The sequence below is a fragment of the Anoplolepis gracilipes genome, chromosome 2 (assembly GCF_047496725.1).
Source record: "Anoplolepis gracilipes chromosome 2, ASM4749672v1, whole genome shotgun sequence".
Classification (NCBI taxonomy): domain Eukaryota; kingdom Metazoa; phylum Arthropoda; class Insecta; order Hymenoptera; family Formicidae; genus Anoplolepis; species Anoplolepis gracilipes.
Genome location: NC_132971.1, coordinates 9,147,600 through 9,219,688, shown reverse-complemented (window position 1 = coordinate 9,219,688; position 72,089 = coordinate 9,147,600). Strand labels below are relative to the sequence as shown.

General features: G+C 27.4%; 2 pseudogenes; one reads left to right on the top strand and one right to left on the bottom strand.

The window, feature by feature from the left end:
- Window positions 1-13,085: 13,085 nt before the first annotated feature.
- LOC140674208 (uncharacterized) lies at window positions 13,086-61,154 on the bottom strand (annotated as a pseudogene).
- A 5,072-nt stretch (window positions 61,155-66,226) lies between these two features.
- Window positions 66,227-66,974, top strand: LOC140674203 (cytochrome c oxidase subunit 1-like; annotated as a pseudogene).
- The last annotated feature ends 5,115 nt before the right edge of the window (window positions 66,975-72,089 follow it).

Sequence of the window (72,089 nt, the reverse complement as noted above, 5' to 3'; positions counted from 1 at the left end):
TCCTTAACAAACACACCATAAAATTATATAACAATAGTCACTTAATATACCCGGTGATACAAAAATACGCGCGTTATAAACTTATCATCTACACAATGTTTAATCAGTATCTGACTATTATAGACATATTATCCACCCAGTAACACGCAAATACACACACTCTATAAATAATTTATATACATAGTGACCCATTAGTACGCACAAATAAAGCACTCTCAATAAACCTATTATAAACTTATTACAGGCATATTCATATATTAACATACACATAATCAATGTATCATATACATGGTAACGCAATAGTTTCGGATCTTATAACTAATTCATACATATTCCAAGCGTATCACTTAAATTACACAACCTCTCACAATATAAACTTGTCTTAAATTTATGCATTTATACACACTTACACACTCCTCATCCATCCATTGTAAATATATCACGGCATATTACATGTGCATTTATACCATTATTACATATATATATATATATAAACCTTTACTACTAGTTATAATGATATACATACATACATATAGTTATATAATAGCGAGTTTAACGTCTGTAGACTAATTTAGATCTTGTAATCCACGAATAACATTATGCGACATCATAGATAATTGTTAATTAATAAGTTAATTAGCGTAATGCTCTCATATCTCTACAATTATTTAAGTACAACGCTATAATACAATGCGGCGATAAGTAATTAATCAGATAAGTTATCGTAACGCTAGTAATAATTGCGATATATCTAGAAATAACGATATAGATATTACATTATAATGCTAGTCCCGAAGGTTCTAGAACATTCAGGAACCGCCGGATCACGTGAAAATTTCGGACAAACACCGTGATAGCTTACTATTGCCCGGCGCGTGATACCCGTGACAAACAAGCATGACCAGGATCGGACCACGTTGCGCGCGCTATAATTCAGAAGGTGGGAGCCCTCAGCGACCACGGGTATATAAACGGGAGCACCGTGTGCTCAAAAATCAGAGTATTCAGTTCTCGCCTAGACAGTTCAGATCATTAGACAGTTCAGATCATATTTAGTATTCGGCTTTCGCCCGACAGTAAAATCTGTTGTACGGTTCGTTCCGACCATTCAGTTTTCGCATAATCAGTATTCGATCAGCAGTCAATACTCGATTCATACAGTACCCAGTAAATTCATTGTACGTACAGACAGTCATTTATACGATTTAATAATCGGTTATCCTTATAACATTCAATCATACATACGCTCTCGCAAGTTTTCGCGCAGTGTAATTAATATTATATCTTCGAATCAGTGGTTTCTAGTTCATTACGATATTATTCACACAAAATCATTAATTCAGAGAGACTTCGAGACTAGCATATCGCGAATACTATTAATTAGCCTTCAGTTCTTACGTTTACTGTCGTATAAATCTATTCTTGATTATTTGTATCCACTGTTACTATTATATTTCCTTTCTCTTTATCGATTTCCACGGCGCTCACAATACATATCGAATTCTATCTATCACTTTTAAGGATATTTTATCTAAATTTTCGTTTGCAGTGAATTACTTCTATCAACAATATAAGCGTATTATCTTTTCCTCTCCATGCAATTGTTAATGCCGCCTATCTATAATATCGTTTACGCGTCCGAAACTAGTCTGTGCGTGAAATCATAGTCGAAGGAAAGTTCTATTAACTAATGTTGTAATACTAATATTGTAGATCCACATTCTTGTGTACACCCGCGTTACAGTGTGCTTCCCAGTGGTTCCTGTAACACATAACAATTTAGTGAAGTGAGTACGTTGTCGTAATTATTAAGATATATTCGTGTAATCATTAATCATATTGTTTACGTGTAATTACTCGAAATATACATACTTGTGTCAGTTCGCGGCCCCTGTCCATTCCGGGCGTCGGTCATCTTTTCGGTGTCAATTCTTCTCGCCGTTAACCTCTCGCGTCTATACCTGTAAATATAAAGACAAGCTTTCTATTCTAATTTTAATATTGAAATTATCGGGCAAATTAGTGCTACTTATCTGACGAGGTCATCCTTCCTTCAAGCCTACTTCGGGCTCTCTCTTTCATCCTGCGGCGACGCGCGCCTCCTCCAGGGCGTTCTTGTATTCCCTATAGCTTCTTCCTATATATATTTTTTTTTTTTCTCTTTTCTTTCTTTCTTTTTTTTTCTTTTCTTTTCCCTTATCCGCTCACCAGTGGCAAGGTCCGCGACGTCCGCCTTGACATACCCAGAGCCTCAGATATCTGTAACTTATAATCGAAGAGATTAATATTTTATTCGGACGTCTTCATAGGGAATGTCATTAGACAGAGAGCGATAACCATTCTTACCTACACCGTAGGGCGCCTCCTCCAGGGCGACCTACATCCTTCCTACGTAGTGTGCCTCTTTCAGGGCGATTCTACGTCCCTTCTAGCAGTGCGCCTCATTCAGGGCGGCTCTGCCTTCATCCTTCGTAGTGCGCCTCCTTCAGAGCCGGACTACCCCTCTCTAGGTCGCACGCCTCTCTCAGGGCGAACGACTCTCTTCTCCGAGGAGCGCCTCTTTCAGGGCATTCCGCCTCCTAGCGTGCAGCGCGCCTCTGTCAGGGCGATCTGCCTCCTCTCAGTCCACGAACCGCGCCTCTGTCAGGGCGTCTCTCACAATTCCTCCGATCGCTCTTCTTGATCTAAAATATAGAATAAATATTAAATTAAAGTAAACTCATTAAGGCTCACCCTGTCCCCGCAACCCGTCAGATAAGGTCAAGTCAACTCGTTTACCAATTTACTTTAACGCATGTTTTTTTTTCTTCACTTTTCTTTTTCTTTTTCCTTTTCATCACTCGCGTTACTATTACTAACCCCAGTCTATACCCCTCCGCGTATTCAACTATGGCGTCGATTATGATTTCGCTTACCTTCTTAGCTGCGTCATGGGTCGGTCACGTCGAGCAGGGCGTGCTCACCAATTGAAGCGCCTCATCCGGTCACTATACCAAGGCGGCTCCTACCTGCCGGTCCGAACAGCTGCGTCGCCACCAGGTAGTCAGAGCCCAGCATCCGTCGGGTATTTCACTTACCCTCCACCGGGAACCCATACATCGGAGTCATCAACCCCTGACCAGCTACACGACGCCGTCACTCCACCGGCATCCAGTAGCGGGGTCGTCGCTTCCTCACATAGGCCCTTACCGCCTATCGAATACCGTCCGTGGCCCGTGCCCCCGCCGTTGATAGACTTCGGGATTACGCAACCGAGGATCATTTCCTCCCAGGCTTTCTTCGGGCGAGTATGCATCCTGTCGTCCGCTGAAGCACCTATCAATTCGCCTCCTGATAACCGTCCGTGATTTAATTGTCTAATCGTCTTGAAAAATATAATATAACTGTACATATATGTTTATTATAAAATAATGATAAATACATAAAAATCAGTATACGTAAACAATCTGCATTCATTGTCTACTCACTTCACATCCTCCCTATTATCTATTACGTCCCGACCTCTAGTTTCCGGTGCACCGCTACGCTGATCGTGACAGGTTTACCGCTCGGCCACCGCGATCCGCGTACACCAACCATCGTAACCGCACCTCGCTCGCGAACGCAGAGGACGTAACAACTGGTGACAGCGGCGGGACGTAACAGTATTATAATAATTTCGCACTCTTATATTATAATTCCTTTTACAGCAAGAGAGACTTATTAATTTAACTATAGGAAGAGTTATTATTCGTTCTCAAAGTTATTATGTCTCATCATTAATATTTCTTTTCTTTTCACTTATTAATTTATGCTTTTATATTTAAATTTCCTTTAATTTTCTCTCTTGTTGTATCACATATTTCATCTTAAAATATCCGCTTTTATAATAGTATCTATTTGGAAGATGCAGTTTAATACTGTTATTTCAATTTATAATTCCTTTCTATCGTGATTTCTTATGGTTTCACTTTAGCATAGGAGACTAACTCTTCTTTACATATGTATATATATACGAATATATATATATAGACATATATGTATAATACGTGTCATGCGTTATTTTTTTTAGAATATTACTTTTTCATTAATTACACTAAGAGAAAGTCTTCCATTTAGATTTACATGTTGATATATAAAATCAGCTTATTAATATTATTAAATTTATTAACTTATATGTATTTCTCAATGTTAGTGTGCGTATACTTTTCGAAATGTGCTTCACTGAATAATATTTCTTTTTCTTTATTTTTTCTTTTCATTATACTTATGAAAATGTAGGATTTACAAAGCGATTGTTAGTATGATTTAATTCTAATATAATTAATTTGCAAATGTTTCTGTTACAATCGTGTAATTGAATTTCGATGATTCTGATATTACAGTAGTATTTTATTTCCATATATTTTAGTAAAAAGAATTTTAACTTTTATTTGGAAAATTTTATATATAGTAGTTTAATGATTACAAATATTTTTCTTATTTTTTCTGATAAGGTCAGTATTATTTTGTTATTATTTCTATGTAAGCAATGTCCAATTTAATAGCTATATAATACTATGCTTGATTAAATATTTTATTAAGTTCAAGTTGAGATATATATGTATATCTCATACTTTGTGTTCATTTCTCCAGCGGTACGTTTATATTTTGGAAAATTTAGTTTGAAATTTTTGGCGGGACGTCACAATAGACAACTACGTGCCGCTTTACGCCGACAGAGACAAATTTCAAACAGTGATAACGGTCTCAGCCAAGTAGAAAAAGACAATCCAATTGACGTACCGGACAATCAAAGAATTGTCGTAGAACTTTTCGATCAGCTTTCTGCATCTGACTCAGTTGAAGCTCCCATCTCGCGAAGAATCTTCGAATTTATTGGCTGGCCCGAACCTTTGGTTGAAATCAAGCTGCATCCTGCCTCAACCTCTTCCACCGACATCCCTGAGGGAGATTCACGACGTCCAGAGTACGAGGAAAAGGCCCAGGAAAATCAGCAAAACTAGAGACATTAATAAAGGTAAATCATTATTTTAAATACATACAAGCACAAGCGCATATGATCAAGCAAGAAAATACTACTATTTTTAATAAAAAAAAAGAAAACGCACTCATATTCCAACAAAATATAATAAAAAAAAAAAAAGAAAAGAATTCCGAATTGAACTACTATTTATAACAGATCGTGTTTGACATTTATATGACATCATATTACTCTAACAACTTCAATTTTGCAAAACAATTATAATTACAATTCAGACGTATGCTTTTACGACTAATGCCATAAACTGTTCCACCTTCAAGCTCCGAAATAAAAATCTTTTATACAGTTAACTAGATATACATACTAGAGATATATATATCTCACTCTTTTGAATAACTTACAGTTCAGGCTATTGACTCTTAAAATTACAAATTGACTCACATTTTGATACTACTCCCAAGAATTATAAAGTTAAAATACTATATCAATAAATTTGCAAATAATTGATCTATCAATTTAAGTGAATTAACTACTCGTTATACTTAATTTAATAATAAAAATAACAGAGCATCCCTTGTTTAATCTCTTCTTCCTATTTTCCATCGGAGACAGTGATTTTGACAACAATAAATTATATCACTGGCCTCCACCACACCATATTCCAGTTGTACATTTCTTTATATGACACCTCACCACACAGTGCTGAATCTGCAAAGAACCATACTCTTGTTAATAAATATAAATATCTACATAAGAGCAATAAAAATTTTTAATGATTCTTTCTTATTACGTGAATAGTAGATGCACCAACGATATTTATGAAAAATAAAATCATAGTGCAACAGTTGATTTTCTCATAAAGAAAGAGATATCCAATATAAATTTAAATCATTTAAATTTCTAAATTTAACTTTGTTCTTCGTATTAAAGCAGTCATTAATTACTGGGAAATTTGCTCTTACATTATACAAATCGTAAATTAAACTTTCAAAATCAGTATATATTTGGAATTGCTCCGACGAATTCTCCGGTGAATTCTACTATACAACAACAGTAAGTACTTAATCCCTCACCATTACTATCACAAACCACCTTAATCCCTATCTCAATTTTAATATAATTGAAAATTTGTCAAATTAATCACAATCTATTTATGATTTCAAAGTTGAGATTTTCCAGTCATAATTATTGCCCCAACTAAAAATCGAATAAATTCAGAACTATTGCAGTTATAATTTTAGAATTTTATTTTCTCACATCTTTAATTGACACGAGTCATTGTGCGTCACGTTTATTGCATACGCGATAATGGTCATGGTGTCATGGAATTCCTAGAACTTCCTCAGCCTCTCGTTAGTGCCGAGTGAATTGTATTCTGACCACCAGACTTTATCAAGTGTACAATAACGGGATTCAACGCATTTGCTTAACATTCTTAATCATTCTCAAATACATATGTCATAAATTTAATCGCTTTAGTTTCAACTTTCTTAATTTTTCTTGTCAGATAAAACAAAATAAATGAGGCCTCAGACAACTGATTCTGAATTTCAACAAAATCCTTTCGTTGACCCTGAAGTCATATTAGAAACTTTAATCCAATTTATAGAAGAAAATAAAGAAAACATTATTTACAATTTAGACAATATCATAAAAGAGTTTTTAAATCAAGCCTCTATTATCATCATTTCAGATCAGTAAAAAAATCCCCTGATTTATTAGTTCCTAGTACACATTGATCCTGCTCTCGGCGAAGCCCTGAATATAGCCGATTTAGACAGATTACCCAAAAACTAAATAGAGAGCAACCCTGTTATTGACACCTAGGTAGACGATAACAGTGGGTCACAGCACGTGACAGTGTAGGGCAATGGTTGACACATTGCCCATCCGTATAAATTATTAACCTCGAAATACATCAAGTACGTTGATGGTTTTGATAAGTCATACGACTGCATGTACTTGTTATTAGCACGCGCGTACCTGTTGGAACATTGACTCAAATCATCGCGTATATCTCGTTCGGTAAACATAACCATGTCAATGTCTGTGAGTAATTCAAATATAATTTTCGTATACTTTAACATGGCGTCCCACGTGTAACCGGGAAGAGTATAGTAATACGCGGGGTCGAGCCCATAACTCTTGATACAACTCTCTCGGAAATTTTCAAAAATGTCTGCTAATAACAAAACATCGATTTTTAAATACAGATCGCTATATTCGCTTAGCGTTCGAATGGAGAATCGCTTCCACACAATCTTAGCGTGCGCGTAATCGCTCTCAGATACTGTTACCTGTCAAGGAACTGTAAAATGATTCTCGTGATGGTAAACACGCATCTTGCAATTTATCTACGTAGTCAATGTACTCGTACGGGAAGACACCTTTTCTTGTTAATAAATTGAAATCTTCGGCGGATAAATTTTTATATTCCGATTGTAAAATTTTGAGTTTATCCTGGCTCAGAAAAGACGCCAATTTGTCGAGACTTGTTGTGAAAAATTTATATGAATCTATGAAACGTAATTTAATGTGATTTCCTGGTTTTGTCTTTCGTACCTTTAACATGTTTTGTAAATGAAATATATTTTTCTTTTGTTATCGGAAGTAAATCGATTCCCCCTTCGAACGCTGTGGCTATTTCCTCGATTATAAAGTGAGAATCATAGCCAGATAAATTGTGAAATACTATTGAAATGCAAAAAGATTCTTTGTAATTTAGATTGCAATTTGAATGCGCGGGACCTCTGTACCGCCCGGTCAAATGACAATGATCGCGTACGCGCGTATCATTTTCTACGAATGGTTTCTCACATATATGACACTGAGTCCCACTTCGAAATTCTTTCCATTCATTTTGCGTTAAATTTACCATGGAGACATTGGTTGTTAAAATATTTTCTACACGTTGCGCCAAATTTTTAAGTTCATCGGTGAACCATGCAACGCAATTGGCTTCGCGACGAGAATGATACGCGGATAACGTATTATCGTACAAGCAATGTACATAATAAGCCATACTAAATATTTAGTGATGTTGATAAAAATTTTCTTCTTCTTTTTTCACCAAAACGCACTCTAGGTCGGCGTACACGACAAAGGTAGTCGCTCCTTCCTGTTGTAGTTGGTGAATGCGAGCCATTTATCCTTATCGCTCGGTAACTGGATAGCGCAGTCGTTCATCTTTCCACAGTCTACTATATGTGATTGCAATTTCTCGACCGAGTGAAAATAGTGCATGCATCTGTAAAATAAAAGTTAAAATTTTTATATCCTTGTTTTAAATATTTTTAGACAGTTTTATTAAATATACATACCGATCGCAGATATATTTTTTAGTCTTGTGTTTGCTGAGTTGCATACTAACAAGTCTAGATAGATTCTTGATCTATGCAAAATGTCCAATATCTTGCGCATCTTGCACGTAGAGCAAGTTGAGCTTGTCTCTCTTTTGCTCCGTAAGGTGAATAGGGACAATGTTTTCGTTTTCAAAACTGTACACGTTGATTGAAATGTCATTATAAATTTCAAATTTTTTAATTTGATTAAGAGTGACTGGAAACTCAATATCTTGGACTTTTAGTACTGTCGTATAATGCGGGTACGATGATTGTCGGTGTGTGCATCTTTCAGCTGGATACAGAGCAGCCACTACCGTCCACGCAAAACATGCATTGTCTTTAGATTGCACGTTAACCACTACTCGTTTCATTATTATCTTTTGCGATAATTGCATGTAACATCCGGCGCGCACAGGATTATATTTATTTATATTTACAGTCAAATTTAGTATACGCGATAATGCCCATCCGCTATCGCGTTCTTGAAATTCTTCGAGCGATGCTAGGATTGGCTCGACGACTCGCCGCTCATACCACTCACTTAAATCGGATGTATGTAAGAGTTCACAGTTTCTCGTATTGATTGATTTATTGGCATGCTTATCGTCCGCCACAAACTCGCCGTTAAACACTGTATTCACTTTCACACTGTTATGTTTTTGCATAACGTCTCGCCCGTGCTCGAGCACAATGTCACTCGCATCTTCCAAAAATTGACGAGGTTCGATGTGATTATAATTTATAACCGCACCAGTAAAGATGCGGCTCTCAAACGCCGTATTTGAACATTTTTATTCAAAATTTAAATTTTTATTATTTAATTTAAAAAGCTTAAATCTCATCCATTCCTTCATTCCAGCCTCCAATTAAAAGACAAATGATTATGCTACGTTAGCACAGTCAAATTACTGCGGCTATTTAATACACATCATTGAGCAGAACAAATCTTTAATTATTTTCTAAAAACCATGTTTTTATTAAACAGGTGGACTTAATTTTATTTAAATATATTAAATAAATTTATTTTGCCTAATTCTTTAATTAAATATAAATTATTAATTATTATCAAATTTTTAAAAATAAATTTTATAAATAATACTAATTTTATCATTATTAATTTTTAATTTAAATTAATAAAAATATTTTTTTAATTTATTAAATTTATTTTAATTTTAAAATTATAATTAAACTATGCTAAAATAAATAAATTATTAAATTTTTTCAAAAAATTTTAAATTTTAAAACCATTTTTATAAAATTTTTATAAATAATATTAATAAATTTTTTAAATTTTAAAATTAATTTATAGATTATCCCATAAATTTTTAATATAAATCAATATATTTATTGTAAATAAAAATTATTTTAAACTTTAATAAAAATTTACATATTTAAATTTATATCTAAATTAAAATTATATAAAAAAAAATTAAATATCAAAAAAATTGATTAAAATATCTTCTCTAAATAAATATTAAAAATAATTTTTTTATATTAAATTTTATTTATTTATTTAACTCTTTTTCTTTCGAGAAATTTATTTATCAATAATTTTTTTTAATAAACCCTGATACAAAAGGTACATTCAACTAAAATTACTCTAAAAAAATTTTTTTATTTTCATTTACATTACATTATCATTAAAATTAAAATAATTATTTTAAAATTTTTTACTAAAACTTTTTTTTTTTTAATATAATTTTATTTAATAATTTATAATATTTTTTCTTATATTTATTTATTATTAATAATTTATTTATTAATTATAATAAAATTTAAAAAATTTTTAATTAATCTTTTCAATGTAAATGAAAAATTTTTATTTAAACTAAAATTTTTTTTTATTCTAAATACATTTTCCAATATATTTACTTTGTTACGACTTTTTCCATAAATTTTTATTAATGAAAATGACGGGCAATTTGTACATATTTTATTTAAAATTCAATTTAAATATTTTTTTAACTTTACAATTAAATTCAATATTTATAAAACTTTTAAAATTTATTTCAATTAATTAAATTAAATGTAACTCATTTAAATCTTAACTATTCTACATTTTGATTTGAATTATAATTATAATTAATTTTTAAATTATTAATCTTTTAATATAATTTTTCAACAACAATATATAAAAATTAAATTAAGTAATTCTATTCGTGGATTATCAAATTAATCAACAAGTTCCTCTAAATCATAAAATACCGCCAAATTTTTTATTTTTAATGATTAACATTTAATATTTAATTATATTTTATTTTCATTTAAATAATAGGGTATCTAATCCTAATTTATTATATAAATTTTTTTAATTTTATTATTAATTTAAATAAAATTATTTAACTTTTAATATCTATTCATATTTCACCATAAAAAAATAAATTAGTTAAATATATTTATTTATTTATATATTTTATATTTATATATAATTATTTAAATTTATTTTTATTTAAAGTATAAACGCAATTACTGGCACTTTATTTATTAATAATAAATTATAATTTTCTATTATAAATTTTTATTTAATTAATTATTATAAATACTAATTTATATATTATTAAATTATTTAAATTTTATATAATTTTTTAAAATTTTATTTATACTTTAAATTATAAAATAAATTTAAAAAAAAAATTAATTTTGTAATTATATTTATTAATTATTAAAAACAAATTATAAAAATAATTTAAATTTAAATTTAATATGAATATAAAATTTAATTTATAATATACATAAAAAAAAAATTAAATAATATTCCCCCCCCCCTTTTTTATATTATTATCATTATTATTAATTATTAATAATTATTTAAATATATTAAAATATTTTATTAATAAATAATTTTTTTTTTCTATATTTTAGGTTTTTAATATTTTAAATTAAAAATAATGATTAATAAGTTTTAATTAATTAATATTAAATAATTAATGTTAATTAAATATTTTAAATATATATAATTAATTATATATTTATAAAAATAATTAAAATATTTTATTAACATTAAATAATAATTATTAAATAATATTAATGTATATATAAATAAAAACTTAAATTTTTAATTTTTTTTACTTTCTATAAAATACTCTCCTTAAATTTATATAAATAAGATTTTTAATTATTATTAATTATTTTATTTATAGATAAGTTTTTTAATTTTAATTTTAATAATATATTTTTTTTTTATAAATACATATAATTAAAAGAGTCAATTATTAAATTTAAATAAAATTACTCTCTCCCTCTGAATTTTATTTTAACTAATTATACTTTTTTAATTCTATAATAACTAATTATTTTTAAAAAATCAATTTTTATAATAATTTTATTTATAATATTTTATTATTTAATTTATTAATTAATCTTTATAACTACTTTAATTTTAATAAATTCTTTTATTATTTTTACTAATACAAATTTAATTTAAATTATTTATTTAAATTTACTTATAACCTTTTTTTAAATTAAATTTACTTATCATATTTAATTTTAACTAATGATTAATAGTCAATTTTCAAAAATATTATACTAATTTATATTTATTTAATTAAAGTAAGTAAGCTAATTCTCTAAGCTTTTAGGTTCATACCCTAAATATAGAAATTTTATCTTTCTCTTATTTAATTAATTATTTTTGCTATTTAAATTTTATTAATAACTAAAAATTTATTTAATGATATGCCTGATAAAAGGATTATTTTGATAGAATAAATCATACATAATTTATATATGTTTTCATTTAAATTAATTTTTTTATATTTAATAGATTTAAACTATCTCAAAAAATTTCAAAAATTTTTATGCTTTATAATACATTAAAATATAATATTAATATTCAATATTTATTCAAAGTTTAATACAACTAAAAAATTAATTTTATTTATATGCATCATAATTTATTCATAAAATTTTTTTTAATGTCTTATTTAATTTATTTTTCTTTTATTTCTTTATTTTTATACGATTTATTAATAATTTGTATTATTATGGAAATTAATAATTTTTTATTCATTTGTTTTTTATCAATTAAATTAAAAAATAAAAAAATTATTTTTTTATATTATCTCATTCAAGCTTTAGCTTCCTTAATAATAATGTTAACTTTAATTATTAATAATTTTATATATATACAAATAAATTTTATTATAATCAATTTTTTTATCTCTATTATAATTAAATTAGGGATCCCCCCATTTCATTCATGAATCCCTTCTGTAGCTATTTTTTTAGATTGATATTCATTATTTATTTTTTTAACAATTCAAAAAATTATTCCTTTATACATAATTTCACTTATTAACCCTCCAATTTTTTTACTATATTTTATAATTTTAACATCTGCATTTATCTCCGCCTTTAAAATAATTAATTCAATAAATTTTAAAATTTTATTAAGATTTTCTTCAATTAACCAAATGTTTTCTTCGATTGACCGGATAAATATTAATTTTAATTTATTTTAAAACCCTAATCTGATTTTCATATTTAATATTCTATACACTTATCCCATTAATTATTATTATAATTTTTATATATTTTAAAATTTCATTTAGATTTTCTTTAAGTAATAACTTTCCTTCAATTAATTTTAATTTAATTTGTTTGTTATTAATTTTTAATTTAGCCAGAATTCCCCCACTAACGTTTTTTATTTTTAAATGAACTATAATCTATATTTTTTTATTAAATTCAAATTTTTACTTTATTTTTATTTTAATGATTTTAAATTCTTTCATTTTAATTTATGTTTATATTAATTTAATAAATCTAATAATATATTTTTATTTATACCGCATTCGAGGTAATAATCCTCGCATAAAAATAATCAAAGATCTTATTAAATTAATTATAACAAATATTAACATAGAATATAAAAGTAAATTAGTAAATAAAATAATTCTAATAAATCTAAAAAAAATAATCATACCATATTCAGATAAAAAAATTAATGTAAATCCCCCCCTAAAATATTCAATATTAAACCCCGAAACTAACTCTGATTCGCCCTCAATAAAATCTATAGGGCTACGATTTAACTCAGCCAAAATTCTAATAAAATATAACAAAAATAAAGGATATAAACTAACTAAATACCAAATATAAATTTGATATTTATAAAAATCCAAAAAAGAGTATCTTTCTCTTATAATTATTAAAATTAAAATAATTAAAATAAACCTTACTTCATAAGATAATATTTGAGCAACAGATCGCATAGACCCTATTATTGAATAAATTGAATTTGCTGACCATCCTATAAAAATAATGAAATACCCGCCAATAGATATAAAAATAATTATTAATAAAATAGAATAATTTAAATAATAAAAATTAGTAGCAAACGGATATAATAATCATATAGATAATATAGTTACAAATCTCATTAAAGGAGTCAAATAAAATAATCGATAATTAGATTTATAAACATAAAATAATTCTTTATTTAATAATTTAATAGCATCGCTGAAAGGTTGCAAAATACCAACTAACCCGACCTTATTAGGACCTTTACGTATTTGTACATATCCTAAAAATTTCCGCTCTAATAAAGTTAAAAAAGCAATCCCTAACAATAAAATTAATAATAAAATTAATAAATTTAATAAATTTAAAACTAAATAATAATAAATATTTTTAATTATTACTTATATAAATTATTTTTATATATTTATAAATTCTAAATTTATTACACTATTCTGCCAAAGTAATCTACAATTTTTATAAAATTAATATTATTCTTTAATTTAAAAAAAATTTCAAATAAAAAGTCCTTTCGTACAAATTTATTTACACTTTAATTATAGATAAAATCCGATCTGGCTTACGCCGATCTAAACTCAAATCATGTAAAATTTTAATAGTCGAACAGACTAAATAATTAAATTTTTCCATCTAATTTTTATTTTAATTCAACATCGAGGTCGCAATCATTTTTTATAATATGATCTTAAAAAAAATATTACGCTGTTATCCCTAAGGTAATTAATTTTTCAATAATTTTTTTTAAAACTTATTCATATTTTCATAAATATATGATTATCTATTAAATAAAATTAAAAAAGTTTATAAAATTTTTTAATCCTCCCAACTAAATATAATTTTATACTAAATTTAAAAACTAATGTATTTTAATAAAAATTATATTAAATTCTATAGGGTCTTATCGTCCCATAATATTATTTGAACATTTTTATTCAAAATTTAAATTTTTATTATTTAATTTAAAAAGCTTAAATCTCATCCATTCCTTCATTCCAGCCTCCAATTAAAAGACAAATGATTATGCTACGTTAGCACAGTCAAATTACTGCGGCTATTTAATACACATCATTGAGCAGAACAAATCTTTAATTATTTTCTAAAAACCATGTTTTTATTAAACAGGTGGACTTAATTTTATTTAAATATATTAAATAAATTTATTTTGCCTAATTCTTTAATTAAATATAAATTATTAATTATTATCAAATTTTTAAAAATAAATTTTATAAATAATACTAATTTTATCATTATTAATTTTTAATTTAAATTAATAAAAATATTTTTTTAATTTATTAAATTTATTTTAATTTTAAAATTATAATTAAACTATGCTAAAATAAATAAATTATTAAATTTTTTCAAAAAATTTTAAATTTTAAAACCATTTTTATAAAATTTTTATAAATAATATTAATAAATTTTTTAAATTTTAAAATTAATTTATAGATTATCCCATAAATTTTTAATATAAATCAATATATTTATTGTAAATAAAAATTATTTTAAACTTTAATAAAAATTTACATATTTAAATTTATATCTAAATTAAATTTATATAAAAAAAAATTAAATATCAAAAAAATTGATTAAAATATCTTCTCTAAATAAATATTAAAAATAATTTTTTTATATTAAATTTTATTTATTTATTTAACTCTTTTTCTTTCGAGAAATTTATTTATCAATAATTTTTTTTAATAAACCCTGATACAAAAGGTACATTCAACTAAAATTACTCTAAAAAAATTTTTTTATTTTCATTTACATTACATTATCATTAAAATTAAAATAATTATTTTAAAATTTTTTACTAAAACTTTTTTTTTTTTAATATAATTTTATTTAATAATTTATAATATTTTTTCTTATATTTATTTATTATTAATAATTTATTTATTAATTATAATAAAATTTAAAAAATTTTTAATTAATCTTTTCAATGTAAATGAAAAATTTTTATTTAAACTAAAATTTTTTTTTATTCTAAATACATTTTCCAATATATTTACTTTGTTACGACTTTTTCCATAAATTTTTATTAATGAAAATGACGGGCAATTTGTACATATTTTATTTAAAATTCAATTTAAATATTTTTTTAACTTTACAATTAAATTCAATATTTATAAAACTTTTAAAATTTATTTCAATTAATTAAATTAAATGTAACTCATTTAAATCTTAACTATTCTACATTTTGATTTGAATTATAATTATAATTAATTTTTAAATTATTAATCTTTTAATATAATTTTTCAACAACAATATATAAAAATTAAATTAAGTAATTCTATTCGTGGATTATCAAATTAATCAACAAGTTCCTCTAAATCATAAAATACCGCCAAATTTTTTATTTTTAATGATTAACATTTAATATTTAATTATATTTTATTTTCATTTAAATAATAGGGTATCTAATCCTAATTTATTATATAAATTTTTTTAATTTTATTATTAATTTAAATAAAATTATTTAACTTTTAATATCTATTCATATTTCACCATAAAAAAATAAATTAGTTAAATATATTTATTTATTTATATATTTTATATTTATATATAATTATTTAAATTTATTTTTATTTAAAGTATAAACCGCAATTACTGGCACTTTATTTATTAATAATAAATTATAATTTTCTATTATAAATTTTTATTTAATTAATTATTATAAATACTAATTTATATATTATTAAATTATTTAAATTTTATATAATTTTTTAAAATTTTATTTATACTTTAAATTATAAAATAAATTTAAAAAAAAAATTAATTTTGTAATTATATTTATTAATTATTAAAAACAAATTATAAAAATAATTTAAATTTAAATTTAATATGAATATAAAATTTAATTTATAATATACATAAAAAAAAAATTAAATAATATTCCCCCCCCCTTTTTTATATTATTATCATTATTATTAATTATTAATAATTATTTAAATATATTAAAATATTTTATTAATAAATAATTTTTTTTTTCTATATTTTAGGTTTTTAATATTTTAAATTAAAAATAATGATTAATAAGTTTTAATTAATTAATATTAAATAATTAATGTTAATTAAATATTTTAAATATATATAATTAATTATATATTTATAAAAATAATTAAAATATTTTATTAACATTAAATAATAATTATTAAATAATATTAATGTATATATAAATAAAAACTTAAATTTTTAATTTTTTTTACTTTCTATAAAATACTCTCCTTAAATTTATATAAATAAGATTTTTAATTATTATTAATTATTTTATTTATAGATAAGTTTTTTAATTTTAATTTTAATAATATATTTTTTTTTTATAAATACATATAATTAAAAGAGTCAATTATTAAATTTAAATAAAATTACTCTCTCCCTCTGAATTTTATTTTAACTAATTATACTTTTTTAATTCTATAATAACTAATTATTTTTAAAAAATCAATTTTTATAATAATTTTATTTATAATATTTTATTATTTAATTTATTAATTAATCTTTATAACTACTTTAATTTTAATAAATTCTTTTATTATTTTTACTAATACAAATTTAATTTAAATTATTTATTTAAATTTACTTATAACCTTTTTTTAAATTAAATTTACTTATCATATTTAATTTTAACTAATGATTAATAGTCAATTTTCAAAAATATTATACTAATTTATATTTATTTAATTAAAGTAAGTAAGCTAATTCTCTAAGCTTTTAGGTTCATACCCTAAATATAGAAATTTTATCTTTCTCTTATTTAATTAATTATTTTTGCTATTTAAATTTTATTAATAACTAAAAATTTATTTAATGATATGCCTGATAAAAGGATTATTTTGATAGAATAAATCATACATAATTTATATATGTTTTCATTTAAATTAATTTTTTTATATTTAATAGATTTAAACTATCTCAAAAAATTTCAAAAATTTTTATGCTTTATAATACATTAAAATATAATATTAATATTCAATATTTATTCAAAGTTTAATACAACTAAAAAATTAATTTTATTTATATGCATCATAATTTATTCATAAAATTTTTTTTAATGTCTTATTTAATTTATTTTTCTTTTATTTCTTTATTTTTATACGATTTATTAATAATTTGTATTATTATGGAAATTAATAATTTTTTATTCATTTGTTTTTTATCAATTAAATTAAAAAATAAAAAAATTATTTTTTTATATTATCTCATTCAAGCTTTAGCTTCCTTAATAATAATGTTAACTTTAATTATTAATAATTTTATATATATACAAATAAATTTTATTATAATCAATTTTTTTATCTCTATTATAATTAAATTAGGGATCCCCCCATTTCATTCATGAATCCCTTCTGTAGCTATTTTTTTAGATTGATATTCATTATTTATTTTTTTAACAATTCAAAAAATTATTCCTTTATACATAATTTCACTTATTAACCCTCCAATTTTTTTACTATATTTTATAATTTTAACATCTGCATTTATCTCCGCCTTTAAAATAATTAATTCAATAAATTTTAAAATTTTATTAAGATTTTCTTCAATTAACCAAATGTTTTCTTCGATTGACCGGATAAATATTAATTTTAATTTATTTTAAAACCCTAATCTGATTTTCATATTTAATATTCTATACACTTATCCCATTAATTATTATTATAATTTTTATATATTTTAAAATTTCATTTAGATTTTCTTTAAGTAATAACTTTCCTTCAATTAATTTTAATTTAATTTGTTTGTTATTAATTTTTAATTTAGCCAGAATTCCCCCACTAACGTTTTTTATTTTTAAATGAACTATAATCTATATTTTTTTATTAAATTCAAATTTTTACTTTATTTTTATTTTAATGATTTTAAATTCTTTCATTTTAATTTATGTTTATATTAATTTAATAAATCTAATAATATATTTTTATTTATACCGCATTCGAGGTAATAATCCTCGCATAAAAATAATCAAAGATCTTATTAAATTAATTATAACAAATATTAACATAGAATATAAAAGTAAATTAGTAAATAAAATAATTCTAATAAATCTAAAAAAAATAATCATACCATATTCAGATAAAAAAATTAATGTAAATCCCCCCCTAAAATATTCAATATTAAACCCCGAAACTAACTCTGATTCGCCCTCAATAAAATCTATAGGGCTACGATTTAACTCAGCCAAAATTCTAATAAAATATAACAAAAATAAAGGATATAAACTAACTAAATACCAAATATAAATTTGATATTTATAAAAATCCAAAAAAGAGTATCTTTCTCTTATAATTATTAAAATTAAAATAATTAAAATAAACCTTACTTCATAAGATAATATTTGAGCAACAGATCGCATAGACCCTATTATTGAATAAATTGAATTTGCTGACCATCCTATAAAAATAATGAAATACCCGCCAATAGATATAAAAATAATTATTAATAAAATAGAATAATTTAAATAATAAAAATTAGTAGCAAACGGATATAATAATCATATAGATAATATAGTTACAAATCTCATTGAAGGAGTCAAATAAAATAATCGATAATTAGATTTATAAACATAAAATAATTCTTTATTTAATAATTTAATAGCATCGCTGAAAGGTTGCAAAATACCAACTAACCCGACCTTATTAGGACCTTTACGTATTTGTACATATCCTAAAAATTTCCGCTCTAATAAAGTTAAAAAAGCAATCCCTAACAATAAAATTAATAATAAAATTAATAAATTTAATAAATTTAAAACTAAATAATAATAAATATTTTTAATTATTACTTATATAAATTATTTTTATATATTTATAAATTCTAAATTTATTACACTATTCTGCCAAAGTAATCTACAATTTTTATAAAATTAATATTATTCTTTAATTTAAAAAAAATTTCAAATAAAAAGTCCTTTCGTACAAATTTATTTACACTTTAATTATAGATAAAATCCGATCTGGCTTACGCCGATCTAAACTCAAATCATGTAAAATTTTAATAGTCGAACAGACTAAATAATTAAATTTTTCCATCTAATTTTTATTTTAATTCAACATCGAGGTCGCAATCATTTTTTATAATATGATCTTAAAAAAAATATTACGCTGTTATCCCTAAGGTAATTAATTTTTCAATAATTTTTTTTAAAACTTATTCATATTTTCATAAATATATGATTATCTATTAAATAAAATTAAAAAAGTTTATAAAATTTTTTAATCCTCCCAACTAAATATAATTTTATACTAAATTTAAAAACTAATGTATTTTAATAAAAATTATATTAAATTCTATAGGGTCTTATCGTCCCATAATATTATTTGAACATTTTTATTCAAAATTTAAATTTTTATTATTTAATTTAAAAAGCTTAAATCTCATCCATTCCTTCATTCCAGCCTCCAATTAAAAGACAAATGATTATGCTACGTTAGCACAGTCAAATTACTGCGGCTATTTAATACACATCATTGAGCAGAACAAATCTTTAATTATTTTCTAAAAACCATGTTTTTATTAAACAGGTGGACTTAATTTTATTTAAATATATTAAATAAATTTATTTTGCCTAATTCTTTAATTAAATATAAATTATTAATTATTATCAAATTTTTAAAAATAAATTTTATAAATAATACTAATTTTATCATTATTAATTTTTAATTTAAATTAATAAAAATATTTTTTTAATTTATTAAATTTATTTTAATTTTAAAATTATAATTAAACTATGCTAAAATAAATAAATTATTAAATTTTTTCAAAAAATTTTAAATTTTAAAACCATTTTTATAAAATTTTTATAAATAATATTAATAAATTTTTTAAATTTTAAAATTAATTTATAGATTATCCCATAAATTTTTAATATAAATCAATATATTTATTGTAAATAAAAATTATTTTAAACTTTAATAAAAATTTACATATTTAAATTTATATCTAAATTAAATTTATATAAAAAAAAATTAAATATCAAAAAAATTGATTAAAATATCTTCTCTAAATAAATATTAAAAATAATTTTTTTATATTAAATTTTATTTATTTATTTAACTCTTTTTCTTTCGAGAAATTTATTTATCAATAATTTTTTTTAATAAACCCTGATACAAAAGGTACATTCAACTAAAATTACTCTAAAAAAATTTTTTTATTTTCATTTACATTACATTATCATTAAAATTAAAATAATTATTTTAAAATTTTTTACTAAAACTTTTTTTTTTTTAATATAATTTTATTTAATAATTTATAATATTTTTTCTTATATTTATTTATTATTAATAATTTATTTATTAATTATAATAAAATTTAAAAAATTTTTAATTAATCTTTTCAATGTAAATGAAAAATTTTTATTTAAACTAAAATTTTTTTTTATTCTAAATACATTTTCCAATATATTTACTTTGTTACGACTTTTTCCATAAATTTTTATTAATGAAAATGACGGGCAATTTGTACATATTTTATTTAAAATTCAATTTAAATATTTTTTTAACTTTACAATTAAATTCAATATTTATAAAACTTTAAAAATTTATTTCAATTAATTAAATTAAATGTAACTCATTTAAATCTTAACTATTCTACATTTTGATTTGAATTATAATTATAATTAATTTTTAAATTATTAATCTTTTAATATAATTTTTCAACAACAATATATAAAAATTAAATTAAGTAATTCTATTCGTGGATTATCAAATTAATCAACAAGTTCCTCTAAATCATAAAATACCGCCAAATTTTTTATTTTTAATGATTAACATTTAATATTTAATTATATTTTATTTTCATTTAAATAATAGGGTATCTAATCCTAATTTATTATATAAATTTTTTTAATTTTATTATTAATTTAAATAAAATTATTTAACTTTTAATATCTATTCATATTTCACCATAAAAAAATAAATTAGTTAAATATATTTATTTATTTATATATTTTATATTTATATATAATTATTTAAATTTATTTTTATTTAAAGTATAAACCGCAATTGCTGGCACTTTATTTATTAATAATAAATTATAATTTTCTATTATAAATTTTTATTTAATTAATTATTATAAATACTAATTTATATATTATTAAATTATTTAAATTTTATATAATTTTTAAAAATTTTATTTATACTTTAAATTATAAAATAAATTTAAAAAAAAAATTAATTTTGTAATTATATTTATTAATTATTAAAAACAAATTATAAAAATAATTTAAATTTAAATTTAATATGAATATAAAATTTAATTTATAATATACATAAAAAAAAAATTAAATAATATTCCCCTCCCCCTTTTTTATATTATTATCATTATTATTAATTATTAATAATTATTTAAATATATTAAAATATTTTATTAATAAATAATTTTTTTTTTCTATATTTTAGGTTTTTAATATTTTAAATTAAAAATAATGATTAATAAGTTTTAATTAATTAATATTAAATAATTAATGTTAATTAAATATTTTAAATATATATAATTAATTATATATTTATAAAAATAATTAAAATATTTTATTAACATTAAATAATAATTATTAAATAATATTAATGTATATATAAATAAAAACTTAAATTTTTAATTTTTTTTACTTTCTATAAAATACTCTCCTTAAATTTATATAAATAAGATTTTTAATTATTATTAATTATTTTATTTATAGATAAGTTTTTTAATTTTAATTTTAATAATATATTTTTTTTTTATAAATACATATAATTAAAAGAGTCAATTATTAAATTTAAATAAAATTACTCTCTCCCTCTGAATTTTATTTTAACTAATTATACTTTTTTAATTCTATAATAACTAATTATTTTTAAAAAATCAATTTTTATAATAATTTTATTTATAATATTTTATTATTTAATTTATTAATTAATCTTTATAACTACTTTAATTTTAATAAATTCTTTTATTATTTTTACTAATACAAATTTAATTTAAATTATTTATTTAAATTTACTTATAACCTTTTTTTAAATTAAATTTACTTATCATATTTAATTTTAACTAATGATTAATAGTCAATTTTCAAAAATATTATACTAATTTATATTTATTTAATTAAAGTAAGTAAGCTAATTCTCTAAGCTTTTAGGTTCATACCCTAAATATAGAAATTTTATCTTTCTCTTATTTAATTAATTATTTTTGCTATTTAAATTTTATTAATAACTAAAAATTTATTTAATGATATGCCTGATAAAAGGATTATTTTGATAGAATAAATCATACATAATTTATATATGTTTTCATTTAAATTAATTTTTTTATATTTAATAGATTTAAACTATCTCAAAAAATTTCAAAAATTTTTATGCTTTATAATACATTAAAATATAATATTAATATTCAATATTTATTCAAAGTTTAATACAACTAAAAAATTAATTTTATTTATATGCATCATAATTTATTCATAAAATTTTTTTTAATGTCTTATTTAATTTATTTTTCTTTTATTTCTTTATTTTTATACGATTTATTAATAATTTGTATTATTATGGAAATTAATAATTTTTTATTCATTTGTTTTTTATCAATTAAATTAAAAAATAAAAAAATTATTTTTTTATATTATCTCATTCAAGCTTTAGCTTCCTTAATAATAATGTTAACTTTAATTATTAATAATTTTATATATATACAAATAAATTTTATTATAATCAATTTTTTTATCTCTATTATAATTAAATTAGGGATCCCCCCATTTCATTCATGAATCCCTTCTGTAGCTATTTTTTTAGATTGATATTCATTATTTATTTTTTTAACAATTCAAAAAATTATTCCTTTATACATAATTTCACTTATTAACCCTCCAATTTTTTTACTATATTTTATAATTTTAACATCTGCATTTATCTCCGCCTTTAAAATAATTAATTCAATAAATTTTAAAATTTTATTAAGATTTTCTTCAATTAACCAAATGTTTTCTTCGATTGACCGGATAAATATTAATTTTAATTTATTTTAAAACCCTAATCTGATTTTCATATTTAATATTCTATACACTTATCCCATTAATTATTATTATAATTTTTATATATTTTAAAATTTCATTTAGATTTTCTTTAAGTAATAACTTTCCTTCAATTAATTTTAATTTAATTTGTTTGTTATTAATTTTTAATTTAGCCAGAATTCCCCCACTAACGTTTTTTATTTTTAAATGAACTATAATCTATATTTTTTTATTAAATTCAAATTTTTACTTTATTTTTATTTTAATGATTTTAAATTCTTTCATTTTAATTTATGTTTATATTAATTTAATAAATCTAATAATATATTTTTATTTATACCGCATTCGAGGTAATAATCCTCGCATAAAAATAATCAAAGATCTTATTAAATTAATTATAACAAATATTAACATAGAATATAAAAGTAAATTAGTAAATAAAATAATTCTAATAAATCTAAAAAAAATAATCATACCATATTCAGATAAAAAAATTAATGTAAATCCCCCCCTAAAATATTCAATATTAAACCCCGAAACTAACTCTGATTCGCCCTCAATAAAATCTATAGGGCTACGATTTAACTCAGCCAAAATTCTAATAAAATATAACAAAAATAAAGGATATAAACTAACTAAATACCAAATATAAATTTGATATTTATAAAAATCCAAAAAAGAGTATCTTTCTCTTATAATTATTAAAATTAAAATAATTAAAATAAACCTTACTTCATAAGATAATATTTGAGCAACAGATCGCATAGACCCTATTATTGAATAAATTGAATTTGCTGACCATCCTATAAAAATAATGAAATACCCGCCAATAGATATAAAAATAATTATTAATAAAATAGAATAATTTAAATAATAAAAATTAGTAGCAAACGGATATAATAATCATATAGATAATATAGTTACAAATCTCATTAAAGGAGTCAAATAAAATAATCGATAATTAGATTTATAAACATAAAATAATTCTTTATTTAATAATTTAATAGCATCGCTGAAAGGTTGCAAAATACCAACTAACCCGACCTTATTAGGACCTTTACGTATTTGTACATATCCTAAAAATTTCCGCTCTAATAAAGTTAAAAAAGCAATCCCTAACAATAAAATTAATAATAAAATTAATAAATTTAATAAATTTAAAACTAAATAATAATAAATATTTTTAATTATTACTTATATAAATTATTTTTATATATTTATAAATTCTAAATTTATTACACTATTCTGCCAAAGTAATCTACAATTTTTATAAAATTAATATTATTCTTTAATTTAAAAAAAATTTCAAATAAAAAGTCCTTTCGTACAAATTTATTTACACTTTAATTATAGATAAAATCCGATCTGGCTTACGCCGATCTAAACTCAAATCATGTAAAATTTTAATAGTCGAACAGACTAAATAATTAAATTTTTCCATCTAATTTTTATTTTAATTCAACATCGAGGTCGCAATCATTTTTTATAATATGATCTTAAAAAAAATATTACGCTGTTATCCCTAAGGTAATTAATTTTTCAATAATTTTTTTTAAAACTTATTCATATTTTCATAAATATATGATTATCTATTAAATAAAATTAAAAAAGTTTATAAAATTTTTTAATCCTCCCAACTAAATATAATTTTATACTAAATTTAAAAACTAATGTATTTTAATAAAAATTATATTAAATTCTATAGGGTCTTATCGTCCCATAATATTATTTGAACATTTTTATTCAAAATTTAAATTTTTATTATTTAATTTAAAAAGCTTAAATCTCATCCATTCCTTCATTCCAGCCTCCAATTAAAAGACAAATGATTATGCTACGTTAGCACAGTCAAATTACTGCGGCTATTTAATACACATCATTGAGCAGAACAAATCTTTAATTATTTTCTAAAAACCATGTTTTTATTAAACAGGTGGACTTAATTTTATTTAAATATATTAAATAAATTTATTTTGCCTAATTCTTTAATTAAATATAAATTATTAATTATTATCAAATTTTTAAAAATAAATTTTATAAATAATACTAATTTTATCATTATTAATTTTTAATTTAAATTAATAAAAATATTTTTTTAATTTATTAAATTTATTTTAATTTTAAAATTATAATTAAACTATGCTAAAATAAATAAATTATTAAATTTTTTCAAAAAATTTTAAATTTTAAAACCATTTTTATAAAATTTTTATAAATAATATTAATAAATTTTTTAAATTTTAAAATTAATTTATAGATTATCCCATAAATTTTTAATATAAATCAATATATTTATTGTAAATAAAAATTATTTTAAACTTTAATAAAAATTTACATATTTAAATTTATATCTAAATTAAATTTATATAAAAAAAAATTAAATATCAAAAAAATTGATTAAAATATCTTCTCTAAATAAATATTAAAAATAATTTTTTTATATTAAATTTTATTTATTTATTTAACTCTTTTTCTTTCGAGAAATTTATTTATCAATAATTTTTTTTAATAAACCCTGATACAAAAGGTACATTCAACTAAAATTACTCTAAAAAAATTTTTTTATTTTCATTTACATTACATTATCATTAAAATTAAAATAATTATTTTAAAATTTTTTACTAAAACTTTTTTTTTTTTAATATAATTTTATTTAATAATTTATAATATTTTTTCTTATATTTATTTATTATTAATAATTTATTTATTAATTATAATAAAATTTAAAAAATTTTTAATTAATCTTTTCAATGTAAATGAAAAATTTTTATTTAAACTAAAATTTTTTTTTATTCTAAATACATTTTCCAATATATTTACTTTGTTACGACTTTTTCCATAAATTTTTATTAATGAAAATGACGGGCAATTTGTACATATTTTATTTAAAATTCAATTTAAATATTTTTTTAACTTTACAATTAAATTCAATATTTATAAAACTTTTAAAATTTATTTCAATTAATTAAATTAAATGTAACTCATTTAAATCTTAACTATTCTACATTTTGATTTGAATTATAATTATAATTAATTTTTAAATTATTAATCTTTTAATATAATTTTTCAACAACAATATATAAAAATTAAATTAAGTAATTCTATTCGTGGATTATCAAATTAATCAACAAGTTCCTCTAAATCATAAAATACCGCCAAATTTTTTATTTTTAATGATTAACATTTAATATTTAATTATATTTTATTTTCATTTAAATAATAGGGTATCTAATCCTAATTTATTATATAAATTTTTTTAATTTTATTATTAATTTAAATAAAATTATTTAACTTTTAATATCTATTCATATTTCACCATAAAAAAATAAATTAGTTAAATATATTTATTTATTTATATATTTTATATTTATATATAATTATTTAAATTTATTTTTATTTAAAGTATAAACCGCAATTACTGGCACTTTATTTATTAATAATAAATTATAATTTTCTATTATAAATTTTTATTTAATTAATTATTATAAATACTAATTTATATATTATTAAATTATTTAAATTTTATATAATTTTTTAAAATTTTATTTATACTTTAAATTATAAAATAAATTTAAAAAAAAAATTAATTTTGTAATTATATTTATTAATTATTAAAAACAAATTATAAAAATAATTTAAATTTAAATTTAATATGAATATAAAATTTAATTTATAATATACATAAAAAAAAAATTAAATAATATTCCCCCCCCCTTTTTTATATTATTATCATTATTATTAATTATTAATAATTATTTAAATATATTAAAATATTTTATTAATAAATAATTTTTTTTTTCTATATTTTAGGTTTTTAATATTTTAAATTAAAAATAATGATTAATAAGTTTTAATTAATTAATATTAAATAATTAATGTTAATTAAATATTTTAAATATATATAATTAATTATATATTTATAAAAATAATTAAAATATTTTATTAACATTAAATAATAATTATTAAATAATATTAATGTATATATAAATAAAAACTTAAATTTTTAATTTTTTTTACTTTCTATAAAATACTCTCCTTAAATTTATATAAATAAGATTTTTAATTATTATTAATTATTTTATTTATAGATAAGTTTTTTAATTTTAATTTTAATAATATATTTTTTTTTTATAAATACATATAATTAAAAGAGTCAATTATTAAATTTAAATAAAATTACTCTCTCCCTCTGAATTTTATTTTAACTAATTATACTTTTTTAATTCTATAATAACTAATTATTTTTAAAAAATCAATTTTTATAATAATTTTATTTATAATATTTTATTATTTAATTTATTAATTAATCTTTATAACTACTTTAATTTTAATAAATTCTTTTATTATTTTTACTAATACAAATTTAATTTAAATTATTTATTTAAATTTACTTATAACCTTTTTTTAAATTAAATTTACTTATCATATTTAATTTTAACTAATGATTAATAGTCAATTTTCAAAAATATTATACTAATTTATATTTATTTAATTAAAGTAAGTAAGCTAATTCTCTAAGCTTTTAGGTTCATACCCTAAATATAGAAATTTTATCTTTCTCTTATTTAATTAATTATTTTTGCTATTTAAATTTTATTAATAACTAAAAATTTATTTAATGATATGCCTGATAAAAGGATTATTTTGATAGAATAAATCATACATAATTTATATATGTTTTCATTTAAATTAATTTTTTTATATTTAATAGATTTAAACTATCTCAAAAAATTTCAAAAATTTTTATGCTTTATAATACATTAAAATATAATATTAATATTCAATATTTATTCAAAGTTTAATACAACTAAAAAATTAATTTTATTTATATGCATCATAATTTATTCATAAAATTTTTTTTAATGTCTTATTTAATTTATTTTTCTTTTATTTCTTTATTTTTATACGATTTATTAATAATTTGTATTATTATGGAAATTAATAATTTTTTATTCATTTGTTTTTTATCAATTAAATTAAAAAATAAAAAAATTATTTTTTTATATTATCTCATTCAAGCTTTAGCTTCCTTAATAATAATGTTAACTTTAATTATTAATAATTTTATATATATACAAATAAATTTTATTATAATCAATTTTTTTATCTCTATTATAATTAAATTAGGGATCCCCCCATTTCATTCATGAATCCCTTCTGTAGCTATTTTTTTAGATTGATATTCATTATTTATTTTTTTAACAATTCAAAAAATTATTCCTTTATACATAATTTCACTTATTAACCCTCCAATTTTTTTACTATATTTTATAATTTTAACATCTGCATTTATCTCCGCCTTTAAAATAATTAATTCAATAAATTTTAAAATTTTATTAAGATTTTCTTCAATTAACCAAATGTTTTCTTCGATTGACCGGATAAATATTAATTTTAATTTATTTTAAAACCCTAATCTGATTTTCATATTTAATATTCTATACACTTATCCCATTAATTATTATTATAATTTTTATATATTTTAAAATTTCATTTAGATTTTCTTTAAGTAATAACTTTCCTTCAATTAATTTTAATTTAATTTGTTTGTTATTAATTTTTAATTTAGCCAGAATTCCCCCACTAACGTTTTTTATTTTTAAATGAACTATAATCTATATTTTTTTATTAAATTCAAATTTTTACTTTATTTTTATTTTAATGATTTTAAATTCTTTCATTTTAATTTATGTTTATATTAATTTAATAAATCTAATAATATATTTTTATTTATACCGCATTCGAGGTAATAATCCTCGCATAAAAATAATCAAAGATCTTATTAAATTAATTATAACAAATATTAACATAGAATATAAAAGTAAATTAGTAAATAAAATAATTCTAATAAATCTAAAAAAAATAATCATACCATATTCAGATAAAAAAATTAATGTAAATCCCCCCCTAAAATATTCAATATTAAACCCCGAAACTAACTCTGATTCGCCCTCAATAAAATCTATAGGGCTACGATTTAACTCAGCCAAAATTCTAATAAAATATAACAAAAATAAAGGATATAAACTAACTAAATACCAAATATAAATTTGATATTTATAAAAATCCAAAAAAGAGTATCTTTCTCTTATAATTATTAAAATTAAAATAATTAAAATAAACCTTACTTCATAAGATAATATTTGAGCAACAGATCGCATAGACCCTATTATTGAATAAATTGAATTTGCTGACCATCCTATAAAAATAATGAAATACCCGCCAATAGATATAAAAATAATTATTAATAAAATAGAATAATTTAAATAATAAAAATTAGTAGCAAACGGATATAATAATCATATAGATAATATAGTTACAAATCTCATTGAAGGAGTCAAATAAAATAATCGATAATTAGATTTATAAACATAAAATAATTCTTTATTTAATAATTTAATAGCATCGCTGAAAGGTTGCAAAATACCAACTAACCCGACCTTATTAGGACCTTTACGTATTTGTACATATCCTAAAAATTTCCGCTCTAATAAAGTTAAAAAAGCAATCCCTAACAATAAAATTAATAATAAAATTAATAAATTTAATAAATTTAAAACTAAATAATAATAAATATTTTTAATTATTACTTATATAAATTATTTTTATATATTTATAAATTCTAAATTTATTACACTATTCTGCCAAAGTAATCTACAATTTTTATAAAATTAATATTATTCTTTAATTTAAAAAAAATTTCAAATAAAAAGTCCTTTCGTACAAATTTATTTACACTTTAATTATAGATAAAATCCGATCTGGCTTACGCCGATCTAAACTCAAATCATGTAAAATTTTAATAGTCGAACAGACTAAATAATTAAATTTTTCCATCTAATTTTTATTTTAATTCAACATCGAGGTCGCAATCATTTTTTATAATATGATCTTAAAAAAAATATTACGCTGTTATCCCTAAGGTAATTAATTTTTCAATAATTTTTTTTAAAACTTATTCATATTTTCATAAATATATGATTATCTATTAAATAAAATTAAAAAAGTTTATAAAATTTTTTAATCCTCCCAACTAAATATAATTTTATACTAAATTTAAAAACTAATGTATTTTAATAAAAATTATATTAAATTCTATAGGGTCTTATCGTCCCATAATATTATTTGAACATTTTTATTCAAAATTTAAATTTTTATTATTTAATTTAAAAAGCTTAAATCTCATCCATTCCTTCATTCCAGCCTCCAATTAAAAGACAAATGATTATGCTACGTTAGCACAGTCAAATTACTGCGGCTATTTAATACACATCATTGAGCAGAACAAATCTTTAATTATTTTCTAAAAACCATGTTTTTATTAAACAGGTGGACTTAATTTTATTTAAATATATTAAATAAATTTATTTTGCCTAATTCTTTAATTAAATATAAATTATTAATTATTATCAAATTTTTAAAAATAAATTTTATAAATAATACTAATTTTATCATTATTAATTTTTAATTTAAATTAATAAAAATATTTTTTTAATTTATTAAATTTATTTTAATTTTAAAATTATAATTAAACTATGCTAAAATAAATAAATTATTAAATTTTTTCAAAAAATTTTAAATTTTAAAACCATTTTTATAAAATTTTTATAAATAATATTAATAAATTTTTTAAATTTTAAAATTAATTTATAGATTATCCCATAAATTTTTAATATAAATCAATATATTTATTGTAAATAAAAATTATTTTAAACTTTAATAAAAATTTACATATTTAAATTTATATCTAAATTAAATTTATATAAAAAAAAATTAAATATCAAAAAAATTGATTAAAATATCTTCTCTAAATAAATATTAAAAATAATTTTTTTATATTAAATTTTATTTATTTATTTAACTCTTTTTCTTTCGAGAAATTTATTTATCAATAATTTTTTTTAATAAACCCTGATACAAAAGGTACATTCAACTAAAATTACTCTAAAAAAATTTTTTTATTTTCATTTACATTACATTATCATTAAAATTAAAATAATTATTTTAAAATTTTTTACTAAAACTTTTTTTTTTTTAATATAATTTTATTTAATAATTTATAATATTTTTTCTTATATTTATTTATTATTAATAATTTATTTATTAATTATAATAAAATTTAAAAAATTTTTAATTAATCTTTTCAATGTAAATGAAAAATTTTTATTTAAACTAAAATTTTTTTTTATTCTAAATACATTTTCCAATATATTTACTTTGTTACGACTTTTTCCATAAATTTTTATTAATGAAAATGACGGGCAATTTGTACATATTTTATTTAAAATTCAATTTAAATATTTTTTTAACTTTACAATTAAATTCAATATTTATAAAACTTTAAAAATTTATTTCAATTAATTAAATTAAATGTAACTCATTTAAATCTTAACTATTCTACATTTTGATTTGAATTATAATTATAATTAATTTTTAAATTATTAATCTTTTAATATAATTTTTCAACAACAATATATAAAAATTAAATTAAGTAATTCTATTCGTGGATTATCAAATTAATCAACAAGTTCCTCTAAATCATAAAATACCGCCAAATTTTTTATTTTTAATGATTAACATTTAATATTTAATTATATTTTATTTTCATTTAAATAATAGGGTATCTAATCCTAATTTATTATATAAATTTTTTTAATTTTATTATTAATTTAAATAAAATTATTTAACTTTTAATATCTATTCATATTTCACCATAAAAAAATAAATTAGTTAAATATATTTATTTATTTATATATTTTATATTTATATATAATTATTTAAATTTATTTTTATTTAAAGTATAAACCGCAATTGCTGGCACTTTATTTATTAATAATAAATTATAATTTTCTATTATAAATTTTTATTTAATTAATTATTATAAATACTAATTTATATATTATTAAATTATTTAAATTTTATATAATTTTTAAAAATTTTATTTATACTTTAAATTATAAAATAAATTTAAAAAAAAAATTAATTTTGTAATTATATTTATTAATTATTAAAAACAAATTATAAAAATAATTTAAATTTAAATTTAATATGAATATAAAATTTAATTTATAATATACATAAAAAAAAAATTAAATAATATTCCCCTCCCCCTTTTTTATATTATTATCATTATTATTAATTATTAATAATTATTTAAATATATTAAAATATTTTATTAATAAATAATTTTTTTTTTCTATATTTTAGGTTTTTAATATTTTAAATTAAAAATAATGATTAATAAGTTTTAATTAATTAATATTAAATAATTAATGTTAATTAAATATTTTAAATATATATAATTAATTATATATTTATAAAAATAATTAAAATATTTTATTAACATTAAATAATAATTATTAAATAATATTAATGTATATATAAATAAAAACTTAAATTTTTAATTTTTTTTACTTTCTATAAAATACTCTCCTTAAATTTATATAAATAAGATTTTTAATTATTATTAATTATTTTATTTATAGATAAGTTTTTTAATTTTAATTTTAATAATATATTTTTTTTTTATAAATACATATAATTAAAATAGTCAATTATTAAATTTAAATAAAATTACTCTCTCCCTCTGAATTTTATTTTAACTAATTATACTTTTTTAATTCTATAATAACTAATTATTTTTAAAAAATCAATTTTTATAATAATTTTATTTATAATATTTTATTATTTAATTTATTAATTAATCTTTATAACTACTTTAATTTTAATAAATTCTTTTATTATTTTTACTAATACAAATTTAATTTAAATTATTTATTTAAATTTACTTATAACCTTTTTTTAAATTAAATTTACTTATCATATTTAATTTTAACTAATGATTAATAGTCAATTTTCAAAAATATTATACTAATTTATATTTATTTAATTAAAGTAAGTAAGCTAATTCTCTAAGCTTTTAGGTTCATACCCTAAATATAGAAATTTTATCTTTCTCTTATTTAATTAATTATTTTTGCTATTTAAATTTTATTAATAACTAAAAATTTATTTAATGATATGCCTGATAAAAGGATTATTTTGATAGAATAAATCATACATAATTTATATATGTTTTCATTTAAATTAATTTTTTTATATTTAATAGATTTAAACTATCTCAAAAAATTTCAAAAATTTTTATGCTTTATAATACATTAAAATATAATATTAATATTCAATATTTATTCAAAGTTTAATACAACTAAAAAATTAATTTTATTTATATGCATCATAATTTATTCATAAAATTTTTTTTAATGTCTTATTTAATTTATTTTTCTTTTATTTCTTTATTTTTATACGATTTATTAATAATTTGTATTATTATGGAAATTAATAATTTTTTATTCATTTGTTTTTTATCAATTAAATTAAAAAATAAAAAAATTATTTTTTTATATTATCTCATTCAAGCTTTAGCTTCCTTAATAATAATGTTAACTTTAATTATTAATAATTTTATATATATACAAATAAATTTTATTATAATCAATTTTTTTATCTCTATTATAATTAAATTAGGGATCCCCCCATTTCATTCATGAATCCCTTCTGTAGCTATTTTTTTAGATTGATATTCATTATTTATTTTTTTAACAATTCAAAAAATTATTCCTTTATACATAATTTCACTTATTAACCCTCCAATTTTTTTACTATATTTTATAATTTTAACATCTGCATTTATCTCCGCCTTTAAAATAATTAATTCAATAAATTTTAAAATTTTATTAAGATTTTCTTCAATTAACCAAATGTTTTCTTCGATTGACCGGATAAATATTAATTTTAATTTATTTTAAAACCCTAATCTGATTTTCATATTTAATATTCTATACACTTATCCCATTAATTATTATTATAATTTTTATATATTTTAAAATTTCATTTAGATTTTCTTTAAGTAATAACTTTCCTTCAATTAATTTTAATTTAATTTGTTTGTTATTAATTTTTAATTTAGCCAGAATTCCCCCACTAACGTTTTTTATTTTTAAATGAACTATAATCTATATTTTTTTATTAAATTCAAATTTTTACTTTATTTTTATTTTAATGATTTTAAATTCTTTCATTTTAATTTATGTTTATATTAATTTAATAAATCTAATAATATATTTTTATTTATACCGCATTCGAGGTAATAATCCTCGCATAAAAATAATCAAAGATCTTATTAAATTAATTATAACAAATATTAACATAGAATATAAAAGTAAATTAGTAAATAAAATAATTCTAATAAATCTAAAAAAAATAATCATACCATATTCAGATAAAAAAATTAATGTAAATCCCCCCCTAAAATATTCAATATTAAACCCCGAAACTAACTCTGATTCGCCCTCAATAAAATCTATAGGGCTACGATTTAACTCAGCCAAAATTCTAATAAAATATAACAAAAATAAAGGATATAAACTAACTAAATACCAAATATAAATTTGATATTTATAAAAATCCAAAAAAGAGTATCTTTCTCTTGTCACGTCCAGCGCCTCCGCTTGACACCAGTCGCCGTCCGTTGACTCCATACGTCACCTGTTAAGTAGACATAGTAAGCGTTAAGCACCTATAAAATTCTTTTACTTTCCTTTTCTTTTTATATATATACATATATATATATATAGTTATTATCAAAAATAGATTAAGCCGATAAATACCTTTTATTATGTTTCCGGCTAAAACATCCTTTTCCTTTTTTTTTTTCTTTTTCTTCCTTTTTTTTTTCTGTTTTATCCCCATCACTGGTTCTCCCCTATCACCTACCTAAAAATGAAGGAAAATAATTAATTAATTGTCCAATGAAAATTCTCACCTATTTTCCGGCCACCCGGTATATCACCTTCTGGTCCGCCTCCTCAGCACCTGAAAAATAGAAGAGAAACGACCCACCAAGTCGGTCGAACATCTTAATTTTATTATAATTACCCATTTAGTTTTGTCACTCTAGTTGCAGTATCTGAAAAATAAAAAGGAAACATAATATTAAGTATGCGTCAATAGAATAACGTAAATTAAGTAATAGCGATAATATAAACCAATGTTCACTCCACCTCGTCGTCATCACTCTTACTAAACACAAACATACACGTACACATCACCATAGACACACGCATCGAGAATTAACCACCACCCGGTATAACAAAAATATAAAGTAAATCTATATAACAAGCTAAAATCACTCAAGAAAAGAGATCGTAACTGCGAATGAGCGGAAATACAACTCCCGATACATGTTCACCTTAATAAATTGACACCCGGTATATAAACTAACATTGTCATATTATCCAAACATTAGTATAAAATAGTGTTTAACAACCGACCGATTCCTTTGGTTAAATTCCATAAGCTTCATATAATAAACTCCGATCGGTACTTTCGGGACACCCTGTATATGAACTTTCATTAATTATTAAAACTGAGCAAGCCAAGTAACTCGTATGTGCAATTGCAACTTCCTATGCACAGTCTAAATCACTTTTCTCAATATATCAAAAGTTGTCGCAACATCGAAAAGCACCCAATTTTTAACGGTTTAAACATCACATAAAAAACCCGCCCAGTGACCTTAATTAAATATTTCCTGGCGCCTTGGCTCATAAGGAACCAAAAAAGGTAGCAACTTATAGGGCTACAGCCCCGCCATAAAAAGTTAAGCGCACATTGTTATAGACCCATTTTGCTTCAGGAACACCTCATATTTTCAACTTTAATAATTTATTTATTTTAATCCGCACCTCCAATATATAATTATGCCTTCACTATTAAATGCAGTTTTATATCCCAAAGCCGAATTAATACCACAATAACGTACATGTCTAACGATTCTGTCACCCAAATATAATAACTTGTCAATTTTACTCATATTCCACCGCAGCGCAGTGATTTCATTAAATCCAAATTTTAACAATAATAAAAGATTCGATCAAACCCATCTTCTGCATAATAATTCCTTACCATGAATCCAATTTGGTTTGCCAATAAAAATCCGGTCAGCTATCATTTATAATTATTTCATATATCAACCATGGAGATAACTTGGTGCATGCACATATACATATATATATATATATATGCGACTCGCTGCAGATATCATAATCCACAGATGTTTTAAAGGCAAATTATAATGACCTGACAAGAACTCCTCGAGGCTCAGACAATATTTAAGTAATCAATTAAAACCAATAATAATTAAAATGAACCACTCATAATACATATATATATATATATATATTATAGTGAAAACAATATAAATATCCCATAAAGAGTTTAAAACGAATAAAGCTCTGGAAGATAACTAAAGTTAAATAGTCACACTCAATATATACAATTACTTAATTAACTCTTACTTATACAAGGTGTCTGAAATAACTTGAACGTGATAATATTCTCAAAACTTCGTTATCATTTTATTGAGGATGAATGATAATTACAATATACATATGCATAATAAACAAAATGACCATACCTATATATACGGTGGTACGATAATACACACATCATACACTACATAAACCAAGTATAAACGCATAATGAACACCCAGAAATAATTACATAGATACACGCTCCTTAACAAACACACCATAAAATTATATAACAATAGTCACTTAATATACCCGGTGATACAAAAATACGCGCGTTATAAACTTATCATCTACACAATGTTTAATCAGTATCTGACTATTATAGACGTATTATCCACCCAGTAACACGCAAATACACACACTCTATAAATAATTTATATACATAGTGACCCATTAGTACGCACAAATAAAGCACTCTCAATAAACCTATTATAAACTTATTACAGGCATATTCATATATTAACATACACATAATCAATGTATCATATACATGGTAACGCAATAGTTTCGGATCTTATAACTAATTCATACATATTCCAAGCGTATCACTTAAATTACACACTCAACCTCTCACAATATAAACTTGTCTTAAATTTATGCATTTATACACACTTACACACTCCTCATCCATCCATTGTAAATATATCACGGCATATTACATGTGCATTTATACCATTATTACATATATATATATATATAAACCTTTACTACTAGTTATAATGATATACATACATACATATAGTTATATAATAGCGAGTTTAACGTCTGTAGACTAATTTAGATCTTGTAATCCACGAATAACATTATGCGACATCATAGATAATTGTTAATTAATAAGTTAATTAGCGTAATGCTCTCATATCTCTACAATTATTTAAGTACAACGCTATAATACAATGCGGCGATAAGTAATTAATCAGATAAGTTATCGTAACGCTAGTAATAATTGCGATATATCTAGAAATAACGATATAGATATTACATTATAATGCTAGTCCCGAAGGTTCTAGAACATTCAGGAACCGCCGGATCACGTGAAAATTTCGGACAAACACCGTGATAGCTTACTATTGCCCGGCGCGTGATACCCGTGACAAACAAGCATGACCAGGATCGGACCACGTTGCGCGCGCTATAATTCAGAAGGTGGGAGCCCTCAGCGACCACGGGTATATAAACGGGAGCACCGTGTGCTCAAAAATCAGAGTATTCAGTTCTCGCCTAGACAGTTCAGATCATTAGACAGTTCAGATCATATTTAGTATTCGGCTTTCGCCCGACAGTAAAATCTGTTGTACGGTTCGTTCCGACCATTCAGTTTTCGCATAATCAGTATTCGATCAGCAGTCAATACTCGATTCATACAGTACCCAGTAAATTCATTGTACGTACAGACAGTCATTTATACGATTTAATAATCGGTTATCCTTATAACATTCAATCATACATACGCTCTCGCAAGTTTTCGCGCAGTGTAATTAATATTATATCTTCGAATCAGTGGTTTCTAGTTCATTACGATATTATTCACACAAAATCATTAATTCAGAGAGACTTCGAGACTAGCATATCGCGAATACTATTAATTAGCCTTCAGTTCTTACGTTTACTGTCGTATAAATCTATTCTTGATTATTTGTATCCACTGTTACTATTATATTTCCTTTCTCTTTATCGATTTCCACGGCGCTCACAATACATATCGAATTCTATCTATCACTTTTAAGGATATTTTATCTAAATTTTCGTTTGCAGTGAATTACTTCTATCAACAATATAAGCGTATTATCTTTTCCTCTCCATGCAATTGTTAATGCCGCCTATCTATAATATCGTTTACGCGTCCGAAACTAGTCTGTGCGTGAAATCATAGTCGAAGGAAAGTTCTATTAACTAATGTTGTAATACTAATATTGTAGATCCACATTCTTGTGTACACCCGCGTTACAGTGTGCTTCCCAGTGGTTCCTGTAACACATAACAATTTAGTGAAGTGAGTACGTTGTCGTAATTATTAAGATATATTCGTGTAATCATTAATCATATTGTTTACGTGTAATTACTCGAAATATACATACTTGTGTCAGTTCGCGGCCCCTGTCCATTCCGGGCGTCGGTCATCTTTTCGGTGTCAATTCTTCTCGCCGTTAACCTCTCGCGTCTATACCTGTAAATATAAAGACAAGCTTTCTATTCTAATTTTAATATTGAAATTATCGGGCAAATTAGTGCTACTTATCTGACGAGGTCATCCTTCCTTCAAGCCTACTTCGGGCTCTCTCTTTCATCCTGCGGCGACGCGCGCCTCCTCCAGGGCGTTCTTGTATTCCCTATAGCTTCTTCCTATATATATTTTTTTTTTTCTCTTTTCTTTCTTTCTTTTTTTTTCTTTTCTTTTCCCTTATCCGCTCACCAGTGGCAAGGTCCGCGACGTCCGCCTTGACATACCCAGAGCCTCAGATATCTGTAACTTATAATCGAAGAGATTAATATTTTATTCGGACGTCTTCATAGGGAATGTCATTAGACAGAGAGCGATAACCATTCTTACCTACACCGTAGGGCGCCTCCTCCAGGGCGACCTACATCCTTCCTACGTAGTGTGCCTCTTTCAGGGCGATTCTACGTCCCTTCTAGCAGTGCGCCTCATTCAGGGCGGCTCTGCCTTCATCCTTCGTAGTGCGCCTCCTTCAGAGCCGGACTACCCCTCTCTAGGTCGCACGCCTCTCTCAGGGCGAACGACTCTCTTCTCCGAGGAGCGCCTCTTTCAGGGCATTCCGCCTCCTAGCGTGCAGCGCGCCTCTGTCAGGGCGATCTGCCTCCTCTCAGTCCACGAACCGCGCCTCTGTCAGGGCGTCTCTCACAATTCCTCCGATCGCTCTTCTTGATCTAAAATATAGAATAAATATTAAATTAAAGTAAACTCATTAAGGCTCACCCTGTCCCCGCAACCCGTCAGATAAGGTCAAGTCAACTCGTTTACCAATTTACTTTAACGCATGTTTTTTTTTCTTCACTTTTCTTTTTCTTTTTCCTTTTCATCACTCGCGTTACTATTACTAACCCCAGTCTATACCCCTCCGCGTATTCAACTATGGCGTCGATTATGATTTCGCTTACCTTCTTAGCTGCGTCATGGGTCGGTCACGTCGAGCAGGGCGTGCTCACCAATTGAAGCGCCTCATCCGGTCACTATACCAAGGCGGCTCCTACCTGCCGGTCCGAACAGCTGCGTCGCCACCAGGTAGTCAGAGCCCAGCATCCGTCGGGTATTTCACTTACCCTCCACCGGGAACCCATACATCGGAGTCATCAACCCCTGACCAGCTACACGACGCCGTCACTCCACCGGCATCCAGTAGCGGGGTCGTCGCTTCCTCACATAGGCCCTTACCGCCTATCGAATACCGTCCGTGGCCCGTGCCCCCGCCGTTGATAGACTTCGGGATTACGCAACCGAGGATCATTTCCTCCCAGGCTTTCTTCGGGCGAGTATGCATCCTGTCGTCCGCTGAAGCACCTATCAATTCGCCTCCTGATAACCGTCCGTGATTTAATTGTCTAATCGTCTTGAAAAATATAATATAACTGTACATATATGTTTATTATAAAATAATGATAAATACATAAAAATCAGTATACGTAAACAATCTGCATTCATTGTCTACTCACTTCACATCCTCCCTATTATCTATTACGTCCCGACCTCTAGTTTCCGGTGCACCGCTACGCTGATCGTGACAGGTTTACCGCTCGGCCACCGCGATCCGCGTACACCAACCATCGTAACCGCACCTCGCTCGCGAACGCAGAGGACGTAACAACTGGTGACAGCGGCGGGACGTAACAACTGGTGACAGCGGTGGGATGTAACAACTGGTGACAGCGGTGGGATATTACCGCTAAAAATCAGTGCAAAAATAAAAGTTACTATTCTTCGTTATCGAAAACGAGTACATTTTCTCAAGAAAATCTTTCTTTCTTAAAATCATCATCGCGAATTATTTCTTTTACTAGTCTCGAAGGAAATTAAAAGTAAAGTTACAATTAAAGTCTTTTCAAACCTCAATAAATAAACAAATCGGTCGTTGTCCATCAATCCTTATACCTTAATACTACTTCAAAATTCTTCGTAAAATATATGTATCCATGTTATATGTATCCAAACTAATTTAACCACTAACCTCTTAGGTGATAATTACCTGTTCATAATCGTGATAACTGGTGATTGTACGCGATTCCGCTTTCGCATACCCGCAACAAAAAGAAATTATATACGCACAATCGTTCGCAACCGCGAGTCCTGCTATACCATCGATAATAAATACTTACCTTTAAATATGGCTCAATCCGATGATCTCTCGGGAAACATAGAACGCGAAAACCATGAGGAAGCTTTTAGAGATCTACGCGAAAAAGAAAGAGAATTAAAAATCCGAACTGAAATGTTGGAAAACATGATGCGCGCGTTCGCTAAAAATCTACCCGGTTTGCAGGCCTCGAGCCCAGCGGACGTAACAAATAACGCGCCTCCATCGTTTAACATGTCGAACGCCTCGTATAACGATATCAAGCCCACGACCTCAGCCGCCGGAATCGACGGTTCTCATTATCCTATGGGATATCCGAAATCATATCTGCGCGACGCTCTCGAACTGGTGCCGAAATACGACGGGCATAACATCCCCGTGCTACAATTCGCTAGGGCATGCAAAAGGGCAAAAGAATCGGTACCGTTGGTAGACGAAGCATTATTTGTCCGTATGCTACGAAATAAATTAACGCACCACGCATATTTAGCCGTAGAGGATGAAATCCACCCGACCGTGGAAAAATTTCTCGACTGCCTCAGGCGAACTTTCGGTCCCGCTAGAAGCTCGAACTATTATCGCGGACAATTAAGCATGGCATACAAAAAGCCGAACGAGCACATACTTGACTACATCGGGCGTGTTAAGGATCTGAAAACGGCCATAATTGAAGGAGATCAAGTCCAACTCGGTAGACCGTTATCCGAAAATGAGATTGCCGGAATAGAAGGTTTCGCGTTAGAAGCGTTTTACGAAGGACTTCCACGCGAATATAGAATAGAACTTCGCGCTGAAGGATATAGTAGCCTCCCCGACGCCTGCTCTAAAGTGGTCACAATTAATAAACGCCTAGAAAGAGAGGAGATAAGATACAAGAGCACTCGAAACGCGAACGGTAACAATAATCACAATAGTAACGCTGCACCGGCCCCCGTGACGCAAATTCTCCAACGCGATCAGACTGCGGTAGCGAATACGCCGCCCGGTCCCGGGAATGCACACGAACGAAAAATTTGCGGGTACTGCCAAAAGATCGGACACCTCATACACGAGTGCCGTAAACGACAGTATCGCGAAAAGTACAATAACAATAATAATAATAATTTCAATAATAATAATAATTATTCCAATAACTCTCATAATACGCACGCTAATAGTAATATGAATAATCCACCTCCGCGAAATTCGGGAAACCGAACAGAGGTCTCGGTCAACGGAGCGTCCCGAGGCCCTTTCCAAATCCGCTCCACCCTCTGCATGGAAGGGAAACCAGATCCCTTCACGTCCTCCGAGGAGACGACGGAAACGTACCGGCCGTCGAGCTCGCATCACCGTCTTTCCGAGGACCAACAGCCTTCATGCTCGATACAGGAGCACAGCCTAATATAATAAAGAAAGGTTGCATTAAATCCGATATTCAAATCAACAACAAGGAGACTATCCAATTAACGGGTATCACCGAAAATGTTGTCACCACTCTGGGATCCGCCATAGCATACGTTTCGGAAACCCCAGTAGTTTTCCACGTGGTAGCCGACGAATTCCCTATAATCACACAGGGCATATTAGGTTCGTCGTTCTTCACTGAACATAACGCGTGCATTAATTACGGTAATAAGTTAATCACGTGGCGCGACTGCGCGTTTCCATTCAAGGACAAGGAGTCCATTGTCATACCCTCACGTATGAAGCTGGGAATCACGGTCCGCATAGCTAATCCGGAAATTAAAACGGGTTATCTCGCCCCGATACGCGCCCGCGACGCGGTCTTCGCCGGAGATGCACTTGTCACGTGTATCAACGACAAGGGCATATATCGGCATCACGAATACATTAGACGAAGAAGTAGAAATTATAATACCTACCGTTACGCTAACAGAAGTAACAAAAATATCACAGGACCCCCCTTCCAGGGAGCCTCTGAGGCAACCCTCTAGCCCATCGGGCAATAGTCCCGTCAAAATTCAAGCGAGCAAAAGCCTTCGCACCCAAGAAGCACGCACTGCACCTGCAACGAGTCAAGATAATTTTACTACATGCAAAAATAAACAACCAAACAAACTACACAATAACACAAAGACCAAGATACACATTGAAAACAACAAACAATCAAACTCATCATTTAACAAACAAAATACGCTACAAAACCAAAATACATTTACCCCCTCTCTTCCTCTTCTTAATACACCAACACAAAACGTCGATCCCGACTATCATCTCTACGGGCAGGAGCACTGCCTTCCCCTTGTCGCACCAAGGTGCGGCGTCGACCTAGGTCGACATCCCAATACCTCTCCCGATTATCCCCCATCCCTTTCTACAAAAAATGCAACACTTCAAGCTACAATCGCTTCTACGCACACGTCCCTTGATTCTAATACTATTATCACAAATCATTCTCACATTACTTACACAGAAAGGGGATCCTTATCTCCGCCGGCGAACGACGATGCCGCTCTCGCGTCGGTGCGAACCCCTTCCTCTGGTCTCGGCCCAGGCGGTCAATCTTCTATAATTGCTCTTCCTTACTTTCCTCTAAGCCCCGCAAAAGCGGATGACCCACCCCCTTTGTGCGTAGCTACAAATAAGCAACCTGAAACAAATAATAATATACATCATTTCACTCTCATCGATCAGCGTGCATCTAATCTTGCGAAATACAACGACATACACAAAATGCAAATAGTTAATATGGTAAACGAGAAGATACATTGGAAAAACTTAAGGAACTCACCCGAGATACTCACCCAGCGCGAACACAATCATAAGGAAGACTCTACACCGGACAGAATTACTCAAATAATACGACTCTTGCGCCTCGATCATCTTAACGACCTAGAAAAAGAGAATATTTTTGAACTAATAAAACGACACAATGACAGATTCTACGTACCAGGAGAATATCTGGACCAAACTTCAACAATCACCCATAAAATAATCACTTCGGACGAGATACCTATACACACGAAGCAGTATAGATTTCCGCCAATACATCGAGAAGAAATAAATAAACAGGTCAACGAGCTCCTTCAGAAAAATATAGTGACACCATCCACTTCACCGTACAGTTCCCCCGTCTGGATCGTTCCGAAGAAACCGGACTCAACTGGAAACAAGAGATGGCGAATGGTCATCGATTACAGAAGGCTCAACGAAAAAACGCTAGGAGACGCCTACCCTCTGCCAAATATCAGCGATATCCTCGACCAGTTGGGCAGTGCAAAATATTTCTCCGTCCTCGACCTCGCCAGTGGGTTCCATCAAATCCCAATGGATCCCAAGGATGCGCACAAAACAGCTTTCTCTACACCACATGGCCATTACCAATTCTCCAGGATGCCATTCGGACTCAGAAACGCACCGGCCACTTTCCAACGATTAATGGACCAAATATTGACCGGACTGCAAGGTATAGAACTTTTGGTGTACATGGACGACATAGTGATATACGCAAGCTCGTTGCGGGAACATGACATTAAAATGGATAAATTAATGAAACGTTTAAAAACCGCCAATCTCACTTTACAACCAGATAAATGTGAGTTTTTGCGACATGAAGTCGTCTATCTCGGGCACGTAATTACAGATACTGGCGTACGCCCTGACCCCCAGAAAGTCTCAGCTGTTAAAGACTTTCCAGTTCCAAGGAGTCTGAAAAACGTACGACAATTTCTAGGCTTATCAGGCTACTACCGCCGCTTCATCCCCGATTTTTCAGGAATAGCTAAACCAATGTCGGACCTCCTGAAGAAAAACAGTACCTTCTCATGGAACGAAAATACACAACACGCTTTTGAGACTCTTCGAAGACGACTCTGCGAAGAACCGGTACTGCAATTCCCGGATTTCACGCGAGAATTCCTGCTCACTACGGACGCATCTGACTACGCTATCGCTGGAGTCCTAAGCCAAGGAACAATCGGCCAAGACTTGCCAATCGCGTATACGTCCAGAGTACTCAATTCAGCCGAAAGGAACTACTCGACAACAGAGAAAGAGCTGCTAGCCATAATTTATTGCGTCGGACACTTCAGACCTTACCTCTACGGGCGCAAGTTTACGCTCGTGACGGATCACCAACCGCTCGCCTGGTTAAACCGAGTGAAGGACCCGACCTCTCGCCTTATGCGATGGCGCCTGAAACTCGAAGAATACGAATATACAGTCGCATACAAGACAGGTGTCACGAACAAAAATGCCGATGCCCTGTCCAGAAATCCTATAACCGCTACTGTTTCCATTCTCCCGATCGAAAAAAAACGCATACGTCTCCCTCAGAAAGTACGAGACCTAATTACAAGCACTGACGATGACAGTTCTGATGATGAAAGGCGTCGGAAAGTACCTACCAGAAGGCCTACGGTCGAGAGTGAAATAATCACCTCACGGCCGTATGTTGTAGCTTCCGACTCTTCTGAGGAAATATTCGACAGTAAACCTCTATCATCCGGTCCACCTCCCCCCACATCTTCCCATCCTTCACCTTCCCCACGTTTCACGAATAACCAACAATCACCACCGTTAATTACGAAAGGACTCTTGGACCTCCTTGACGAACAGACGAACAATGAACGCGTCGATAACGTAGCGCAATTTCAGTCACGAGGAAAAACAATATCACACTTACCTTCTATACCCCCAGAACCTCCACCCGACCCCGTGACAGAACCGCCGGACGAAACCACTGTTGACGACAACAGCGATAAGGAATTCGATACCTTGGAAATTCTTCCCGAAGAAGAAACTCTGCAAATGAGACCAGAATTAATAACCACCCATAGCACAAGATGCCGTATAAAAAAACGCAACATACCATTACTGAATTGCAACGATAACACAATCATACTGGTCACCGTTGATAAACACCCCTTCGATAAAGGAGCTATGGAATTACAGCAAGATGGATACCTACCTCCGCTAGACGACTTAATGCTCGGAAGAGCGCGAGTCTATCCATCCATAGACGCGGGACGACACATTATAGTACTACCTGCAAAAGAGAAAAGAACAACATTATTGGACGAAGAAATCTTAAAGGAATGTTTCAGATCAACCCTCGACGTGATGACGGAATTACAACTACATACTGTTAGCATACGAGAGACACCCAGCCTCGACACGATACCATGGGATCGAGTCTTACAGACACTGCAAGCGATACTCTCCGAAAGGCCCGTCACCATCAGCATATGTCATGGACCAACCGTCACCCCTCCGGTAGAGGACCGTACAGCGATAATCCGCGAAAATCACGAATCTGCCGTCGGTGGACACAAGGGCGTCACGAAGACGTACCAGCGAATTAAACAAAGGTTTACATGGAACAAAATGAAAGGCGATATATTAAACTACATCAGGAATTGTCGAACGTGTCAATCTATGAAACTAGTCAGAAGGAAGACTCGACAACCAATGATATTGACCGACACACCTGGACGCGCCTTCGACAAAGTGGCTCTCGACATAGTAGGACCACTCAGAACCACTCCTAGCGGCAACTCATACGTTCTAACGATGCAAGATCTCCTCACAAAATACTCAGTATACGCACCACTACCAGACGCTAGAGGCGAAACCACGGCGAACGCCTTTATCCACTATTTTATCTGTCGTTTTGGATGCCCCCGAAGCATACTCACCGACCAAGGGACGAACTTTACCGGTGTACTCATGAAAAGCGTAACCAAAAAGTTCCGTATCCAACACTTCCGAACGACTGCTCACCATCCACAATCTAATGGGTCACTCGAAAGGTCGCACCTCGTTCTAATGGAATACCTGAAGTGCTTCGTCAATAAGGAAGAAGCATGGGACGACCTCATTGAGCGTGCCAGTTTTTCGTATAATACCTCAGTACACGAAGGTACCGGGTACACACCTCACGAATTGATCTTCGGACGTGTCGCCAGAGTTCCATCGGGACACAACCCCGAAGAAGATCCTGAAACATATCACTCCTACTTAACAAACCTGTTCGAAAAAATCTGTGATATACAGGAAGTCGCTAGAGCTAATCTCATTAGGGCTAAAGAGCGCTCCAAAAATTACTACGACAAACGCGTAAACCCGACGACTTTCAACGCAAACGATAACGTCTTTCTATTAAACGAGAGTAAAACAGATAAATTCGGAAAAGAATATCACGGCCCGTACCGCATTATCGAAATCCTCGACCACGAAAACGTGCGAATTCAAATTAATAAATCAACGCGAATAGTGCACGTCAATAGACTACGGAAAGCCCACTACGGCGAACCAGGATGACTACCTTTCTTCTGTTTCAGATTGGATTACTCAGTTATCTTCTCCATTTTCTGGTTCAGACCGGAACGTACTGTTCTACATTTTTCTCTTAAGCAGAATCAACATAGAGTTCACAATGGCCTCACTGATCGTCTTCCTAGCGTATCTGGCAACCCAGGACTGCAACGCCCTCGTAGGCTACGACTGCAACACGCCGTGCGACAACGGGACCACAATCTCGCTGCTCGATAACAACGCCTGTCGATTACACGGGAAGCTTCCAATCACCCGAGATGTGAGCGTGGAGATCCTCGCGAAGCCCAGACTCACCACAGCGGACGTACTAAGCTGCCGCATAGAGATAGACTACGTGATCAGCCACACGGACCACACCACGAGGGAATCTACAACACCTACCAGCAATAAACGACATTACTTATCTGTATCTGCTCCTGTATGCATGCACATACACGCACAAGGGAAACTGCAATTCGGGAACCAGACCCTTGACGGCCTTTCCGCCAACCGCGTGAATAGCCGCACTATTCCGCCGACCGAAACCGTCAGCGCCCACAACCTGCCATCAGACGACCTGAAAACAAAACGCGTCATAAACGTGTACTTGCACATAACGTTCAAACGGACCATTGTCAAGATCGACACGATGGAAACCAAGATATTCTTACCTAGTGGTGCTAGTTGCACATACATCGACCTTGAATGCACCGACGAAGAGGGCTTTCATAATTTCTGGTCCCCCTTTGTTCACGGAGGATGCACTCAACTACGGCATACCGTCTTGTATAGAGGAATTGCCAAAAGACTACAAATTACGGGACGTCCCACGGCATACGCCTTAACGGTAGAAAACACCAACCTGCTCGCGTTTGCTCGAGCGCGTCACGACGTCTGCAACGCCACTGTGATACAGACCGAAAACCCCCGACTAGTAATACGGGAAATCAACGACTCTTACGTAAAGAATCAACCATCCGTAAATAAGGTGCACCGATCTCACCACTCGTACTTTTCGTACAAGAGTAACACAAAGACAGACCTGAGCGTAGAAAATACCTACGAAGACCTTGTCATGAGGAAATGCCTCACGGAAGTAACAAAATTACACGCCTTGACCGCCATGGCTCACCAAGACCCTCCATCATTTGCGTACGCCGTCACAAAAACACCAGGATACTCAGCGCGCGTACGAGGGGAAGCTGTACAAGTATTTCGATGTACTCCTGTACCCGCACGGATCAGGGCCACGGAAAGCTGTTTCCAGGAGCTCCCAGTAATAATAGACGGGAAGCCCATGTACCTAAAGCCAAGAACACGCGTTATATCTGGCGAAGGCACAGAAATTGAATGCGATCCGCTTGCTACGGCAATGTACAAAATGAGAAACAAATGGTACGTATTCACTCCAGAGTTGAAAGTGTCTGCTATCGATCCTCAAGGCCTCCAATCAAGAACGCTACCATGGGGTCAACATATCGACGAGTTAAACGAGATTCACGAGCACTCGGACGTACAGAATCCAAGCACAGACGACTCTCCAGGACGACCAGACCACTCGAGCCCTGTATACATCGTGGAGGTCTCGGTAACAACAACAGTTATTGGTGGAATTATAATACTCACCTTATTTATCATCTTGAAAAGCCTAGCAAGAAAGTTAAGCTATCGAAACTCGAGCCTGAAAAATAAAAACATATTAACAAATGATGATATGTTAATGACTGATGATAGTGCCAACTCTCAAAAACCAACCAAACAGGAAACACCTGCCAAGACACTCAGCAATTCTCCATTATCGCGCCCAATGATAGATCACCGAATCCAGAAGGACATCTCTCATGAATCCACGGATACGATGACGATTCACCACTCTTCCAAGGAGAGGACTCCCGCCATATCTTCAGAGATCGCCAACCTGCGAGAAGCCTACTTGCACTTGGAACGAAAGATCAACCGTCTATCAACCGCACCGTAAGCCGAGTTCAACGAGCTCACCGTCGCATCATTTCACGCTGCTCCACTTTTAAGGAGGGGGGTGTCACGTCCAGCGCCTCCGCTTGACACCAGTCGCCGTCCGTTGACTCCATACGTCACCTGTTAAGTAGACATAGTAAGCGTTAAGCACCTATAAAATTCTTTTACTTTCCTTTTCTTTTTTATATATACATATATATATATATAGTTATTATCAAAAATAGATTAAGCCGATAAATACCTTTTATTATGTTTCCGGCTAAAACATCCTTTTCCTTTTTTTTTTCTTTTTCTTCTTTTTTTTTTTCTGTTTTATCCCCATCACTGGTTCTCCCCTATCACCTACCTAAAAATGAAGGAAAATAATTAATTAATTGTCCAATGAAAATTCTCACCTATTTTCCGGCCACCCGGTATATCACCTTCTGGTCCGCCTCCTCAGCACCTGAAAAAGAGAAGAGAAACGACCCACCAAGTCGGTCGAACATCTTAATTTTATTATAATTACCCATTTAGTTTTGTCACTCTAGTTGCAGTATCTGAAAAATAAAAAGGAAACATAATATTAAGTATGCGTCAATAGAATAACGTAAATTAAGTAATAGCGATAATATAAACCAATGTTCACTCCACCTCGTCGTCATCACTCTTACTAAACACAAACATACACGTACACATCACCATAGACACACGCATCGAGAATTAACCACCACCCGGTATAACAAAAATATAAAGTAAATCTATATAACAAGCTAAAATCACTCAAGAAAAGAGATCGTAACTGCGAATGAGCGGAAATACAACTCCCGATACATGTTCACCTTAATAAATTGACACCCGGTATATAAACTAACATTGTCATATTATCCAAACATTAGTATAAAATAGTGTTTAACAACCGACCGATTCCTTTGGTTAAATTCCATAAGCTTCATATAATAAACTCCGATCGGTACTTTCGGGACACCCTGTATATGAACTTTCATTAATTATTAAAACTGAGCAAGCCAAGTAACTCGTATGTGCAATTGCAACTTCCTATGCACAGTCTAAATCACTTTTCTCAATATATCAAAAGTTGTCGCAACATCGAAAAGCACCCAATTTTTAACGGTTTAAACATCACATAAAAAACCCGCCCAGTGACCTTAATTAAATATTTCCTGGCGCCTTGGCTCATAAGGAACCAAAAAAGGTAGCAACTTATAGGGCTACAGCCCCGCCATAAAAAGTTAAGCGCACATTGTTATAGACCCATTTTGCTTCAGGAACACCTCATATTTTCAACTTTAATAATTTATTTATTTTAATCCGCACCTCCAATATATAATTATGCCTTCACTATTAAATGCAGTTTTATATCCCAAAGCCGAATTAATACCACAATAACGTACATGTCTAACGATTCTGTCACCCAAATATAATAACTTGTCAATTTTACTCATATTCCACCGCAGCGCAGTGATTTCATTAAATCCAAATTTTAACAATAATAAAAGATTCGATCAAACCCATCTTCTGCATAATAATTCCTTACCATGAATCCAATTTGGTTTGCCAATAAAAATCCGGTCAGCTATCATTTATAATTATTTCATATATCAACCATGGAGATAACTTGGTGCATGCACATATACATATATATATATATATATGCGACTCGCTGCAGATATCATAATCCACAGATGTTTTAAAGGCAAATTATAATGACCTGACAAGAACTCCTCGAGGCTCAGACAATATTTAAGTAATCAATTAAAACCAATAATAATTAAAATGAACCACTCATAATACATATATATATATATATATATTATAGTGAAAACAATATAAATATCCCATAAAGAGTTTAAAACGAATAAAGCTCTGGAAGATAACTAAAGTTAAATAGTCACACTCAATATATACAATTACTTAATTAACTCTTACTTATACAAGGTGTCTGAAATAACTTGAACGTGATAATATTCTCAAAACTTCGTTATCATTTTATTGAGGATGAATGATAATTACAATATACATATGCATAATAAACAAAATGACCATACCTATATATACGGTGGTACGATAATACACACATCATACACTACATAAACCAAGTATAAACGCATAATGAACACCCAGAAATAATTACATAGATACACGCTCCTTAACAAACACACCATAAAATTATATAACAATAGTCACTTAATATACCCGGTGATACAAAAATACGCGCGTTATAAACTTATCATCTACACAATGTTTAATCAGTATCTGACTATTATAGACGTATTATCCACCCAGTAACACGCAAATACACACACTCTATAAATAATTTATATACATAGTGACCCATTAGTACGCACAAATAAAGCACTCTCAATAAACCTATTATAAACTTATTACAGGCATATTCATATATTAACATACACATAATCAATGTATCATATACATGGTAACGCAATAGTTTCGGATCTTATAACTAATTCATACATATTCCAAGCGTATCACTTAAATTACACACTCAACCTCTCACAATATAAACTTGTCTTAAATTTATGCATTTATACACACTTACACACTCCTCATCCATCCATTGTAAATATATCACGGCATATTACATGTGCATTTATACCATTATTACATATATATATATATATAAACCTTTACTACTAGTTATAATGATATACATACATACATATAGTTATATAATAGCGAGTTTAACGTCTGTAGACTAATTTAGATCTTGTAATCCACGAATAACATTATGCGACATCATAGATAATTGTTAATTAATAAGTTAATTAGCGTAATGCTCTCATATCTCTACAATTATTTAAGTACAACGCTATAATACAATGCGGCGATAAGTAATTAATCAGATAAGTTATCGTAACGCTAGTAATAATTGCGATATATCTAGAAATAACGATATAGATATTACATTATAATGCTAGTCCCGAAGGTTCTAGAACATTCAGGAACCGCCGGATCACGTGAAAATTTCGGACAAACACCGTGATAGCTTACTATTGCCCGGCGCGTGATACCCGTGACAAACAAGCATGACCAGGATCGGACCACGTTGCGCGCGCTATAATTCAGAAGGTGGGAGCCCTCAGCGACCACGGGTATATAAACGGGAGCACCGTGTGCTCAAAAATCAGAGTATTCAGTTCTCGCCTAGACAGTTCAGATCATTAGACAGTTCAGATCATATTTAGTATTCGGCTTTCGCCCGACAGTAAAATCTGTTGTACGGTTCGTTCCGACCATTCAGTTTTCGCATAATCAGTATTCGATCAGCAGTCAATACTCGATTCATACAGTACCCAGTAAATTCATTGTACGTACAGACAGTCATTTATACGATTTAATAATCGGTTATCCTTATAACATTCAATCATACATACGCTCTCGCAAGTTTTCGCGCAGTGTAATTAATATTATATCTTCGAATCAGTGGTTTCTAGTTCATTACGATATTATTCACACAAAATCATTAATTCAGAGAGACTTCGAGACTAGCATATCGCGAATACTATTAATTAGCCTTCAGTTCTTACGTTTACTGTCGTATAAATCTATTCTTGATTATTTGTATCCACTGTTACTATTATATTTCCTTTCTCTTTATCGATTTCCACGGCGCTCACAATACATATCGAATTCTATCTATCACTTTTAAGGATATTTTATCTAAATTTTCGTTTGCAGTGAATTACTTCTATCAACAATATAAGCGTATTATCTTTTCCTCTCCATGCAATTGTTAATGCCGCCTATCTATAATATCGTTTACGCGTCCGAAACTAGTCTGTGCGTGAAATCATAGTCGAAGGAAAGTTCTATTAACTAATGTTGTAATACTAATATTGTAGATCCACATTCTTGTGTACACCCGCGTTACAGTGTGCTTCCCAGTGGTTCCTGTAACACATAACAATTTAGTGAAGTGAGTACGTTGTCGTAATTATTAAGATATATTCGTGTAATCATTAATCATATTGTTTACGTGTAATTACTCGAAATATACATACTTGTGTCAGTTCGCGGCCCCTGTCCATTCCGGGCGTCGGTCATCTTTTCGGTGTCAATTCTTCTCGCCGTTAACCTCTCGCGTCTATACCTGTAAATATAAAGACAAGCTTTCTATTCTAATTTTAATATTGAAATTATCGGGCAAATTAGTGCTACTTATCTGACGAGGTCATCCTTCCTTCAAGCCTACTTCGGGCTCTCTCTTTCATCCTGCGGCGACGCGCGCCTCCTCCAGGGCGTTCTTGTATTCCCTATAGCTTCTTCCTATATATATTTTTTTTTTTTCTCTTTTCTTTCTTTCTTTTTTTTTCTTTTCTTTTCCCTTATCCGCTCACCAGTGGCAAGGTCCGCGACGTCCGCCTTGACATACCCAGAGCCTCAGATATCTGTAACTTATAATCGAAGAGATTAATATTTTATTCGGACGTCTTCATAGGGAATGTCATTAGACAGAGAGCGATAACCATTCTTACCTACACCGTAGGGCGCCTCCTCCAGGGCGACCTACATCCTTCCTACGTAGTGTGCCTCTTTCAGGGCGATTCTACGTCCCTTCTAGCAGTGCGCCTCATTCAGGGCGGCTCTGCCTTCATCCTTCGTAGTGCGCCTCCTTCAGAGCCGGACTACCCCTCTCTAGGTCGCACGCCTCTCTCAGGGCGAACGACTCTCTTCTCCGAGGAGCGCCTCTTTCAGGGCATTCCGCCTCCTAGCGTGCAGCGCGCCTCTGTCAGGGCGATCTGCCTCCTCTCAGTCCACGAACCGCGCCTCTGTCAGGGCGTCTCTCACAATTCCTCCGATCGCTCTTCTTGATCTAAAATATAGAATAAATATTAAATTAAAGTAAACTCATTAAGGCTCACCCTGTCCCCGCAACCCGTCAGATAAGGTCAAGTCAACTCGTTTACCAATTTACTTTAACGCATGTTTTTTTTTCTTCACTTTTCTTTTTCTTTTTCCTTTTCATCACTCGCGTTACTATTACTAACCCCAGTCTATACCCCTCCGCGTATTCAACTATGGCGTCGATTATGATTTCGCTTACCTTCTTAGCTGCGTCATGGGTCGGTCACGTCGAGCAGGGCGTGCTCACCAATTGAAGCGCCTCATCCGGTCACTATACCAAGGCGGCTCCTACCTGCCGGTCCGAACAGCTGCGTCGCCACCAGGTAGTCAGAGCCCAGCATCCGTCGGGTATTTCACTTACCCTCCACCGGGAACCCATACATCGGAGTCATCAACCCCTGACCAGCTACACGACGCCGTCACTCCACCGGCATCCAGTAGCGGGGTCGTCGCTTCCTCACATAGGCCCTTACCGCCTATCGAATACCGTCCGTGGCCCGTGCCCCCGCCGTTGATAGACTTCGGGATTACGCAACCGAGGATCATTTCCTCCCAGGCTTTCTTCGGGCGAGTATGCATCCTGTCGTCCGCTGAAGCACCTATCAATTCGCCTCCTGATAACCGTCCGTGATTTAATTGTCTAATCGTCTTGAAAAATATAATATAACTGTACATATATGTTTATTATAAAATAATGATAAATACATAAAAATCAGTATACGTAAACAATCTGCATTCATTGTCTACTCACTTCACATCCTCCCTATTATCTATTACGTCCCGACCTCTAGTTTCCGGTGCACCGCTACGCTGATCGTGACAGGTTTACCGCTCGGCCACCGCGATCCGCGTACACCAACCATCGTAACCGCACCTCGCTCGCGAACGCAGAGGACGTAACAACTGGTGACAGCGGCGGGACGTAACACTCTTATAATTATTAAAATTAAAATAATTAAAATAAACCTTACTTCATAAGATAATATTTGAGCAACAGATCGCATAGACCCTATTATTGAATAAATTGAATTTGCTGACCATCCTATAAAAATAATGAAATACCCGCCAATAGATATAAAAATAATTATTAATAAAATAGAATAATTTAAATAATAAAAATTAGTAGCAAACGGATATAATAATCATATAGATAATATAGTTACAAATCTCATTGAAGGAGTCAAATAAAATAATCGATAATTAGATTTATAAACATAAAATAATTCTTTATTTAATAATTTAATAGCATCGCTGAAAGGTTGCAAAATACCAACTAACCCGACCTTATTAGGACCTTTACGTATTTGTACATATCCTAAAAATTTCCGCTCTAATAAAGTTAAAAAAGCAATCCCTAACAATAAAATTAATAATAAAATTAATAAATTTAATAAATTTAAAACTAAATAATAATAAATATTTTTAATTATTACTTATATAAATTATTTTTATATATTTATAAATTCTAAATTTATTACACTATTCTGCCAAAGTAATCTACAATTTTTATAAAATTAATATTATTCTTTAATTTAAAAAAAATTTCAAATAAAAAGTCCTTTCGTACAAATTTATTTACACTTTAATTATAGATAAAATCCGATCTGGCTTACGCCGATCTAAACTCAAATCATGTAAAATTTTAATAGTCGAACAGACTAAATAATTAAATTTTTCCATCTAATTTTTATTTTAATTCAACATCGAGGTCGCAATCATTTTTTATAATATGATCTTAAAAAAAATATTACGCTGTTATCCCTAAGGTAATTAATTTTTCAATAATTTTTTTTAAAACTTATTCATATTTTCATAAATATATGATTATCTATTAAATAAAATTAAAAAAGTTTATAAAATTTTTTAATCCTCCCAACTAAATATAATTTTATACTAAATTTAAAAACTAATGTATTTTAATAAAAATTATATTAAATTCTATAGGGTCTTATCGTCCCATAATATTATTTGAACATTTTTATTCAAAATTTAAATTTTTATTATTTAATTTAAAAAGCTTAAATCTCATCCATTCCTTCATTCCAGCCTCCAATTAAAAGACAAATGATTATGCTACGTTAGCACAGTCAAATTACTGCGGCTATTTAATACACATCATTGAGCAGAACAAATCTTTAATTATTTTCTAAAAACCATGTTTTTATTAAACAGGTGGACTTAATTTTATTTAAATATATTAAATAAATTTATTTTGCCTAATTCTTTAATTAAATATAAATTATTAATTATTATCAAATTTTTAAAAATAAATTTTATAAATAATACTAATTTTATCATTATTAATTTTTAATTTAAATTAATAAAAATATTTTTTTAATTTATTAAATTTATTTTAATTTTAAAATTATAATTAAACTATGCTAAAATAAATAAATTATTAAATTTTTTCAAAAAATTTTAAATTTTAAAACCATTTTTATAAAATTTTTATAAATAATATTAATAAATTTTTTAAATTTTAAAATTAATTTATAGATTATCCCATAAATTTTTAATATAAATCAATATATTTATTGTAAATAAAAATTATTTTAAACTTTAATAAAAATTTACATATTTAAATTTATATCTAAATTAAATTTATATAAAAAAAAATTAAATATCAAAAAAATTGATTAAAATATCTTCTCTAAATAAATATTAAAAATAATTTTTTTATATTAAATTTTATTTATTTATTTAACTCTTTTTCTTTCGAGAAATTTATTTATCAATAATTTTTTTTAATAAACCCTGATACAAAAGGTACATTCAACTAAAATTACTCTAAAAAAATTTTTATATTTTCATTTACATTACATTATCATTAAAATTAAAATAATTATTTTAAAATTTTTTACTAAAACTTTTTTTTTTTTAATATAATTTTATTTAATAATTTATAATATTTTTTCTTATATTTATTTATTATTAATAATTTATTTATTAATTATAATAAAATTTAAAAAATTTTTAATTAATCTTTTCAATGTAAATGAAAAATTTTTATTTAAACTAAAATTTTTTTTTATTCTAAATACATTTTCCAATATATTTACTTTGTTACGACTTTTTCCATAAATTTTTATTAATGAAAATGACGGGCAATTTGTACATATTTTATTTAAAATTCAATTTAAATATTTTTTTAACTTTACAATTAAATTCAATATTTATAAAACTTTTAAAATTTATTTCAATTAATTAAATTAAATGTAACTCATTTAAATCTTAACTATTCTACATTTTGATTTGAATTATAATTATAATTAATTTTTAAATTATTAATCTTTTAATATAATTTTTCAACAACAATATATAAAAATTAAATTAAGTAATTCTATTCGTGGATTATCAAATTAATCAACAAGTTCCTCTAAATCATAAAATACCGCCAAATTTTTTATTTTTAATGATTAACATTTAATATTTAATTATATTTTATTTTCATTTAAATAATAGGGTATCTAATCCTAATTTATTATATAAATTTTTTTAATTTTATTATTAATTTAAATAAAATTATTTAACTTTTAATATCTATTCATATTTCACCATAAAAAAATAAATTAGTTAAATATATTTATTTATTTATATATTTTATATTTATATATAATTATTTAAATTTATTTTTATTTAAAGTATAAACCGCAATTACTGGCACTTTATTTATTAATAATAAATTATAATTTTCTATTATAAATTTTTATTTAATTAATTATTATAAATACTAATTTATATATTATTAAATTATTTAAATTTTATATAATTTTTTAAAATTTTATTTATACTTTAAATTATAAAATAAATTTAAAAAAAAAATTAATTTTGTAATTATATTTATTAATTATTAAAAACAAATTATAAAAATAATTTAAATTTAAATTTAATATGAATATAAAATTTAATTTATAATATACATAAAAAAAAAAATTAAATAATATTCCCCTCCCCCTTTTTTATATTATTATCATTATTATTAATTATTAATAATTATTTAAATATATTAAAATATTTTATTAATAAATAATTTTTTTTTTCTATATTTTAGGTTTTTAATATTTTAAATTAAAAATAATGATTAATAAGTTTTAATTAATTAATATTAAATAATTAATGTTAATTAAATATTTTAAATATATATAATTAATTATATATTTATAAAAATAATTAAAATATTTTATTAACATTAAATAATAATTATTAAATAATATTAATGTATATATAAATAAAAACTTAAATTTTTAATTTTTTTTACTTTCTATAAAATACTCTCCTTAAATTTATATAAATAAGATTTTTAATTATTATTAATTATTTTATTTATAGATAAGTTTTTTAATTTTAATTTTAATAATATATTTTTTTTTTATAAATACATATAATTAAAAGAGTCAATTATTAAATTTAAATAAAATTACTCTCTCCCTCTGAATTTTATTTTAACTAATTATACTTTTTTAATTCTATAATAACTAATTATTTTTAAAAAATCAATTTTTATAATAATTTTATTTATAATATTTTATTATTTAATTTATTAATTAATCTTTATAACTACTTTAATTTTAATAAATTCTTTTATTATTTTTACTAATACAAATTTAATTTAAATTATTTATTTAAATTTACTTATAACCTTTTTTTAAATTAAATTTACTTATCATATTTAATTTTAACTAATGATTAATAGTCAATTTTCAAAAATATTATACTAATTTATATTTATTTAATTAAAGTAAGTAAGCTAATTCTCTAAGCTTTTAGGTTCATACCCTAAATATAGAAATTTTATCTTTCTCTTATTTAATTAATTATTTTTGCTATTTAAATTTTATTAATAACTAAAAATTTATTTAATGATATGCCTGATAAAAGGATTATTTTGATAGAATAAATCATACATAATTTATATATGTTTTCATTTAAATTAATTTTTTTATATTTAATAGATTTAAACTATCTCAAAAAATTTCAAAAATTTTTATGCTTTATAATACATTAAAATATAATATTAATATTCAATATTTATTCAAAGTTTAATACAACTAAAAAATTAATTTTATTTATATGCATCATAATTTATTCATAAAATTTTTTTTAATGTCTTATTTAATTTATTTTTCTTTTATTTCTTTATTTTTATACGATTTATTAATAATTTGTATTATTATGGAAATTAATAATTTTTTATTCATTTGTTTTTTATCAATTAAATTAAAAAATAAAAAAATTATTTTTTTATATTATCTCATTCAAGCTTTAGCTTCCTTAATAATAATGTTAACTTTAATTATTAATAATTTTATATATATACAAATAAATTTTATTATAATCAATTTTTTTATCTCTATTATAATTAAATTAGGGATCCCCCCATTTCATTCATGAATCCCTTCTGTAGCTATTTTTTTAGATTGATATTCATTATTTATTTTTTTAACAATTCAAAAAATTATTCCTTTATACATAATTTCACTTATTAACCCTCCAATTTTTTTACTATATTTTATAATTTTAACATCTGCATTTATCTCCGCCTTTAAAATAATTAATTCAATAAATTTTAAAATTTTATTAAGATTTTCTTCAATTAACCAAATGTTTTCTTCGATTGACCGGATAAATATTAATTTTAATTTATTTTAAAACCCTAATCTGATTTTCATATTTAATATTCTATACACTTATCCCATTAATTATTATTATAATTTTTATATATTTTAAAATTTCATTTAGATTTTCTTTAAGTAATAACTTTCCTTCAATTAATTTTAATTTAATTTGTTTGTTATTAATTTTTAATTTAGCCAGAATTCCCCCACTAACGTTTTTTATTTTTAAATGAACTATAATCTATATTTTTTTATTAAATTCAAATTTTTACTTTATTTTTATTTTAATGATTTTAAATTCTTTCATTTTAATTTATGTTTATATTAATTTAATAAATCTAATAATATATTTTTATTTATACCGCATTCGAGGTAATAATCCTCGCATAAAAATAATCAAAGATCTTATTAAATTAATTATAACAAATATTAACATAGAATATAAAAGTAAATTAGTAAATAAAATAATTCTAATAAATCTAAAAAAAATAATCATACCATATTCAGATAAAAAAATTAATGTAAATCCCCCCCTAAAATATTCAATATTAAACCCCGAAACTAACTCTGATTCGCCCTCAATAAAATCTATAGGGCTACGATTTAACTCAGCCAAAATTCTAATAAAATATAACAAAAATAAAGGATATAAACTAACTAAATACCAAATATAAATTTGATATTTATAAAAATCCAAAAAAGAGTATCTTTCTCTTATAATTATTAAAATTAAAATAATTAAAATAAACCTTACTTCATAAGATAATATTTGAGCAACAGATCGCATAGACCCTATTATTGAATAAATTGAATTTGCTGACCATCCTATAAAAATAATGAAATACCCGCCAATAGATATAAAAATAATTATTAATAAAATAGAATAATTTAAATAATAAAAATTAGTAGCAAACGGATATAATAATCATATAGATAATATAGTTACAAATCTCATTGAAGGAGTCAAATAAAATAATCGATAATTAGATTTATAAACATAAAATAATTCTTTATTTAATAATTTAATAGCATCGCTGAAAGGTTGCAAAATACCAACTAACCCGACCTTATTAGGACCTTTACGTATTTGTACATATCCTAAAAATTTCCGCTCTAATAAAGTTAAAAAAGCAATCCCTAACAATAAAATTAATAATAAAATTAATAAATTTAATAAATTTAAAACTAAATAATAATAAATATTTTTAATTATTACTTATATAAATTATTTTTATATATTTATAAATTCTAAATTTATTACACTATTCTGCCAAAGTAATCTACAATTTTTATAAAATTAATATTATTCTTTAATTTAAAAAAAATTTCAAATAAAAAGTCCTTTCGTACAAATTTATTTACACTTTAATTATAGATAAAATCCGATCTGGCTTACGCCGATCTAAACTCAAATCATGTAAAATTTTAATAGTCGAACAGACTAAATAATTAAATTTTTCCATCTAATTTTTATTTTAATTCAACATCGAGGTCGCAATCATTTTTTATAATATGATCTTAAAAAAAATATTACGCTGTTATCCCTAAGGTAATTAATTTTTCAATAATTTTTTTTAAAACTTATTCATATTTTCATAAATATATGATTATCTATTAAATAAAATTAAAAAAGTTTATAAAATTTTTTAATCCTCCCAACTAAATATAATTTTATACTAAATTTAAAAACTAATGTATTTTAATAAAAATTATATTAAATTCTATAGGGTCTTATCGTCCCATAATATTATTTGAACATTTTTATTCAAAATTTAAATTTTTATTATTTAATTTAAAAAGCTTAAATCTCATCCATTCCTTCATTCCAGCCTCCAATTAAAAGACAAATGATTATGCTACGTTAGCACAGTCAAATTACTGCGGCTATTTAATACACATCATTGAGCAGAACAAATCTTTAATTATTTTCTAAAAACCATGTTTTTATTAAACAGGTGGACTTAATTTTATTTAAATATATTAAATAAATTTATTTTGCCTAATTCTTTAATTAAATATAAATTATTAATTATTATCAAATTTTTAAAAATAAATTTTATAAATAATACTAATTTTATCATTATTAATTTTTAATTTAAATTAATAAAAATATTTTTTTAATTTATTAAATTTATTTTAATTTTAAAATTATAATTAAACTATGCTAAAATAAATAAATTATTAAATTTTTTCAAAAAATTTTAAATTTTAAAACCATTTTTATAAAATTTTTATAAATAATATTAATAAATTTTTTAAATTTTAAAATTAATTTATAGATTATCCCATAAATTTTTAATATAAATCAATATATTTATTGTAAATAAAAATTATTTTAAACTTTAATAAAAATTTACATATTTAAATTTATATCTAAATTAAATTTATATAAAAAAAAATTAAATATCAAAAAAATTGATTAAAATATCTTCTCTAAATAAATATTAAAAATAATTTTTTTATATTAAATTTTATTTATTTATTTAACTCTTTTTCTTTCGAGAAATTTATTTATCAATAATTTTTTTTAATAAACCCTGATACAAAAGGTACATTCAACTAAAATTACTCTAAAAAAATTTTTTTATTTTCATTTACATTACATTATCATTAAAATTAAAATAATTATTTTAAAATTTTTTACTAAAACTTTTTTTTTTTTAATATAATTTTATTTAATAATTTATAATATTTTTTCTTATATTTATTTATTATTAATAATTTATTTATTAATTATAATAAAATTTAAAAAATTTTTAATTAATCTTTTCAATGTAAATGAAAAATTTTTATTTAAACTAAAATTTTTTTTTATTCTAAATACATTTTCCAATATATTTACTTTGTTACGACTTTTTCCATAAATTTTTATTAATGAAAATGACGGGCAATTTGTACATATTTTATTTAAAATTCAATTTAAATATTTTTTTAACTTTACAATTAAATTCAATATTTATAAAACTTTTAAAATTTATTTCAATTAATTAAATTAAATGTAACTCATTTAAATCTTAACTATTCTACATTTTGATTTGAATTATAATTATAATTAATTTTTAAATTATTAATCTTTTAATATAATTTTTCAACAACAATATATAAAAATTAAATTAAGTAATTCTATTCGTGGATTATCAAATTAATCAACAAGTTCCTCTAAATCATAAAATACCGCCAAATTTTTTATTTTTAATAATTAACATTTAATATTTAATTATATTTTATTTTCATTTAAATAATAGGGTATCTAATCCTAATTTATTATATAAATTTTTTTAATTTTATTATTAATTTAAATAAAATTATTTAACTTTTAATATCTATTCATATTTCACCATAAAAAAATAAATTAGTTAAATATATTTATTTATTTATATATTTTATATTTATATATAGTTATTTAAATTTATTTTTATTTAAAGTATAAACCGCAATTGCTGGCACTTTATTTATTAATAATAAATTATAATTTTCTATTATAAATTTTTATTTAATTAATTATTATAAATACTAATTTATATATTATTAAATTATTTAAATTTTATATAATTTTTTAAAATTTTATTTATACTTTAAATTATAAAATAAATTAAAAAAAAAATTAATTTTGTAATTATATTTATTAATTATTAAAAACAAATTATAAAAATAATTTAAATTTAAATTTAATATGAATATAAAATTTAATTTATAATATACATAAAAAAAAAAATTAAATAATATTCCCCCCCCCTTTTTTATATTATTATCATTATTATTAATTATTAATAATTATTTAAATATATTAAAATATTTTATTAATAAATAATTTTTTTTTTCTATATTTTAGGTTTTTAATATTTTAAATTAAAAATAATGATTAATAAGTTTTAATTAATTAATATTAAATAATTAATGTTAATTAAATATTTTAAATATATATAATTAATTATATATTTATAAAAATAATTAAAATATTTTATTAACATTAAATAATAATTATTAAATAATATTAATGTATATATAAATAAAAACTTAAATTTTTAATTTTTTTTACTTTCTATAAAATACTCTCCTTAAATTTATATAAATAAGATTTTTAATTATTATTAATTATTTTATTTATGGATAAGTTTTTTAATTTTAATTTTAATAATATATTTTTTTTTTATAAATACATATAATTAAAATAGTCAATTATTAAATTTAAATAAAATTACTCTCTCCCTCTGAATTTTATTTTAACTAATTATACTTTTTTAATTCTATAATAACTAATTATTTTTAAAAAATCAATTTTTATAATAATTTTATTTATAATATTTTATTATTTAATTTATTAATTAATCTTTATAACTACTTTAATTTTAATAAATTCTTTTATTATTTTTACTAATACAAATTTAATTTAAATTATTTATTTAAATTTACTTATAACCTTTTTTTAAATTAAATTTACTTATCATATTTAATTTTAACTAATGATTAATAGTCAATTTTCAAAAATATTATACTAATTTATATTTATTTAATTAAAGTAAGTAAGCTAATTCTCTAAGCTTTTAGGTTCATACCCTAAATATAGAAATTTTATCTTTCTCTTATTTAATTAATTATTTTTGCTATTTAAATTTTATTAATAACTAAAAATTTATTTAATGATATGCCTGATAAAAGGATTATTTTGATAGAATAAATCATACATAATTTATATATGTTTTCATTTAAATTAATTTTTTTATATTTAATAGATTTAAACTATCTCAAAAAATTTCAAAAATTTTTATGCTTTATAATACATTAAAATATAATATTAATATTCAATATTTATTCAAAGTTTAATACAACTAAAAAATTAATTTTATTTATATGCATCATAATTTATTCATAAAATTTTTTTTAATGTCTTATTTAATTTATTTTTCTTTTATTTCTTTATTTTTATACGATTTATTAATAATTTGTATTATTATGGAAATTAATAATTTTTTATTCATTTGTTTTTTATCAATTAAATTAAAAAATAAAAAAATTATTTTTTTATATTATCTCATTCAAGCTTTAGCTTCCTTAATAATAATGTTAACTTTAATTATTAATAATTTTATATATATACAAATAAATTTTATTATAATCAATTTTTTTATCTCTATTATAATTAAATTAGGGATCCCCCCATTTCATTCATGAATCCCTTCTGTAGCTATTTTTTTAGATTGATATTCATTATTTATTTTTTTAACAATTCAAAAAATTATTCCTTTATACATAATTTCACTTATTAACCCTCCAATTTTTTTACTATATTTTATAATTTTAACATCTGCATTTATCTCCGCCTTTAAAATAATTAATTCAATAAATTTTAAAATTTTATTAAGATTTTCTTCAATTAACCAAATGTTTTCTTCGATTGACCGGATAAATATTAATTTTAATTTATTTTAAAACCCTAATCTGATTTTCATATTTAATATTCTATACACTTATCCCATTAATTATTATTATAATTTTTATATATTTTAAAATTTCATTTAGATTTTCTTTAAGTAATAACTTTCCTTCAATTAATTTTAATTTAATTTGTTTGATATTAATTTTTAATTTAGCCAGAATTCCCCCACTAACGTTTTTTATTTTTAAATGAACTATAATCTATATTTTTTTATTAAATTCAAATTTTTACTTTATTTTTATTTTAATGATTTTAAATTCTTTCATTTTAATTTATGTTTATATTAATTTAATAAATCTAATAATATATTTTTATTTAATTATAATTAAGCTTTTTAATAAACCAATATACATATATAAATTTTTTCACTCATATAGATTATTTATTTTTTTCATAATTTTAAGCTTAATCTTTTCATTAATTATAATTTCAATTTAGTTTGTATACAATTTTTTAAAATTAGATATATAATTTTCACTCCACTTAATCAATAAATTTTAAATATTAAGATTTTAAGTTAAATTTATAAACTTTAAATTTTCAAAGTTTACACAATAAAATTTTTAAAAATTTTTAAATCTTAAAAATTTTAATATTTTAATTTTTTATTAAAAATTTCTTTAAATTTGCAATTTAATATTTTTATTAGTTAAACTATAAAATATATAAAAAATTTATATTTTTATAACACATTTAATGTAATATCAGAAAATTAAAATTTTCTTAAATAAATTTATAATTTATTACTTAAATCAGACATGATATCTATTATTATCTCACTTAAACTTAGTAAATAATTTTATTATCAATAAAAATATACTATGAATAAGTGACTTTATTCAACTAATCACAAAGATATTGGCATTCTATATTTTTTATTTGCAATTTGGGCTGGGATAATCGGATCTTCTATAAGAATAATTATTCGTTTAAAATTAGGATCATCTAATGCATTAATTAATAATGATCAAATTTATAATTCAATAGTTACTAGACACGCATTTATTATAATTTTCTTTATAGTTATGCCATTTATAATTGGGGGATTTGGAAATTTTCTTTTCCCTCTAATACTTGGTTCACCTGATATAGCCTACCCTCGAATAAATAATATAAGTTTTTGACTTCTACCCCCTCACTCTCTCTACTTTTATTAAGTAATTTTATTAATGATGGAACTGGGACTGGATGAACAATTTATCCCCCTTTAGCCTCTAATACATTTCACAATGGTCCTTCAGTAGATTTAACAATTTTTTCTCTTCATATTGCCGGAATATCTTCTATTCTAGGGGCTATTAATTTTATTTCTACAATCTTAAATATACATCATAAAAATCTCGCAACTGATAAAATACCTTTTCTAGTTTGATCAATTCTCATTACAGCAATTCTCTTACTTTTATCCCTCCCAATTTTAGCCGGAGCAATCACAATACTTTTAACAGACCGAAATTTAAATACTTCATTTTTTAATCCGTCAGGAGGGGGTGATCCTATTCTTTATCAACATTTATTTTGATTCTTTGGTCACCCCAAAGTTTATATTCTTATTCTCCCAGGATTTGGGCTAATTTCCCATATTATCATAAATGAGAGAAGAAAAAAAGAAACCTTTGGTGCCTTAGGAATAATTTATGCTCTTATAGCAATTGGATTTTTAGGCTTTATTGTTTGGGCTCATCATATATTTACTATTGGGCTAGATGTTGATACCCGAGCCTATGTTTCAAACAGAGCCTATATCCGGAGAGCACCTGTGTCATCCTGAATGTACTGTTGCCCCACGCCTTGTCCAGCCACTCTGCCAGACAGGGCAGGACGGCCGATATCGTCCTCTCCCCGGATGTTGGGGGGCGCTCGTGCAGCGACGCGATCCATCGCTGCTCGAGAGACTTTTTCTCCTGGAGCTTCCAGGTGCCCAGTATCCTGGCCGGGATTTTGGTAACTCCTCCCCTGCGTGCCGCGGATTTCCAGTCATACAGACGTCTGTATGAATCGGCGACCATATGCAAAGGGGGTAGTCCGGCCAGGATGGTGGCCGCCGCGTCCTATAGCATCGGACGAGACGAATGGCCAACCTGCGCTGGACGCGACGCATCGCGTCCTGTATGCGTCTAGTGGCCATCGCCTCGCCCGCCCACACCGGTGCTGCATACATCAGTATGCTAAGGACGGTGTGCGCGTAGACGCGGCGCACTCGACCGTCTGGCCCTCCAAAATTCAGCAGCAAGCGGCTAATCGCTGCCGCCGCCTTCTCCGCTCTCGGGACCAGGCGGTCAAAGTGACCCGCAAAGCTTCATCGGCCGTCGATGTGGAGCCCCAGGTATTTAATCTGGGACTTCACTGGGACAACAGTACCGTCCACATCTAGTCGGGAGATGAGGGGAGGCTCCCCAGCGGCCCAGCGGTCGTAGAAGTACCGCCTCGGTCTTGCTGGGGGCCACCCTCAGGCCAATCCGGCTTATGGCCCTCACGAGGCCTGCCACCCCTTTGTTAGCCCTGTTTAGGGCTTCCCCCCAGTTGTCCCCCTCGGCTACCAGCAGGGTATCGTCGGCATACCCGATGACCCGGCAGTCGAGAGGGAGGGCGGTATGGAGGACCCCATCGTACCTGAGGTTCCACAACAGCGGGCCCAACACCGAGCCCTGTGGAACCCCGCAGTACACGCGACGGGTGTGACCCCGGCCGTCTTGGTCCCTGTATTCGAGCCTACGGTGACCGAAGTAGGCTCGAATACCTCTCACGAGGTATTCGGGGACGCGGTGGGTGTTAAGCGCGTCCCCGATTGCCTTCCACGGGAGGGTGTTAAAAACGTTGGACACGTCCAAAGCGACAGCCAACGCCACCCTCCCGCGTTTCCACAGCTGACTCCGTGAGGGTCCTGACGCGCAGTACGGCGTCCACCGTGGACTTGCCCTCACGGAAGCCATATTGTTCCTCGTGAAGGGAAAAGATCTCATCGCGCGCCAGATGCTGGATGAGTCGGCGAACGAGAATCCTCTCGTATATTTTACCGACCTCGTCCAGGCAAATTGGCCGGTACAATGACGGGTCACCCTCCTTCTTACCGCCCTTGTGGAGAAGAACCAACTTGGCTCTTCCCCACATTGGGGGGAATTCCTCCTCCGCGAGGCATGTATTAAAAATACCTCGTAGCCACCCGGATAGGTTTGGCTCCTCCAGGACGAGCTTCCAAACGCGCCTTGGAATGCCGTCCGGGCCAGAGGTCTTGTTGTTCTTAACCCCTCGGACGGCATCCTTCAACTCCTCCTCGGTGATTTCGAGATCCCTGGACCAGGCCTCGGCAGCGCCAGTGTTCGCGCTGCCCCAGTCGAGACCTCGAGGATCGGGGTTAGTCGGGAACAGGGTCCCGACTATTTGGCCCAGGGATCCCGAGGGGAGGGTTACCGTCACGGGGGGCGCCCAGTGACGTAGTTTATTCGTCACTATCTTGTATGAGCGCCCCCACGGGTCGGCGTCAAGGGACGCGATCAGCTCGTCCCATGATCTCGCCCTGGAAAAGCGAATGGCGACACTCAGCGCCACTCAAGCGGACCGATAGTCGCTGAGTGCCTCGACTTTCCAGGCCTCGTCACCACGGCGCTAGGCGCGTTTGAGGAGTCTCCTGGCCGCGACGGAGGAGGATCTCCTCCGTCCACCAGTACGCAGCCCGGTGCGAGTGGGGCCTGCTCTTGGGCATGGAGAAGTCGCACGCCTGGGTGATCGAGTCTACCAGGCGCGCGACATCCTCCACCAGGCTCCCCACTCCCTCCTCTGGCGGATGGTGTTGCCAAAGAATGGCCTGGACGTCCGCCGTCAACCTATCCGGGTCTAACTTTTTTAGATTTTATCGCGGCGATGGCGCACCGCCGGTCGGGCTCCCGAGCTGGAGGGTGGTACAACCAAACTCGATATATCGGTGGTCCGACAGAATCTCTTGGTCGACCACCCCCCATGACCAATTTAGGCGTGCCGCGGAGGGGGTTATCATAGTGAGATCCACTATGGACGCCCCCCGCAGCAGCCGGTCGCACGTAGGCTCGTTGCCGGTGTTTAGTAGGCATAGCCCGAAAGCCCCCATCCAGTCCAATAGGACCTCTCCCTTGAGGGTGGTGAGCCGATCTCCCCAGGCTTGCGCTCTGACGTTAAAGTCACCGGCCACCACCACCTCCTGGGGGAGAATGCTGCGTATACAGTGCTCCAACTCCCCCAGATACAGTTCAAATTGAGAAAGGCCCCAACTAAGCGGTGCGTAACACGCCACCACCGCGATGAAACCTCATTTCACCGCCACATACCCCCTTCCTGACTTAAGTAAGGAACAGGGGGGGTTGTGGTTGTCCGACCCGCGTATGACCGCGACCGTGCCAGAGCCGTCCACCCTCCAATTAGGGTGTTTTGATGGAGGTCAGTACGGCTCCGACACGATCGCCAGTCCTATACCACGCTCGGCAATAGTCTGCAGAAGTAAATCCTGCGCCCGCCGAGCATGGTTAATATTTGCTTGCAGGAATTTACAAGCCCTCATTCACGCCGGTATAATGGGCCCCCGTTGTTTCAGTCCCCCCGCCACCGGGCCGTGGAAGGGGAGCTCCATCAGTGTCCGATGCTGCATTACTCACGTTCTCAATTGCGCCCGGGGTAGGGGTGTCTTCTTTCTCGTTGCCTCGCTTAGTTTTACCTAAGCGTGGCTTCCTTTGGGGCTTGGGGGAGTCGGAGCATAGCTCTTTGCCCCCCGCACCCTCCTCGTTTCCTTTCCTGACCGAGTCCGCGCGCCGCTTGCGACACTCCGATGTGTCCATCGGCGCGGGCGCAGACTCGGCTGGGACCGTTTGATTCGCTTGTGGGATTTCTCCCACAACGACCTCCATCAAAAACGGACTTGGGTTTTCCTTATCGATTCCCCCCTTCACCCCTCCCGCCAACGGGGTGGGTTTTTTGGAGGGAGGAATCGATTTGGCCTTCTTCCTGTTGAGTTTTTTCGGGGGGTGGCAATTCATGCCCCCCATCCTGTGCCCCGCGGGTGCCCCAAGGTCAGCACAGAGTGCGCAGTGCACTCTTTGTTCTGAGCAGGAGTTGGCCTTATGGCCCTCTTTGCCGCAGCGGAAGCACAGGTTGGCACAGGATCGGTCGTTGCCGCATTGCTGCTGCACATGCCCCTCCTCCATGCACTTAAAGCATCGGAAAGGAAGCTGCGGCAACAGCTCGATGGGTAACCTGTACCACGATATCGGTACCTTTCCCATGTATTAGTTTGTTGGCCGCGTCTATTGGACATTGCACCAACAACGTATTGAGGCCGGTGCGGGGGGCCTTCACGAACGCTCCCACTTTGACGTCCGAGAACCCGCATTTACCCTCCCCGGAGATTGCGGCAACAATCTCCGCCCGTGTAATGGAGTCCTCCAGCCTCCGAATGCGGAGGTCGGCCATTTTCTGGAGGCATGTGACTCGCACCCCTTTGTTGTCCCCAATCACCTCTCTTACACGTTCGGCGAGTTGCCCCGCCTTGCGTGCCTTGTCCTCGCCGGAAATCTCCAGGATTAAGGCTTCGGTGAGACCTTTCCTTATCTTGAGGCTTCCTTCCTTGATTCCCAATTGGTCTAGTTTTACCTCCTTTCTGATGGCGGCTATGTTCTCGCCATATTTCTCTTCTGGGCAGGTTATCATGACCGCTGAGGTTTTGGGAACCTTCATTTTACCGGGTTTCTCTCCCCCCGCTACCTGCCCCTGCTTTCGCTTACCCTGTTCACTGGGCGGTGACCGGGCCGCAGCAACGGGTACACTTTTGGAGGGGAGGGGAGTCTGTCCTACTTTTTTCTTTCCCTTGCGTCCGACCACCACGCTCCACGGAGTTTCAGTGGTCGCAGAGGGGCCATATGTCCCGGGGTCTGTCGACTTCTTGTTGAAGGGCCCCGGGCCTAATGGTCCTCCGTCAGAGGGTGGAGTTTCAGAGGGTTCCCCATCTTGGCGAGATTTCCTTTCAGGTTTCTCATCGGCTGCGTGTACCGGCAGGGAAGGGAGGGGAGAGATCTTGGTGTTAGCACGAACCTGGCTTTCTCCCTTCTTCTTTTCCTTCTTAGCCGCTTTTTTCCTCTGGCTGCTTTTGGGAACAATATCCTGCGTCTTGGGCTGAGTTGGCGAGGGGATCTCAGCCTCGGCCTCCTTCCCCATTGGCGGCTGGGTATGTGCGTTAAGGGGAGCAGATTGGACCGCCTCCCCCTGCCCGTTCGTTGCTTCGAAGAATCGCAGCATCCTTTCCCTCAAGTCAACACCGATTTGTAGGTGTTGATTGAGGGCTTCGTACAAGATTGCGAACTCATTTTGGACTGGAGGGCGAGTGATTAGAGGAAGGGGTCGAGGGGATCCCTTTAAAAGAGGTCCCTGTGCCTCTGTTATACTCGCAGCCTGCGGTTTTACCTCCATGCAGGGGTCACCAATTAGGCTTGGGGACACGCATGCTGGAGATAGTCTGCCCTTCCTCGAGGCGGTCTTCTTTGGGGAGACTTTTTGGGGTGTCCTCAGCCTGAGAGACTGCCCCTCTTCGCTGTCGGAATCTGAATCTTGATCAGATTCTATGCGATTCCGTCCTCTAAGGTTCCTACAGCCCTTCTTCTTTTCACTTTTTGTGATGCTTCCCTCTTTGATCAGGCGAGTACTGAGTTGGTTCGTCAGCAATTTTACCTGGTCAACGAGTTCCTCCAT